The sequence below is a fragment of the Nycticebus coucang genome, chromosome 3 (genome assembly GCF_027406575.1).
Source record: "Nycticebus coucang isolate mNycCou1 chromosome 3, mNycCou1.pri, whole genome shotgun sequence".
Classification (NCBI taxonomy): Eukaryota; Metazoa; Chordata; class Mammalia; order Primates; family Lorisidae; genus Nycticebus; species Nycticebus coucang.
The window spans coordinates 54109144-54181232 of record NC_069782.1 but is presented as its reverse complement, the minus strand read 5'-3'; the positions used below and the strand labels follow the sequence as shown (position 1 = coordinate 54181232).

The 72089-nt window shown below is 40.9% G+C and overlaps 1 protein-coding gene and 1 non-coding gene across 5 annotated transcripts; one reads left to right on the top strand and one right to left on the bottom strand.

Moving 5' to 3' along the window:
• The first annotated feature begins 19066 nt into the window (after positions 1–19066).
• Positions 19067–52144, top strand: CPSF6 (cleavage and polyadenylation specific factor 6). 4 transcript variants are annotated; one of them, XM_053583659.1, is made up of 11 exons: positions 19067–19222; positions 31695–31904; positions 33824–33927; positions 37052–37197; positions 38219–38392; positions 38522–38632; positions 39070–39574; positions 40005–40120; positions 40586–40739; positions 44287–44479; positions 51713–52144. In XM_053583659.1, the coding sequence occupies exons 1-10, from the start codon at positions 19163–19165 to the stop codon at positions 44474–44476; spliced, it is 1770 nt and encodes a 589-aa protein (XP_053439634.1). In that variant the 5' UTR covers positions 19067–19162; the 3' UTR covers positions 44477–44479; positions 51713–52144. The 4 variants fall into 4 exon arrangements, with proteins under 4 accessions (XP_053439634.1, XP_053439635.1, XP_053439637.1 ...); XM_053583660.1 differs by having other exon boundaries at positions 19094–19222; positions 44290–44479; XM_053583662.1 differs by lacking the exon at positions 38522–38632 and having other exon boundaries at positions 19094–19222; positions 44290–44479.
• A 15654-nt stretch (positions 52145–67798) lies between these two features.
• LOC128582838 (small nucleolar RNA SNORA70) lies at positions 67799–67933 on the bottom strand. Its single transcript, XR_008379266.1, has one exon. It is a non-coding gene; the product is annotated as a small nucleolar RNA SNORA70 (small nucleolar RNA).
• Between the last annotated feature and the right edge of the window lie 4156 nt (positions 67934–72089).

Below are 72089 nucleotides of genomic sequence, written 5' to 3'. Positions count from 1 at the left end.
TCAGTAGAGTGCCGTGGCATCACACAGCTCACAGCAACCTCCAGCTCTTGGGCTTAGGTGATTCTCTTGCCTCAGCCTCCCGAGCAGCTGGGACTACAGGTGCCCGCCACAACGCCCGGCTATTTTTTGGTTGCAGTTTGGACGGGGCTGGGTTTGAACCCACCACCCTCGGTATATGGGGCCGGCACCCTACTCACTGAGCCACAGGCGCCGCCCTAATCTTTCAATTTTAGAACAAACTTCCTGATAAGAAATTGTTTTCAAGGGGCAAGTAAAAGATTAGTTCAGAACAGTGTTTCTCAAATTTGGCTCTTTCACAAACATACTGTGAGGGACGGGCTGCAAGTTTTCCACCATAACAGCCTACACCTTCTGTTTTCATTTTGCTGCGATCTAAATTGATCTAAATTAGCATACGGTGGCTAGGGACCACCTGCCTGGATAACTACCTTACATCGACTGCGGCCACGTGACCACAGCCTCTGTGCTGGTGCCTCTCCCCCACGTGATCATGGCCTCTGATGGCACCTCTGACCCACGTGACCACAGCCTCTATTGACTCCTCTGACCCATGTGACCAAGCCCTCTGCTGGTGCCTCTGGCCCACATGACCACAGCCTCTGTTGACGCCTCTTGCCCACGTGACCACTGCCTCTGCTGGCACCTCTGACCCACGTGACCACAGCCTCTGCTGGTGCCTCTGGCCCACGTGATCACAGCCTCTGCTGGTGCCTCTGGTCCCCTGGCACCAGTGAAGTCTGACCCTGCTTCACTCTGCAGGGCCTCACACTCGGTCCCAAACCTTTCACACAAAGGTGGGGCATTTCCTCAGGATCTCTGAGAGGGCCAGGTTGTGAACATTGGTTCAGAGCCATAATTCTTAAGGTGGGCAGAGGGACGCATGTAGTTTGAAAGAACACATTCAAAGTAACCTCCTCCCCGATTTCATAATACAGACTCCATCAAATGAAGCTCAGCAAAACAGTTCCAGCTGATGGGCAGTGGCAGCTCTGAGCCAGGGCAGGTCTGGACGAAGGTGCCTGAGAAACGCTGATTCAGAGGCAGAGGTTTGCCGGCACTCGGTACGGTAAGAAACACATGCCAAAGAAAAATAAAGTTTGGGTCAGTGAGTGAATCTTGGGCCAAAAATTGTCGCCATCTTCTGAAACTCAAAGGACCAAAGCAGAATAAAACAAGATGACCCGTCAACCTAAGTTGAGTCAAAAGAAGAGAAAAGCTGTTTGTGCCCCCAGATTCCATCCTCCAGGAAGTGCTGTCACCATCTGGAATGCTGCTCAGCTCTGGAGGCACATGTCAGCTGGGTCCTGCTCTGCACAGCTCCTCGCTCCCCTGCATGGTTATGAGGTCACTGCACCCACCTAGACATTCCTGCTCCTGGCAGCAGTTGCAAATAATCTTGAATCTGGTTTGGGCAGCTGGTGGCTGTCATATCGACAAATTCCAGAAACCCCTGTTTGAGGAGCAGTTGACTGAAGATCCTTCGGGTCCTCCTGCAGGAGGGGCAGGTGGGTTTGACGAACATCGGCCTTCCCGGGCTGGATTTTGCTGTTCACAAACTTTTGAGCCATAGCTGACAGACTGCTGTCTCCCCGAGGCGTCCCCAGTTGCAGGTATCTTTATTAATAGTTTTTAATCCCTTAACTTCACATTTATCTGATATTAATATAGCCATACCACCTTGATTTGGGCTGATTTTTACTTGCTACACCTTTTTGCATCCCTCACCCTTTTCTTTCTTTGGAGACAGAGCCTCACTCTATTGCCCAGGCTAGAGTGCTGTGCCCTACTTCACAGCAACCTCACATTCCTGGGCTCAAGGGATTCTCCTGTTTCAGCCACCCAAGTAGCTGGGACCACAGGCACCAGCCACTTTGCCTGGCAAGTTTTTCTATATTTATTTATTTATTTATTTAGAGACAGAGCCTCAAGCTGTCCCCCTGGGTAGTGCTGGGCATCACAGCTCACAGCAGCCTCCAACTCCTGGGCTCAAGCGATTATCCTGCCTCTGCCTCCCAAGTAGCTGAGACTACAGGCGCCCACCACAATGCCCTGCTAATTTTTTTCTGTTATTGTAGTTGTCATTGTTGATTTAGCAGGCCCAGGCCGGGTTCAAACCCGCCAGCCTCGGTGTATGTGGCAGGTACCCTACCCACTGAGCTATGGGCACCACCTGGATGCTACCTTTAATTTTTTTTTCTGTTTGAATAACTTTATTTTAATTTTTGACATTTATCACTAATTTGCATTTGGCTTATAACTGATAATTTTGAATTGTTAAGAAGAAAAAATTTTTGAAAACACATCCAAAATAATTATTTTTTTGTTTTTTACATTGATTTGCATATTGATGAAAGCATATTCAAATTTTGTATATTTTAATATAATTAGGTTATTGCTATCAATGAAACAAATTGTGTGAGAATTTTGATTATGAGGATATAATCACCGATTTTATGGACGTGAAGGCCAGAAAATGAATTTTTATTAATGAATACAAAGTATATAATTGATCAATTTATGTATTTATTCTTATTACTTACCCAAACATTGCTAGCAGAACAACATCCTAAGAGGTGCACAAATGATCAGATTCTCCTTCCTGAGATTTTGCTACTTTTCAGTATGTTTCACAACCATCATAGCATAGCTTTACACACATTTCCTATTTTGTTGTTATGAAGGAATATTTGTCAAGATGGAATGACGGGACATATCTAATAGTTAATTCATTTTATTTATAATTTTTTAATATCTATACATATAAGATCTGTGCCCAGGCCCCACAAATGACAAGAGGAGGCAGTGCCCTGGGCTACTCTGATCACTGGCACTGTGGTGTTTTCTAACTTTGAGAGCTCACACTGGGACAGGCACTTTTTGGTGAGGCTTTTGTGTATTCCATTGTCTCCCACCACAGCCCTTTGAGGTAGGTGCTGTTAACCTGGTTTCCATGGGAAGGCTGGATGCAAGGAGACAAATCACTAGCCGGTGGTTCCTGCAGGGGGGTCAGTAGGGGATTCAGCCCCTGCCCTGGCCTCTCAGACTCCAAATCTTTCTGCATAATTATTAGGTTTTTTTGTTTTTTTTTGAGACAGAGTCCTACTATGTTGCCCACTGTAGAGTGCTTTGGCATCACAGCTCACAGCCCGAGAGCTTAAGCAATTCTCTTGCCTCAACTTCCCAAGTAGCTGGAACTACAGGTGTCTGCCACAACGCCTGGCATTTTTTTGGGGGGGGTAGTTGTCATTGTTGTCTAGCAGGCCTGGCCAGGTTCAAACCCATCAGCCCCAGTGTATGTGGCTGGCTCCCTATCCGCTGAGCTATGGGTGCCAAGCCCATAATTATTATTTCTGAATAATATATTTAACTATATTTTTTATTGATGTCAGAGATTATTCAACAGTTCTCCAAAGCAGAACCTAGCACAGGCCATTTCCATTTCATCATCTTTAGCATATTAGCTTATCACCTCATGGTCACAACATGGTTGCCATAACTCCATTAGCTATCAAGTTTGTATTCAAGACAGAAAGCAGAAGAAGAGGGAATAGAGGTAAAAATCTATCCTATTTCTTAAGAAAGTAAAAATGGGCTTGGTGCCTGTGGCTCAAGCGGCTAAGGCACCAACCACATACACCTGAGCTGGTGGGTTCGACTCCAGCCTGGGCCCGCCAAACAACAATGACAGCTGCAACAAAAAAAATAGCCAGGCGTTGTGGTGGGCGCCTATAGTCCCAGCTACTTTGGAGGCAGAGGCAGGAGAATCGCTTGAGCCCAGGAGTTTGAGGTTGCTGTGAGCTGTGATGCCACAGCACTCTACCCAGGGCGACAGCTAGAGGCTCTGTCTCAAAAAAAAAAAAAAAAAAAGAAAGAAAGCAAAAATGGGGCTCGGTGCCTGTAGGTTATAACTGGGTTATAGCTTTCATATGAAAGCCATAAATTAGTTTCATAGTAGGGCTGAGTACATTGGATACTTTTTCTTCCATTCTCGAGATACTTTACTAAGAAGAATATGTTCCAGCTCCATCCATGTAAACATGAAAAAGGTAAAGTCTCCATCTTTCTTTAAGGCTGCATAATATTCCATGGTGTACATATACCACAATTTATTAATCCATGGGCACTTGGGCTTTTTCCATGACTTAGCAATTATGAATTGGGCTGCAATAAACATTCTGTTACAAATATCTTTGTTATAATGTGATTTTTGTTCTTCTGGGTATATACCTAGTAGAGGAATTATAGGATTGAATGGCAGGTCTATTTTTAGATCTCTAAGTGTTCTCCAAACATCTTTCCAAAAGGAATGTATTAATTTGCATTCTCACCAGCAGTGTAGAAGTGTTCCCTTTTCTCCACATCTTTGGCATGATCTTGACTGTATTTTGCCTCCTCTGGTTTCTTGCCCATTTCCCCAGCTTGGTTCTCCAGCTGCTTAGTCAGTTTTGTGAGTTCACTGATATCCTCACAGTAAGTTTCCTTATTATTTATGTCAGTTTGAGTTTTTTTTTTTTACTTGCAGCTGAATGCATCCTAAATGACATATTAGGGTAAACCTGTAGATTTGCAGGTGTTTGTCCACTTTCGACTCATTAAAAACTGCAATCTTGTATGGTTCCACCTAACAGAATTTGGTAACTAGAAGTACAGGGCTTGAAATGTGGGATCAACTGATTTAAGGAGGAGAAGTAAAAGGTATGATACACCTCTTTGGGGGACCCAAAGTAAGTATTTCTTACTTAGCCATTGTAAAATAATTGGCTTAGACAATTTTCTCTTAAGTAGGCCATACAAATCATTGGGACATGAAAAGATATGACTGCTGGGTGGCACCTGTGGCTCAGTGGGTAGGGCACCAGCCCCATATACTCTGTCTCAAATAAATAAATAGAAAAGATATGACTGCATACTTTCATATTTTGTTTAAAAAATAAAAAAAAATAAGCTTAACGACTATTTATCAATACTACTAGAGCCAAAAAATGTATATATGTATTACTTTTTGCTGGGAGAATGGAAACCAAAGACCTCATTTTTCTTTTTTCTTTTTTTTTTTTTTTGAGACAGAGTCTCACTTTATCACCCACGGTAGAGTGCCATGGCATCACAACTCACAACAACTTCCAACTCCTAGGCTTAGGTGATTGTCTTGCTTCAGCCTCCTGAGTAGCTGGGACTACAGGTGCCCGCCACCACACCTGGCTATTTTTTTGTTGCAATTTGGCCGGGGCCGGGTTTGAACCCGCCACCCTCAGTATATGGGGCCGGCGCCCTACACTCTGAGCCACAGTTGCCACCCAAATACCCCATTCTTGGCAAAGGAAAGAAACCCCAGAATAAAAGGAAAACTAAAAAGTAAGTTGAGTATGTCCAAACAGGGAAAAGTCAGCTAGTTTACCTTTAAGCTAGCCATTGCTAGCAAGCTTCTTGCTTTTTCTGAAATTCTAGCCTGTTGGGGATACAGCTTACAAATACCCTGCTGGATCTGTGAGCACTCTGAGGAGAATAATGGTCATAGAAGAGGCTGCAACAAGTCCTAAGAAAAGATACACCATCTGGGGCTTTTCCTGCCCATTAAACAGGCAAAAGCAGACTGTGGAGATTTGCATTTGCCTGGGGCAGACACCAAGGGCTTGAAGTCTGAGATATGGGCAGAAGAGGTTATATTCCTTATAGCAGAGGAAGATCATGTGTGGTGATGATGGGAGGAAAATGCCTCCCTCCCATCGATCCCTCAGAGGAGATTAATGAGAACTAGTGGTACTTAACACCTCCCTAATCTAAGGCTCAGATTTCAGATTACTTTAAGATTAATTATAATAAGAACAGAAGCTGATATCATCAGTAGGAGAAACTGCTGACATCTTTGTTCCCTCCCTCATCTTACCCTCTGGGCACATAGACTTCAATAAAATCAGAGTGGAGCAAACACTCTAGGCCATTGCTGGAATCCCACAATGGGTAATGGACCCCTGAGCTCCCACTTTTAATTCTGCTCTCTGTCTCGAGTCTTTCTTTACCGTTGCTTCTAACTCCATATTTCTTCAGTTGATCGCAGCCAGTTTCCACAGGTCTCAGGGGTCGCTGGTCTCGGGGGCAGGACCCCAACACTTTTCAAAGTGGTACTGAAGGTACTGTTACCGGTCAGGTGTACCTCGACATGCTACTCACATGCATTTTACCTGTAATTATAACACTTCAGGGGAATGACTGCTTTCACTCACTTCCAACAAGATCACTTAAAATGTGTATACATTTTTTGTACCCCCTGTATATGGACTGATGATGGCATCCTTGCTCATTTCACATGTCAAATGATTTTGTGTCACTAAGGTATGAGATAGACATTTAGTGCCTGATGCTTTAATATTTCGGAGGTGGTTTATTTATTTATTTTTATTAAATCGAAACTTTGTACATTGATGCATTTATGGGGTTCAGTGTACTGCTTTGATATACAATATGAAATGCTTACATTGACCTAAGTAACACATTCATCACAATTATATTCATTTCTTAATAGTTTTGAAATGTACCATTCCATCATGCATATTAGGTGAGGTCCCCCCAAATACCCTTCCTATTCCCATGTCCTCCCTCTCCTCTCTTTCCTCTTCCCTTCTACTTTCTGGACTATAGTTTTGTTTTGCCATTCATATGAATGTGTAGGTGATTTATATATTGATTTCATAGTAGTATTGAATACATTGGATACTTTTTACCATTCTTGAGATACTTAACTAAGAAGAGTATGTTCCAGCTCCATCCAGGTAAACATAAAAGATGGGAAGTCTCCATATTTTTATGGCTGCATAGTATTCCATGGTGTAAATATACCACAATTTATTAATCCATTCATGGGTCAATGGGCACTTGGGCTTCTTCCATGACTTAGCAATTATGAATTGGGCTGCTATAAACATTCTGGTGCAAATGTCTTTGTTGTAAAATAATTTTAGATCATCCAGGCATATACCTAGTAGAGGAATTGCAGGATTGAATGGTAGGTCTAATTTTAGTTCCTCAAGTGTTCGCCAAACTTCTTTCCAAAAAGGTCATATTAGCCTGCATTCCCACCAACAGTGTAGAAGTGTTCCCTTCTCTCCACATCCACACCAACATCTGTGGTTTTGGGATTTTGTGATGTGGGCTACTCTTACTGGAGTTAGATGATATCTCAAAGTGGTTTTGATTTGCATTTCTCTGATGATTAAGAATGATGAGCATTTTTTCATGTGTTTGTAGGCCAAGTGCCTGTCTTCTTCAGAGAAGTTTCTGTTCAAGTCTCTTGCCCACATAGAAGTGGGGTTATTTGTTCTTTTCTCATTGATTAGTTTGAATTCTCTGTAGATTCTAGTTATCAGACCTTTGTTGGAAGCATAACCTGCAAAAATCTTCTCCCATTCTGAAGATTGTGTGTTTGCTTTACTTACTGTGCTCTTGGCTGTGCAAAAGCTTTTTAATTTGATCAGATCCCAGTAATGTGTTTTTGGTGTTCCTTCAATTGCCAGGGGGGTCCTTCTCATAAAATATTCTCCCAAGTCAATTTCTTCAAGTGTTTTCCCTGCACTCTCTTCTAGTATTTTTATAGTTTCATGTCTTAAGTTTAAATTTTTTTTTTTGCAGTTTCAGCCGGGGCCGGGTTCAAACCTGCCGCTCCTGATATATGGGACCAGCGCCCTACTCCTTGAGCCACAGGTGCTGCCCCAAGTTTAAATCTTTTATCCAGTGAGAACCAATTTTTGTTAATGGTGAAAGGTGGGGGTCCAGTTTCAGTCTTCTACAGGTCACCAGCCAGTTCACCTAGCACCATTTAAGTAGGGAGTCTTTCCCCTTCTGAATATTTTTGATAGGCTTGTCAAAGATCAAATGACAATAAGTAGCTGGGTTCATCTCTTGGTTCTCTATTCTGTTCCATAAATCTACCTCTCTGTTTTTGTGCCAGTACCATGCTGTTTTGATTACTGTAGATTTATAGTATAGCCTGAAGTCTGGTAACGTGATACCTCCTGATTTGTTTATTCCTGAGTAATGTATTTGCTATTTGAGGTTTTTTCTGATTCCATATAAAATGAAGCACTATTTTTTTAAGCTCTTTAAAGTATGACAATGGTGCTTTAATAGGGATTGCATTAAATCTGTAGATTGCTTTGGGTGGTATGGACATTTTAACAATGTTTATTCTTCCCCACCATGAGCATGGTATGTTTTTTCATTTGTTTGTTTGTTTGTCTGTTTGTTTTAGAGACAGAGTCTCACTTTGTCGCCCTCAGTAGAGTGCTGTGACGTCACGGCTCACAGCAACCTCCAGCTCTTGGGCTTAGGCGACTCTCTGGCCTCAGCCTCCTAAGTAGCTGGGAGTACAGGTGCCCGCTGTACAACACCTGGCTATTTTTTGTTGCAGTTTGGCTGGGGCCAGGTTCAAACCCACCACCCTAGGTATATGGGGCCAGTGCCCTACTCACTGAGCCATAGGCGCCACCCCTGCTTTTCCATTTGTTAACGTCTTTAGCTATTTCTTTTCTCAGAGTTTCATGGTTCTCTTTATAGAAATCTTGCACATCCTTTGTTAGGTAAATTCCAAGATATTTCATCTTCTTTGGGACTACTGTAAAAGGAATAGAGTCCTTGACTGTATTTTCAGCTTGACTATTGTTGGCATATATAAAAGCTACAGGTTTGTGGCTCTGCGCCTATAGCTCAGAGGCTAAGGGCACCAGCCACATACACTGGAGCTGGAGGGTTCAAATCCAGCCCTGGCATGCCAAACAACAATGACAACTGCAACCAAAAAATAACCGGGCATTGTGGTGCACACCTGTAGTCCCTGCTACTTGGGAGGCTGAGGCAAAAGAATTGCTTAAGCCCAAGAGTTGGAGGTTGCTGTGAGCTGTGATGCCATGGAACTCTACCCAGGGCGACAAAGTGAGACTCTGCCTCAAAAAAAAAAAAAAAAGGCTACTGATTTGTAAGTATTGATTTTGTATCCTGAGACAGGTTTTTTGTTTGTTTGTTTGTTTTTTAGACAAAGTTTCACTCAGCCCTGGGGTTGAGTGCTGTGATGTCACAGCTCACAGCAACCTCAAACTCTTGGCATTAAGAGATTCTCTTGTTTCAGCCTTTCTAGTAGCTGGGACTACAGGCACCCGCCACAACACCCAGCCGTCTCTCGCTCTCTCTCTCTCTTTTTTTTTTTTTTTAACAAAGAAAATGTTTATTTCTAAGAACAAAGAGAAAGTTTAGAGCACTTCCAAAGAGAGATGGAAGTGGGTCTCTCTCATGACTGGAGAAGAGGTGAAAGAGACAGAGATTCATAGGCAATACAGAGGCATAAATACTCTCTCTCTGAAATTGGTTGCATTGGCCAATTTTTTCTCATTGGCCTCTCTGTGCCTCTAGGCATTATTGCCCTTTTCTATTGGTCACATTATTGTCTCTTTCTATTGGCCATTGGTTACCTAGGTTATCCCACAAGCCCCTCTAGACTTCCTTGTTCAGCAGGCCAGGCTTTCCTCCCATCCCCCTTGAACTCCTGATTGTTCCTGCTCATCCCCCCCTTGAGGAGATAGGGTCCTCATATCTTGAGGGAAAAATGAATGGCTACTGCTCTTAGCTACTTCCTGCTGTCAAAAAGAGGCTTTGGCCTATCAGGGACCTCCTCAGGTTCCCTACTCTAAAAGAGGTTCAGAGGCTCAGCGCCCTTAGCACAGTAGCACATACACCAGGGCTGGCAGGTTCAAGCCCAGCCTGGGCCAGCTAACCAGCAATGACAACTACAACACACATAGCCAGGCATTGTGGCAGGCACCTGTAGTCCCTACTTGGGAGGCTGAGGCAAGAGAATCTCTTAAGACCAAGAGTTCATGGTTGCTGTGACGCCACAGTGCCCTACGGAGGGCAACATGATGAGACTCTGTCTCAAAAAAATTAATAAAATAAAGGGTTTCAGGGGGTTGGATGTTTTTGGTCACTTAGTCAACAGGTTCCATTTGTATTTACTGGAATCTCTGTATAGCCGTCATTTTAACGTGGAACTGCTGGAGCCTGGAAAACAAACTTAATGAGTTTGAACAGGCAGGGTCCAAACTGAAAGGGCGGCACTCAACCAGCAGAGATCTCACAGACCACCAAGGCTTGTACGAAAGGCCTTTATTGGCGAGGGAGGGATGCTGCAGAGTAGCACCAAGGAGAGAAAAGAAGAGAGAGAACCAAAACAAAAGCGCACCCCTATATAAGTTGGGTTAGGGGAAGTCCTAGAATGGTGACAGGGTGGTAGAATAGCCAATAAGGAGTTACTGCTCTGGCGGGAAGAGCTGTTAGGGGCAGGCCATAGTTTGAAATTTTTAGCGGGTAATTGGGATAGGGAGATGTTTAGCAGGCAACTCCCTGTTATTTAGAGGGCAACTCCCTGTGCTTAGAAAGGAGCTTTAAGAGTGAGACAGCTAATCTTGGTCTGTTGAAAGCAGGAAGGGGCTTTCTGGGAGAGGAGCTTTATCTGGGGCAATTGCCTAACACAAACATTAAGACAAGGATGATTATAATTATAGGCTCGATAAAAAGATACAGAAAGAAAGGTTTCTCTAAGGCAGGTCTATTTAAAAGAACCTGTTTCAAAATTTGGAATGCTTTTCTTATTTATTTTATTTATTTTTATTATTTTGGAAGGCTTTTCTTATTTTTGTTTGTTTGTTTGTTTCTTGAGACAGAGTCAAGAAACAAACTCTACAGAGTGCGGTGGCATCACAGCTCACAGCAACCTCCAACTCCTGAGTTTAAGGGATTTTTTTGACTCAGCCTCCCAAGTAGCTGGGACTACAGGCACCCGTCACAACACCATGCCCGGCTATTTTGTTGTTGTTGTTGTTGTTGCAGTTGTCATTGTTGTTTAACTGGCCCTGGCAGGGTTCGAACCCGCCAGCCTCAGTGTATGTGGCCCGTGCCCTACTCACTAAGCTACGGGCGCTGCTCTGGAAGGCTTTTTCTTTTTTTTGAGACAGAGCCTCAAGCTGTCATCTTGGGTAGAGTGCTGTAGCATCACAGCTCACAGCAACCTCCAACTCCTGGGCTCAAGCAAGTCTCCTGCCTCCGCCTCCCAAGTAGCTGGGACTACAGGCACCTGCCACAGCGCCCGGCTATTTTTCGGTTGCAGCCGTCATTGTTGTCTGGTGGCCTGGGCTGGATTTGAACCCACCAGCTCAGGTGTATGTGGCTGGTGCCTTAGCCGCTTGAGCCACAGGCGCTGAGCCTAGAAGGCTTTTTCTTGTTCTTTATCCCATGTTAGTCCTTCCATAACTTCTCCTGTTAAACCACCATATAAAGGCTTAGCAAACTCTCCATACTAAGATGTCATTCCCAGGAACTCCCTGGGTTGTTTTTTGTAAAGGGGCTAGTGACAGAACAAACTTCTCTCCTATGGGAGGTTCCTCTCACCAGAAGAAAGAACAACGCCCAAGTAAGTAACTTCAGGTTTGCACAACTGACCCTTTTCCTTTGACACCTGAAATCCTTCCTCCTTAAGGATATTTTAACACTTGTTTAACGTTCTCAGCAGAAGATTTATATGAGAGGCTATAAGATTAGCAAGTCATCTGCATACTGAATAAGGGCACTCAGAGGAGCCAAGCTCAGCTGTCTGAGAAGTTTATTCAGACCATTCTCCCAAATTCTAGGACTGTCTTGGATCCCTAGGGGAGTACATTCCACATTAATTGGGTGGAATGCCGGTGTCCTAACTACAAAGGAAAAGAAAAGTTAAATGTTTGTGAACACGTTGCTTGAAAAGAAAAAGAATTTTAAAATACAAATACAAAATAAGATATGAAAGTAGTTAAATAGTTAAATACATATTTATTTATTTATTCTTATTTGTTTTGAGACAGTTTTATTTTGTCACCCTCAGTACACTGCTGTGGCATCATAGCTCACAGCAACCTCAAACTATTGGGCTCAAGCGATCCTCTTGCCTCAGCCTCCCAAGTAGCTGGGACTACAGGTGTCCACCACAATGCCTGGCTATTTTTAGAGTTGGGGTCTTGCTCTTGGTCAGGCTGGTCTGAGAACTCTTGAACTCAGGCAATCCATCTACCTTGGTCTCCCATAGTGCTGGGATCACAGGTATGAGCCACTCTGCCTCACTAAATGGGTATTTAAAGAAGAAAGGAAATAGAAATTTCAATTTCTTTCTTTCTTTCTTTCTTTTTTTTTTTGAGGCAGAGTCTCAAGTGTCACAGGTAGAGTGCAGTTGTATCACAGCTCACAGGAGCCTCAGACTATTAGGCTCAAGCAATTCTCTTGCCTCAGCCTCCCAAGTAGCTGGGACTACAGGTGCCTGCCACATGCCTGGCTATTTTTTGGTTGTAGTTGTCATTGTTGTTTGGCAGGCCTGGGCTGGATTTGAACCCGCCAGCTCCGGTGTATATGGCTGGCACCCTAGCTGCTGAGTTACAGGCGTCGAGCCTAGAAATTTCATGTAATTTTCTCACAAAGAGAAGAAATGTATGATGAGTTCACTAGTTTTATATGCCTCATTATTTAGTGTATTCACTCCAGTAGAGAATTCCATTTTGACAAAGTATTAAACAGAACCAGGCTCCGAACCTGTAGCGCAGTGGTTATGGCGCCAGCCACATACACTGAGGCTGGTGGGTTTGAACTCGGCCCAGGCCATCTAAACAATGATAACTGCAACCAACAAATAGTTGGGCGTTGTGGTGGGCACCTGTAGTCTCAGCTACTCAGGAGGCTGAGGCAAGAGAATCACTTAAGCCCAAGAGTTTGAGGTTGTTGTTAGCTGTGATGCCATGGCACTCTACCAAGGGCGACATAGTGAGACTTTGTCTCAAAAAAATAAATAAATAAAAAGATAATCTAATCCAATATGTTACAATGGAAGAAAGCAAAAAAAAAAAAAGAAAGAAAGAAACTTGGACTTATATTTACTAAGGATAATATGAGGCCAGTGTGATTATTAAGACATTTAAAAATCTTAATTACTGCGTGGCGCCTGTGGCTCAGTGGGTAGGGCGCCAGCCCCATATGCTGAGCGTGGCGGGTTCAAACCTGGCCCTGGCCAAACTGCAACAAAAAATAGCTGGGCGTTGTTGCGGGCACCTGTGGCCCAGCTACTCGGGAGGCAGAGGCAAGAGAATCGCCTAAGCACAGGAGTTGGAGATTGCTGTGAGCTATGACGTCACAGCACTCTACCAAGGGCGATAAAGTGAGACTCTGTCTCTACCAAAAAAAAATCTTAATTACTTCATGCTTTAGATTTTTATATTTTATATTCATATTGTGTTCATGATGTAAAAATGTTAACACAAATTGCCTTACTAAAATATTTGAAATTTACATACATTATGGCTGCCTGTTTTAAAATGTCATACTGATAGTGGTAATTTTTTTTTTTTTTTTTTTGAGACAGCGTCTCAAGCTGTTGCCCTAGGTAGAGTGCCATGGTGTCATACCTCACAGCAACCCCAAACTCGGGCTCAAGTCATTCTCTTGCCTCAGCCTCTCAAGTAGCTGGGATTACAGGCACCTGCTACAACACCCAGCTATTTTTTTGTTGCAGTTGTCACTGTTGTTTTAGCTGGTCTGGGCCATGTTCAAACCTGCCAGCGTCAGTGTATGTGGCCGGCATCCTACCCACTAAGCTACGGGTGCTGCCCTTGTGAGTAATTTTTAAAGTTTTGGGACCATAGGACTAAACTCTGTCCTGTAGTAAATTGGAACTCAAATCATGTTCCTACAGAGATATGGCATGGACATATTTGGAGTAAGTAGGAAATAAAAGCAAGTGTTAAATATTTATGGATTAGTATTTACCTTCCCTAACTGTCACGCCTTGGTGTGTTGTCCTCTAATTGGTGGAATGTGTTAGACATCCTTTGGTTTGCCTTCCCTAACTGTCATGCTTTGGTGTGTTGTCCTCTAATTGGTGGAATATGTTAGACATCCTTTGGGGCGTCCTTTTGGGTGCCTGCTTGGTTCAAAGCAACCAACTTTCACTGAGAATTTTCTAGGCTTCCTAATTCACAGAGTAGGAATTGTCAAGTCACGTTTCTACTCTGTGACTCCACCCCTATAAAACAACATGTTTGGTTTAGGAATTGTATCTTACAGCAATGGAGCTAATAGTTGCTTTTCCCCTAGACCAATGGTTCTTTTTTTTTTTTTTTTTGTAGAGACAGAGTCTCACTGTACCGCCCTCGGGTAGAGTGCTGTGGCATCACACGGCTCACAGCAACCTCTAACTCTTGGGCTTATGCGATTCTCTTGCCTCAGCCTCCCGAGTAGCTGGGACTACAGGCGCCTGCCACAACGCCCGGCTATTTTTTTTTGTTGTTGTTGCAGTTTGGCTGGGGCTGGGTTTGAACCCGCCACCCTCGGCATATGGGGCCGGCGCCCTACTCACTGAACCACAGGCGCCGCCCATAGACCAATGGTTCTTAACCTTCCTAATGCCACAGCCCTGTAATACAGTTCCTGTGGGTCGCGACAGGAACAGGATACAGGTCCTGGAGGTTGAGAACCACTGCCCTAGACATTATAATTGAAATTAAGACCACTGAGCATTTTTTGGAATGGTGGTTATCTGAACTCTGGAACTGAGGTTGCATTTTTGCAGAGGAAGGAAAAGGAGAAAAAGCTCTTTTGTATAGAGAAACAGCTGTACAGAGAACATCACAACATTATTTACCTCCTTCCAACCTCTTTCCTATCCTTCTTAAATACTTTGATTTTATGTCATTTATATTGTTGGAGGGGGCCAGGCCATAGCCAGAACCTACAGTATATAGCAGTTCCAGTGGGACTCCCAGATATTGGAATTATCATAGACAACAGATTGTAAACCAAAAATGCCTACTATATTCAAAGAGATAAAAGCCAAGACCAACAATTTTGGCAAAGAATTAGATGCTATAAAAATAAACCTAATAAATTTTGTAAAGAACCAGGTAACAATTATAGAGCCTAAAATTATGAAAAACATGAAATTAATATCTCAGCAGATGAGTTTAACACCACAGGAGAGAGAATTAGTAATACAGAAAATATATTAGGAGCCAGGCACAGTGACTCACGCCCGTAATCCTAGCACTCTGGGAGGCCAAGGTAGGTGGATTGCTGGAGCTCAGGAGTTTAAGATCAGCCTGAGGGAGGGAGAAAAGTTGAAGGAAGGAATGTACGGAGGGAGGTAAAGGGAAAAGGAAAGGAAAGAAAGAAAAGGCCAGGCGCAGTGCCTCATGCCTGTAATCCTAGCACTTTGGAAGGCTGAGAAGGGTGGGTTGCCCTGAGCTCACAGGTTCAAGAGTGAGACTTCATCTCTAAAAGTAGCCAGGTGTTGTGGCTATAGTCCCAAGTACTTGGGAGGTTGAGGCAAGAGAATCGCTTGAGTCCAAGAGTTGGAGGTTGCTGTGAGCTCTGTCACAATGGCGCTCTACCAAGTTAGACTCTGTCTCCAAAAACAAAAAAAAAAGGAAAGAAAGAAAGAAAATATATCAGGAAAAAAAGCTACCCGAAATAAAGCATAGGGAGATAAAATAATGAAAAATTAGGGGCATGGGGGCGGTGCCTGTGGCTCAGTGAGTAAGGCGCCAGCCCCATATACCAAGGGTGGAGAGTTCAGACCTAGCCTCGGCCAAACCACAACAAAAAAATAGCCAGGCATAGTGGCGGGCGCCTGTAGTCCCAGCTACTCGGGAGACTGAGGCAAAAAAACTGCTTAAGCCCAAGAGTTGGAGGTTGCTGTGAGCTGTGACGCCACAGCATTCTCCCAGCGGGACATAGTGAGACTCTGTCTCAAAAAAAAAAAGAAAAAATAGAGAGAGGGAAGAGAAGCAATATTTTGAAGAGGTGATGGCTCAGAATTTTCCAAAACTCATGAAACATGTCAATCTGTATATTCAAGAGGTTCAGTAAATCCCAAGTGTCATAAATAAAGAGCAAAAAGTAAAAGAAAGGAAAAATAAAATCCAAGAAAAAAATTTTAAAACAACCAGAGTAAAAGGACCAATTACTTTCAAGCAGTAGCCACACTGACAGCTGACTTTTCACAGACGACAATAGAAGCCAGAGCCTTGAAATGAATTTTGCACGTACAGAAAGAATATAAACTGCTTCTGTCCTTGCACCTTATCAGATTCTATCATCTTTCACTTATAAGGACCCTTGTGATTACTCTGAGCCCACCAGGCAACCAAAGATAATCTTCCTAGCTGAAGGTCTTTAACTTAAATCATATCTGCAAAGTCCCTTTTGCTGTGTGGTGACATAATTCACAGGTTCAGGGGATAAGAACACAAACATCTGTGGTGGGTCATTATTCTTCCCACCAATATAAAAAATGCTCTCACCCTTTAACTGGAGTGTTTCTTTTCTCCAATACTGCTCCAATAAAGGAAGCAAATCAGTATTTCCAAGAAGCTAAAGAGAATAGATCCCTTGGTATATTATCTCATTTAACTTCCCATCAACCTTCACCCTTGGTGAGGTAGGTATTATTTTAAAGATCCTGAGACCAAAAATGAGAGTCAATACCTGACCAAATCTTCTAGTTGGTAAAATATCTCAGTAGAAATTGGTGCCTAGATCACAAGGTTGGTCTCCATGAGTGCAGTGGAGCTTTTTCCAAAATACCAAGGACAGTCTGAGTATCCTTTATCTGAAATGCTTAGGACAAGAAGAGTTTAAGATTGTAAATTTTTTGAGATTTAGGAATATTTGTTACGTACAAAATGAGATACCTTGGGGATGGGACCCAAGTCAAAACATGACATTAATTTATGTTTCATAATGCACTGTGTACACATAATCTTAAGACAACAGTTTTTTTTGAGACAGAGTCTTACTTTATCACCCTCAGTAGAGTGCCGCGGTGTCACAGCTCACAGCAACCTACAGCTCCTGGGCTCAGGCGATTCTCTTGCCTCAGCCTCCCAAGTAGCTGGGACCACAGGTGCCCACCACCACACCGGCATGGCCAGGGCCGGGTTTGAACTCACCACCCTCAGTATATGGGGCCAGTGCCCTACTCACTGAGCCACAGGCGCCGCCTAAAGGAGCACAGTCCACTGCACCCTTGTAGGTGAATCAGTCTCATTTGTGCTCCTGGAAGTTATGAGACCCTGAGAAGGGACATTTCCAAAACTTGGGCTAGGTGTGAGTTTTGGGGGATAATCTCCCCCAGCTCACATAAGTGGCTTTGCTGAAAAATGCAGGCCTTAAAGGAAAGAATATCCTGGAGGGCTCTCACCAAGTCATAGCTGGAGACGAGCTTCTGCCTCGGCAATGGACCGTTGCATTTAATCCCCTACCTCTATTTACACAAAAACTTTCAACTAATCATATACAGAAGTAGGCAAACAAAACAGACAACCCAGCCCTTTTTGGTTCATCTCCATTGTTGTTTATCTCTAAACAAGATATTCTTGGTTTAGAAAGGTGTGTACATACTTTGCTGGGTTAACTCTGATAAGGCATCTTTACCTGTTGTCTTCCTTGTTCTTGGATTATTTCTATCTGATGATTTCGGATATATAAGAATGTGAGTAAGAACGGCCATTTGCTGCTGTGCCTTAGCAAGCACCAGCCTTCCCTTAATAAATCATTCATTTTGTCTGCAGTGTCTCTGACTAGGCCAGTGGACAGCAACAGCCGCCCATGACACAGTATTTTATTTTAATTTAATTTAATTTTATTTATTTTGTTTTTTTTTAATATTTTATTTTAGTTTATGTATTTATTTGTTTATTTATTTTTGCAGTTTTTGGCCGCGGCTGGGTTTGAACCCACCACCTCTGGCATATGGGATGGGGCCAGCACCCTACTCCTTTGAGCCACAGACGCCGCCCTTAAATAATTTTTTTGTGTGAAACAAAGTTTTGACTGCATTTTGACTGCGACTCAGCACACGAGATCAGGTGTGAATTTCTCCACTTGTAGTTTCAGTCGGTGCATTTTGAATTTTCAGATTGGGGTGCTCAAGCTGTACAGATGTTGCTTGGCTTATCATTGTATGATTGATTTCTGGGCAGTCTGTATCTCAGAAAACACTCGGTAACCGAGTGGGCTTTTAAATGGGTGGAAAATAAAGAACGGAGAAGGGTTTCAACTATACAGGCAGTGGTTTTGTTTGTTTGTTTTTGCCCCGGGCTGGCGCCCTCCTCCTTTGAGCCACAGGCGCCGCCCTATAGAGGGAGTTTTGAATAAAGTATTGGTGGCAAAAGGTTCTTACCTTTATTAACCACGTGATCCTGCAAATACGTTACCTAACACAGCTAAAGGGAGTTTGCAGATAGGATTCAGTTGAACCATTAAGTTCCTTTTAGGCCTCAGTTGTCTAGTCTGTAAAGTGGGATGTTTGGACCTAATGACACCTTTTCCAGTGTTCTTCCCGCTCAGACCCGAGATTGTTTTGGAGACAGAAGCCCCTGGACGCTAGATACCTGCACATTTAAGTTGGAAGCATCTGAAACGTGCCAGAGAAGACCTACTGCAGATCTAAAGAGGAGACAACGAAGGGCAACGAGCAGGAGAGGAGAGAAGCCTCGGACGACGACTAGAGACAGATGGCCGCTTAAACGGCGCACAGACAGATCCACCGATGGTGTCCGGTGTGGACGATGTAAACACGGGTTTGCGGGGCTCGGAGGATGCAGGTCTAAGATAACCCTTCTGGGTCCAAGGCGCTCACGGAACGCATGTATCTAACCGGGACTTACGTAACTCCCACCTCTATAAAACCTGGAATTGAAAAATGTGAGAAAACCGCAGAGACGAAAAACATTTGGAAGCGTCTGAATGAATCAGAGGCAGCGTGAAAAGACTGCGGACACAGGCGGGACCCGCTAGCGCGCCGGCCGCGCGAGGAGAAAACCTGCCCCCAGCGCCCCCCACCCAAGCCCCTCCACGCCCCCGACACGCCAAAGCACCGGCTCGTACCAGCCCGGGCGCAGCAGCTCCCTCAGCCAGCCCGGCGGCCGCGCCGCAGCTGCCCGACCGCCCCCGGCCGCACCCCCCCACGTCCTCCGGCCTCGGAAGTGACGCAGCGCGCCCCGCCCCCGCCGCCAGATCCGCTGCTGCTGCCGCGGCGGGCGGACCTGCAGGAGGCGGCGGCGGCGGCGGCCGAGGCCGAGGGAAGATGGCGGATGGCGTGGACCACATAGACATCTACGCGGATGTGGGCGAAGAGTTCAACCAGGTACGTGAGCGCCGGGGCCAACGCCGCCGACGCGGGCGGCGCTGCGGCCGGGACGCTGAGCCGGGGACCGCCGCGGACCGCGAGCGGGTGCGGCTGCAACCCGTGCGCCCTTGCCGCCTGCGGGCCGCGCCGCCCGACCCCGGCGCGGCGCCCCCTCGCCCCCCGTTCTACCGCGTCGTTTCGCGGGCCGCGGGCGCTGCGACCCGCCGCGGGGCCCGGAGCGCGGACGCGGGCCGCCCTGCAGGCGCCGCCCGCCCCGCCTCGCTCCCATTGTTGGCGGGGGCCGGCGGGCGCTTCCCGCCGCGCTAGGCCCGGGCGGCCGGGCCGCGTGTGCGCGGCGGGGAGAACGGGTCGCCCCCCCCAATCCCCGCTGCCTCCCGCGCGACGAGGAAGCCCGGCGGGCGCGCGCCCCCCGCCGCCGTCGCCGCCCCGGCGATGCCGCTCGGGCTCGGATTCCTCCCGGCGCTCCATTTTGTCTCCCGTCGGCTTACGGCCGCCTCATGGAAGGCCGCGCTCACCGCCCTTTGTATCCCGCGCGCCGGGTCTCCTGGGCTCCCCGCTCGCGTCGGCGGCGGGTCTCGGCATGGCGCCCGCCTTCTCTTTCTCTCCCTCTCTCTCTCTGGCTCTGGCTCGAGCGGGCACGTTTGCAACCAGTCCTTTGACGTTGGGGCCAGCGGGTCGTATCTGCGGGGCGCGGGTCCCGCCCGGCGATTGCGGCTGGCGCGGCGTTGGAGGCCCGGCCGCGCTCGGCTTTTGTGGTGGGAACCCGTGAAGACCGCGGCCTGCGCCACAGGCAGGGAGAACAAAAAGATGGGCGCTCCCCCGCAGAGGAGCGATGGCAGTGCGGGCACGTCCTCCTGAAACCCTCAGGGTAGAGGTTAGGAGTCAAGAGACGTGGGGCCGACCCTGCTTTCGGAAACGGCGTTACCTGTCCTCGGAGAGGCGAGGCTGGCCGAGGGGCGGCGGCGGGCCTGCGCGGCTGGTAACGGGCATCCCTGATGCAGGAGATGCCGTTTGTCACCAGGGCAGTGACGTGCACGCTCTGAACCTGCTCTGCACGACTGCACCGCGCTTTGTGTAGCAACACGTTTCATAGAATCAAACTGCCTAACTGCAGTGCATCTGAATGCTTTATTTTTTGTTTCCCCAGTCTGTGTGAAAAGCTTAACAAAATCCTGCTGATTGGCGTGAGTTGTTTCTTCCTCCAGTAAGGATCTTATTTGTCACTTAGGTGCTCAAGATTTTAAAAAATATGGAAACTCAAAAATCTTTACTGTTCTGTTTCTCAGGAGTGATTTTGTGTCTCTGGTTTAAATATTAGAAAAGAAAAATATTTCCTGCCTTTTTTTTTTTAAGAGACTCTCACTTTGTCACCCTCCGTAGAGTGCTGTGGCGTCACAGCTCGTAGCAACCTCCAATTCCTGGGCTTAGGCGATTCTCCTACCTCAGCCTCCCGGGTAGCTGGGACTACAGGCACCTGTCACAATGCCCAGTTATTTTTGTTGTTGTTGTTGTTGTTGCGGTTTGGCTGGGGTAGGGTTCAAACCTGCCACCCTTCGTATATGGGGCCCGCACCCTACCCACTGAGCCACTGCGCCGCCCTTTCCCATCATTCTTAAATGTTTCCTACTGTGTTAATAACTGGATTTGTTTAGATGTATCCCATTGTAATCAAACGTTAGGTTTTAATTTTTTTTTATTGTGCATATATATGTATATATATATATATATATATATATATATTTTTTTTTTTTTTTTAGATAGAGTCTCACTATACCGCCCTCGGTAGAGTGCTGTGGTGTCACAGCTCACAGCAACCTCAAACTCTTGGGCTTAAGCCATTCTCTTGCCTCAGCCTCCCAAGTAGCTGGGACTACAAGCGCCGGCCACAACGACTGGCTTTTTTTTGTTGTAGTTGTCATTGTTGTTTAGCAGGCTTGGACCGGGTTGGAACCCACCAGCCCTGATATATGTGGTTGGGGCACCCAGCGAATTGTGCTTTTTTGAATGTATGATGCATGAGTTTTGTCATTTACAAATTAGCAAAATTCCTTGAGTGCATCACAGACTCTAATGCATTTAATAAAGTCAACAGATAAAAGATCTCTAGGAAATTTCTTTTTATTATCTGGAAAAAAAAGGATCCAGAGGAGGGTCATAACTACAAGTAAAGGAGCAATTAATTGTTAAACTGTTACTTTTTTTTTTTTTTTTGGCAGTTTTTGGCTGGGGCTGGGTTTGAACCTGCCACCTCCGGCATATGGGGCCAGCACCCTACTCCTTTGAGCCACAGGCGCTGCCAGACTGTTACCTTTTTTTTTTTTTAAGTTTTTAATTATTACGGAGCTGTAATAGTTGTATATGTTTGTACATGTGATGTTTTGACACCTGCATTCAATGTGAATTAATCAAATCAGGGTAATTGGGTTATGGGTCACTTCAGGCATTTATCATTTCTTTGTGTTAGGAGCATTCCAGTTCCACTCTTAGTTATTTTAAAGTATAATAATGATTATAGTTGTGTTATTCATTAGCTTTTTTTTTTTTTTTTTCCCAGTTTTTGGCTGGGGCTGGGTTTGAACTCACTACTTCGGGCATATGGGGCTGGTGCCCTACTTCGTTGAGCCACAGGCACCGCCCTATTCATTAGCTTTTCTCAACGGAGAATACATTGCTTCACCTTTCTATGCCCTGTAAAGGAAGAACTGGTGCACAATTTTACAATGTAGTGTTCTTTAGTATTTCCTAATGAAATATTTTTAGGTTTTCACATACTGCATTTAGGACGGACATCTCCCCTGTTCAGGTGGCTGGGTGGAGTGAACCTTCTTACCTTTATGCAGTTGCTAGTGTTGACTGAGCAGGGGGTAAGAGGTTACCATTCTGTGAACTACACTATTGGTTCAGCATTATATCTAACACATAGTTATATCATTTTACTGGTAAAATTTTTATGTGTTTGTATATATTAATGGGGAGATTAAATGGAGGCACTGTTTTTGTTATTTTACCCATCATTGGCTTCTAATTTACAGCTTGCCATGGTACAGAAAAAGGCCTCAAAAGGATAGTTAGTTATTGTAAAAGCTTATTCTTTTTTTATTTTTTGAGACAAATTCTCATTTGTCATCCTTGGTTGAGTGCCATAGTATCACAGCTAACAGTAACCTCAAACTCTTGGGCTCAAGCAATTCTCTTGCCTCAGCCTCCCACGTAGCTGGGACTATGGGCACCCACCACATCACCCAGCTATTTTTAGAGACTGGGGTCTTGCTCTAGCTCAGGCTGGTCTCAAACCTACGAGCTCAGGCAGTCAACCCACCTCGGCCTCCCAGAGTGCTAGGCTTACAGGGTTGACCCACCATGCCTGGTCCTATTCTCTTTTTTAAAAAAGTTAGCGTTTGGTTTGGCGCCAGTAGCTCAGTGAGTAGGGCGCAGGCCACGTACACCAAAGGTGCTGGGTTCAAGCCTGAACCCAGCCTACTAAACGACAGTGATAACTGCAACCCAAAAATAGCCAGACTTGTAGCAGGCGCCTGTAGTCCCAGCTACTCAGGAGGCTGAGGCAAGAGAATTGCTTAAGCCTAAGAGTTGGAGGTTGCTGTGAGCTGTGATGCAACAGCACTCTACTGAGGGCAACATAGTGAGACTGTCTCAAAAAAAAAAAAAGTTACTGTCACTGAAATATTTTTATGAAATTTTATCAGAATAAGAGGCAATTACAAAATTATTTCCAACTGATTTAATATGCATCGTTATTAATTGGTAATCTTATTTCTACCGGGTTTTATAACAAACTGACTTTATTGTACTTCAGTAAAATGTTTTGCTAAGTATTAACCAGTTTTACTTTGGCTCCTAAACTAGTGTAAACATTTTTAAAAATCCTTTATTCTCTGGTGTGAGCTGCAGTTTGAATTGCATTTGTGTATTTCAAAGTTCTTTGTAGTCTGGTAGCTCACGCCTATAACTCTAGCACCCTGAGAGGCTGAGGCGGGTGGATTCCCTGAGCTCACAGGTTCAAGACCAGCCTGAGCCTGGCAGCACCTGTGGCTTAGTGAGTAGGGCACCGGTCCCATATACCGAGGGTGGCAGGTTTGAACCCGGCCCTGGCCAAACTGCAACAAAAAATAGCCAGGTGTTGTGGCACGTGCCTGTAGTCCCAGCTACTCGGGAGGCTGAGGCAAGAGAATCGCCTAAGCCCAAGAGCTGGAGGTTGCTGTGAGCTATGATGCCACAGTACTCTACAAGGGTGACAAAGTAAGACTCTGTCTCCAAAAAAAAAAAAAGACCAGCCTGAGCCAGAGCAAGACCCTACCTATAAAGATGTGGCAGATGCCTGTAGTCCCAAGAGATTTTTTTTTTTTTTTTTTTTTTTTTGAGTCAGAGTCTCACTGTGTTGCCCTCTGTAGGGTACTATGGAGTCACAGCTCACAGCAACCTCAAACTCTTGGGCTTAAGTGATTTTTTTTTTTGAGACAGAGTCTCACTTTATTATCACCCTCAGTAGAGTGCTGTTGCATCACAGCTCACAGCAACCTCCAACTCCTGGGCTTAGGCGATTCTCTTACTTCAGCCTCCCGAGTAGCTGGGACTAGAGGTGCCTGCCACAACCCCTGGCTTTTTTTTTCTTTCTTTGCAGTTTTGCCGGTGTCAGGTTTGAACCCACCACCCTCAGTATATAGGACCAGCACCCCACCCACTGTGCCACAGGCGCCACTGGCTTCAATAATTCTTTTTGCCTCAGCCGCCCAAGTAGCTGGGACTACAGGTGCCCGCCATGACGCCTGGCTATTTTTTTGTTGTAGTTGTCTTTGTTTAGCAGGCCTGGGCCAGATTTAAACCTGCCAATCCTGGTGTGGCCAGCACCCTAACCACTAAGCTACAGGCGCTGAGCATGAACCCAGAGTTTGAGGTTGCTGTGAGCTATGACGCCACAGCATTCTACTGAGTGCACAAAAGTGAGACTGTCTCAAAAAAAAAAAAATTCTTTGTAGTCTCTGTGTTTTCCATTTTCTACCATTTTAAATGTTATGTTTCTATGAAGGGTTTTTTGTTGTTGTTTTGGTAAAGCGCAGTATTTCAAAAAGCGTGAGACATTCAACAGTTTTAGAAGAAACTGTTTTGGGATAGGATGAGAATAAATTGGTGAAACTATAATAGAGATCCTTTCTAAGCCAAATGAATTTAAGAATGGAGAATGAAGGAGAGAAGGCACTAGGGACTGGCTTTTCCCCCACACCCTCCACACCCCCAGTGGTAAGATAGGACTTTTATTAGAAGTTAGAAAGGAATACAGAAAAGCACCAGAGCTTCTGGAAGGGGGAAAGAACTAAAGAACTCCCTCGGGAGTCTCCACGTGGACTCTTTAATCTAGGGGTTTTAAGTCTAGAGGATAGGACAGGCTCTGTATGGCAGGCACCATAAATTGAAGGTCTTTGGATGTCATCAAATTGAGAACAGTTGCTTTACTGGAAAGGGAATTTGAAACTATTTCTAAACCTCTATGTTACTTGAATTTGGAGTTGAGAAAAAAGGATTCTGTCTCATACTTTAAGTAGAGTATCAGTTCAGTTTGAACTGGGATTTGTACTCAATTATAGTAGTACTAGCCCAATATTGTGTAATTGTAGATTTTCTTTTTTATTTTGACCAAAACTAAATGATAATTTTAAAAACTTTAGGTGTTCAAAATACATTTTGTGGGCATCTGTTATAGGCCAACGAGGGTGGGGTATAAAGATAGTTTCTACCCTTAGACTACACTGTAGTGAGGATGAGACACCTACTTACAATCTCCCCTCTTATCCACACTTTTACTTTCCATGGTTTCAGTTACCTTTAGTTGACCCAAGATTTAAAAATATATATAGTAAGGTACTTAGGCCACATTTGCATAAATTTTCTTGCCTTATAGTGTTTTATTCTTATTTTTCTCTCTCTCTCTCTCTCTTTTTTTTTTTTTTGCAGTTTTGGTTGGGGCTGGGTTTGAACCCGCCACCTCCGGTATATGGGGCCGGTGCCTTACTCCTTTGAGCCACAGCCGCCGCCCTATTCTTATTTTTATTTGTTTGAGACAGAGTTTTTGTCACCCTTGGCAGAGTACTGTGGCATCATAGCTCACAGCAACCTCAAACTCTTGGGCTCAAGACATTCTCATGCCTCAGCCTCCCGAGCAGCTGGGACTACAGGTGCTTGCCACAACGCTCCGCTGTTTTTAGAGATGGGGTCTTGCTCTAGCTCAGGCTGGTCTGGAACTCCCGAGCTGCAGCAAAGTGGAGTCTCCCAAAGTGCTAGGATTACAGGCATGAGCCACCTTGCCCAGACTAAATTTTATTACAGTATATTGTCAAGAAGGTATGTGTCCCTTAATGACAGAGGGATACTTATGAAAAACACATTATTAGGGGATTTCCTCCTGTGAATATGATAGAGGATACTTAACATAAATCTGTGCTATACACCTAGGTGTGGTATTTATTGCCTATTGCTCCTAGGCTACAAACCTATACAGTATGTTACGTACTGATATTGTAGGCAGTTGTAACAGTTGAGGAGTATTTGTGTTTCTAAACATAGAAAAGGTACAGGAAAAATATGTTATAACAGGTAAAATATGAGGCTGAGCATGGTGGGTCACACCTGTAATGCTAGCACTCTGGAAGGCCAAGGCTGGATTGCTTGGGCTCACAGGTTCAAGACCCTATTTCTACTAAAAGTAGAAAAACTAAGGCAAGAGGATCGCTTGAGCCCAAGAGTTGGAGGTTGCTGTGAGCTATGACACCATGGCACTTTACCAAGGGGCGACAGCTTCAGACTCTGTCTCAAAAAAAAAAAAAGGTAAAATAAGGGGCACATAAATCAGGCTTGAAGGTCTAGGATACTACTATACACCACTGTAGACTTTATTTAATGTTTTCCAGTATACCTGGCTTACACTATATTTTTTTCTTTTTCATTCTTCAATAATAAATTAACTTTAGCTTACTGTAACTTTTAACTTTTTACCTCTTTAGTAGTAACACTCTATTGAAAAGTTGAAAAAACACTGTATAGTTGTGCAAAATATTTTCCTTCCTTGTATCCTTACTCTGTAAGCTTTTTTTCTTCTTTTCTATCTTTTTTTTGAATAGGAACAGGGTCTCACTCTTTTGTCCAGGCTAGAGGGTAGTATAGTGTAGTGTAGTGGTATGATCACAGCTAAGTGCAGCCTTGACCTCCTGGCCTCAAGTAATAACACCTCTGCCTTCCCAGTAGCTGGGAGCACAGGTGCACACCACCATGCTTGACTAGTATTTTATTTATTTATTTATTTTATTATTATTTTTTTTTATTTTAAGACACTGTGTTGGCCAGGCCTTCAAGAGATCTCCCTCATTGGCCTCTACCAGTGCTGGGAATACAAGTGTGAGCTACCAAACCAGTAGCTTTTTTCTATTTTTAAATTTCTTTATTTCAGTTTTTCAACTTTGTTGTTAAAAACTAAGACACAATTAGCCTAGATCTATAGGGTAAGGATTGTCTTTCACTTCCACATCTTGTCCCACTGGAAGATGTTCAGGGACAAATAATATGGAATTGTCATCTGTGGTATCAATGCCTTCTTCTAGAATATCTCCTGAGGGACTTGCCTGAGACCATTTTATAGTTAACTTTTTACTATATAAATGGGAGTACGCTAAAATAATGATGAATGGTATATAAACACATTCACTTAACATCAAATATTGTGCACTCTATACATTTGCATATGCTGTACTTGTATGTGACTAGCAGTGCAGTAGGTTTGTTCCACTACAAACACTTGAATAATGTGTTGTGCTGTGATGTTAACACAGCTACAACATCACTAGGCTAAAGTAATTTTTCAGTTCTGTTATAATCTATGGGATCACTATCTATGCACATATATGATCCATCATTGCCTAAAACATCAGGCATGTTCTATTTTATTGTTACTGTTAATCTCTTGCTGTGCCAATTTTATAAATTAAACATCATAGTATGTATAAGTTTTGGAGTTAAACTTTTGCATTAAAAAAAAGCATGTATAAAACCAAAGCATATTTAGGGTTCATAATCTCCATGGTTTCAGGCATCCACTAGAGGTCTTGGGACATATCCCCAACAGATGAGGGGGACACTGACAGATTCTGTATCGTAGATACCACTCTTTATGTTCATAGTAGTGTATAGAATTCTTGCTGATGTGAAAAAAGTCAAGAAAAATTCTGTGGGCTGGGCACCTGTAGCTCAGTGGTTAGGGCGCTGGCCACATGCCCCAGGGCTGGTAGGTTTGAACCCAGCCCGGGCCTGCTAAACAAACAAAAAAAGTAGCCAAGCATTCTGGCGGGTGCCCGTAGTCCCACCTACTAGGGAGGCTGAAGCAAGATGATTTCTTGAGCCCAAGAGTTTGAGGTTGCTGTGAGCTATGACACTAGTGCACTTTACCGAGGATGACAAAATGAGACTCTGTCTCGATTTAAAAAAAAAAAAAAAATTCTGTGAACTTCAGGAAAACTTACGCTGTGTGCACTGAAGTGTGTGTTTTGCTTGTTTGTGGGGGGGGTCAGAATTTCTTTCTTTTTTTTTTTTTTTTCTTTAGACAGTCTCACTATGTCACCCCTCAGTAGAATGCTGTGATATCACAGTTCACAGCAACCTCATACTCTCGCTGGCTATTTTTTTGTTGCAGTTGTCGTTGTTTAGCAGGCCCTGGCCAGGTTCAAACTCGCCAGCCTCAGTGTGTTTGGTCTGTGACCGGCGCCCTAACTGCTAAGCTACAGACGCTGAGCCAGGGTCAAAATTTCTTTTTTTCTTTTTCTTTTTTTTTTTTTGTGAGACAGAGTCTCACTGTTGCCCCCTCTGTAGACTGCTGTAGTGTCACAGCTCACAGTAACCTCAAACTCAAACTCTTGGGCTTAAGTGATTCTCTTTCCTCAGCCTCCAAAGTAGCTGGGGCTACAGGCACCTGCCACAATGCCCGGCTGTTGTTGTTTGGCAGACCTGAGTGGGGTTTGAACCCTCCAGCCCTGGTTTATGTGGCTGGAACCCTTTAGCTGCTAAGCTATAGGCACCCAGCCAAAATCTTTTTTTTTTTTTTTTTTTTTTTTTTTTGTAATAGAGGGGCTTTGAAAGAAGTGGCCTTTTCTGTGCATTACTGGTAGATCATAATGCATAGATGTTACTGCTGTAATTTTAGGACCACCTAAAGCAATGTTGAGCCTGTCAGGGAGAATGAAGATTCTTTGACAGCGATACGCGATACCAAGGTTATCACAGTAAAATTTTTATGGGTAGTAAAATACCATCTAAAATAACTCCTTAGAAGGGAGAGAGAGTGATAACTAGTCCACACGGAGATCAAACCCCAGGACCCTGATCTCAATTAGCATCATGCTACAACCATTTGGAAGCAGTCCCAACTATCTGACAAAATGGCTGATCCTAAGTATTGGTAGGATTGTATCAATATAGGAAACTGGTGTCAACATAGGTATTTATGGATGGACTAAAATAGTGATTGTGTTGTACCAGGTTAGTGTAGCTGCAGTTATGCTTGTAAAGTTGTTTCTATTTGTGTAAACATTTTTACAGATTTACAGCAAATAAAAAAATCAAATAATGTGTTAACCAATGTTCTTTTATTCTTGCCTTTAATAATACTTGCGTTCTTTTTTACTCTTCCTCAGACCATGTGTTGTGGTTATAGTCTCTGCTGAGGAAGATGGATGCCCAGCTCCCTTTGAATAATATTGATAATTCTTATTTACAGAAGAGTTTAAAGTGCTCACTGGCCCTTGTGGGAAGCTCTTTAGTGTATTAAGTGTGTAGAACTACTGCTGCAACCAGTCCGCCTGAAGCTACAGCTGCATTGAAACTTCTTAACAAAACTTAAGTTACTTTTTTCTAATTTTTACTGTCACTACAATTTGAGCACGTTACTTTATTCAATAAAAATTGATTTCTTAAAATATTTTTGTATTGCTGTATGAAGAAAACTATGGCATTATTCAGTGACCAATGTCTTAGTTTCTGCCTCTTGCTAAAAATGGCTTTGTTTTCTGATACAACCTTGAGATCTTGGGCACCTTGTTAAATAAATAAGTCTTACAGGCATTCCACCTCATAACAAGTAAAATTGGTATGTAAACCTTCTGTAATTAGTTAATTGGATAACTCTTTCATTATGCCTTGCAAAATTTGAGGTCCCTTTGGCTATGTGTAAAATAAATGCTATTTCTCCTTCTAGGCCTTTTTCTTTCCTTTTTAAAAAATTGTATTCTTGCTTTCTCTTCTAAATAACAAAGCGTATCCATACCCCCCTTGGGATCCATAATAATATCTTGTTGATCTGTTTAGAGTCATAAAACAAGTGGATTTTTATTGGTCCTTCTCTATCCCTGTAAAAGTCCCTGACACTAGCTCCCTGTGATGTGCCATGCTAACAGTTCCTTAGTAAATTGCATTAATTAGGAGAGTCTTTGGGTTATGTCTAAACTTTTAAGTTCTCTTAAAATTGTTCTTTGTCCTTTGTTTTCTCATAAGATGTTTTACCTCATAAGAATCAAATAGTTACGGACACTGATTTAAGTACTTAGTTCCCAAAAAGGAGAGAGGAAGATAAAAATGGACCTTTCCTCTGGTGGGGGTTTAGTCAAGCTTGTGGCCCAGTAATGATTAGTTAGCAAAGGCAATTGGAAAGGGGTTAAGCGTTTTGCTAATACCTACATTTTATTTTTCTTATGCTTCTTTACAAATTGAACCACTTTCCATTTTTCTTCTCACAGATCTGTTTTGTTTTCCCCTTCCTTGCTTATCATTTAAGCTTATAAGTGACATCTACTAGTATTTCTTTAATTTCACTGGTGATACTCGGTAGCAAAAGTTTGTTTACTAGACCCTGAACTCTCTCTTTCTCTTGGTAATTTACTTGACTAGGTATCTAAGAAGCCAGGTAAGCATTAGCTCTTTGTTCACTGAGAATACTAAAACTATTATAAGGTACTAATTTGGGTAGTTTTATCTATAGTGCATTATTTCTCTTTCCCTTGTTAATGATTTTTTTTTTTTTTTTTCGAGACAGAGTCTTACTATGTCGCCCTCAGTAGAGTACTGTGGTGTCACAGCTCACAGCAACCTCAAACTCCTGGGCTTAAGTGATTCTCTTACTTCAGCCTTCCAAGTAGCTGGGAATATAGGCGCCTGCCACAATGCCTAGCTATGTTTTTGTTGTAGTTGTCATTGTTGTTTGGCTGGCCCAGGCTGAGTTCAGGTGCCCTACCCACTGAGCTACAGGAGCCAAGCCTTGTTAATGACATTTTGAATTATTTACATACCCGTTTTTGTTGTTCACTTTCCCATAGCTCAGTTAGTTCGCTCTGCTTTTTTCTGAAAGTAATAGCTTTGGCTTGGCATGGTGTCTCATAGCTATAATCCTAGCACTCTGGGATGCCACAGTGGATGGATTGCTTTAGCTCACAAGTTCGAGACCAGCCTGAGCAAGAGTGAGACCCCTGTTTCTACTAAATTAGATAAACTGAAGCAAGAGGATCACTTGAGCCCAAGAGTTGGAGGTTGCTGTGAGCTATAATGCTGTGACACTCTACCCAGGGTGACAGCTTGAGGCTCTGTGTCAAAAATAAATAAATAAAAATAAAAGTAGTAGCTTTCTCAGGGTTGGGAAACAAGATCTAAATACCAAAGAAAATAATTTTTTTTTTTTTTTTTTTTGCTGTTTTTGGCCGGGCCTGGGTTTGAACCTGCCACCTCTGACATATGGGGCCGGCGACCTACTCCTTTGAGCCACAGGTGCCGCCCCAATAATTGTATTTTTTACAATCAAATAGTGAAGACTTAAAATGAGTTTGGGGTATGTTGGTGATATTTTTATGACTTTTTAAAAAAAGACCTATTTGTATTTATGCATTGTTACTTAAGAGTATTTATTTCCAAGCAAAGTTATGTTATTACTCCATGTCACTCTTTTCCCAAGGGAATATTATTTTTATATTAAAATAAATACCAGTTGGAAAGTAGGATGCACCATATTATAGAAATTTACTTTACAGGCACTGTTGAAGAATAAATCTCTTGCATAAAAGGAATGAGATATCAGATTTTCTTTTTGTTGTTGTTTTTTTGTTTGTTTTTTGAGACAGAGTCTCAAACTGTTGCCCTGGGTAGAGTGCCGTGGCATCGTAGATCACAGCAACCTCCAATTCTTGGGCCCGAGTGATTCTCTTGCCCCAGTTTTTCTATTTCAGTAGAGACAGGGTCTCACTTTTGCTCAGGCTGTTCTCGAACCTGTGAGCTCAAGCAATTCACCTACCTCAACTAGGATTACAGGTGTGCTAGGATTACAGGTGTGACTTTATCAGATTTTTAAAACAAAAAATTTGAATTTGTATTCAAATCTATTTAATAGTATTCTGACTGTTATGTGATCTGGAGCATTATTCTTGTCTTACAGGAAGCTGAATATGGTGGGCATGATCAGATAGATTTGTATGATGATGTCATATCTCCATCTGCAAATAATGGAGATGCCCCAGAAGACCGGGATTATATGGATGCTCTCCCACCAACTGTTGGTGATGACGTGGGTAAAGGAGCAGCACCAAATGTTGTCTATACATACACTGGAAAGAGAATTGCATTATATATTGGAAACCTGACATGGGTAAGTAAAGTTAACATGTTAATTAGATTATTGGTAATTGATTTGGAGCTCCTCTAGTAGCTGTTTTTTCTCCCGTTTTTATTTTATTTTATTTTATTTTTGAGACAGAGTCTCACTTCATCATTCCTGGTAGAGTGCTGTGACATCACAGCTCACAGCAACCTCAGACTCTTAGGCTCAAGCGATTCTCTTTCCTCAGCCTCCCAAGTAGCTGGGACTACAGGCCCACCACATGTCCAGCTATTTTTAGAGATGTGATCTTGCTCTAGCTCAGGCTGCTCTTGAAACCATGAGGTCAGGCAATCCACCCACCTCAGCCTCCCAGAGTGCTGGGATTACAAGGGCGAGCCATCGCACCTGGCCATTTCTCCCGTTTTTTTTGTTTGTTTGTTTTGTTTTATTGTTGGGGATTCATTGAGGGTACAATAAGCCAGGTTACACTGATTGCAATTGTTAGGTAAAGTCCCTCTTGCAATCATGTCTTGCCCCCATAAAGTGTGACACACACCAAGGCCCCACTCCCCTCCCTCCATTTCTCCCGGTTTTTAAAAACAAAGTTTTGAAGTTACTATATTTGTGTTCTTTCTTTCTTTCTTTTTTTTTTTTTTTGTGCAATGAGGAGGGAAATACAAGTACTTTAAAACATCATTAATTCCATTTCTAATAGTTTTGAGTTTTGTGGTCATTCACCTTGTAGTTAAATGTAAACTTATTTTTGTCTTCAGTTATCCTTTATATATTACTACTTTTATCTCACTTCGGATATCCCAGTTTTACCAAGAAGAAAGAAAACATTGGATTTCAAACCAGGATTCAGAAGCATAGAAGGAAAGGAAGAGATGATTATCACTCCTAGTTTAAAAATAGTGTTCAGGGCGGCACCTGTGGCTCAAAGGAGTAGGGCACCAGCCCCATATACTGGAGGTGGCGGGTTCATACCCAGCCCCGACCAAAAAACTGCAAATAAAATAAAAATACTGTTCATTTCAAATTCATATTATAGATTTGAGTTTCATTTCTGTTCTTCAATTTGAAATCTAATTTATAGAAACTGCTACTATATGTTGTATTTTAATTTGAGCTGTTCATAAGACTATCAGTTACTGACTGAGAGTATCATTAACCGCATGTATATATTGATTTTTAATTTTACTACCATTAAGTCTTCACTCAAATAGCCCTATAGCATTTTTATATCTCTACTTTGTGTTATTACATATGAGTTAAGAAAATTACAAATCTAAAAATCAAACTAAAACTTACATTTCTTGAATAACATTTTCTTTTAAAATGTCTTCTTTACATTTCTTTTAAAACCAGTTGTGACTGATCTACCTCCGAGTCTGAGCAATAACTATTGGAGACCATAGTTAGGGGAGAGAGTGGAGGCTGACTAAGAATTTGAGTCTTAGCTCCACTGTCTTATTAGTTTTGTGACCTAAAGCAAGCTCTTTAACTTCTCCATTGCATTGTGTTGGGTGTTATTAATAGTTGATGTAAAATGCATGGTAAGTATTCAGTACATGTTAGTTTTTCTTCTTTCCATTTTGTATTTAAACAAGACTGGATTTATTTCACATCATTTTTCTTTTAAGAGGAAGTGACAAGTAAGATTAGTTTCATTGAAAATTTATAATCAGTAGTTTAAACCTGAAAGATAGCAGAAACTCTTGAAAGTAAAAGCCTATCTTATTTCTGAGGATATATATGCCTTCCACTTTCTGAAACGCGTATCAGGGAACAAAGTTAAGTTCTCATTTTTGTGCCATTTAAAAATTGGAGACTGGCAGTAACTATACTTCAATTTGTACAGAGCATTCATTTTCTTTTTTATCTAGAATTTACCCTTAAAAACCAAATTGAAATAATAGAAACCTTGAATAAGTTTTAATGATTAATGAGGGGGAAATGTCTTGCAGTGGACAACAGATGAAGACTTAACTGAAGCAGTTCATTCTTTGGGAGTAAATGATATATTGGAGATAAAATTTTTTGAAAATCGGGCAAATGGCCAATCAAAAGGGTAAGAATTTTTTCTTTTTTTTTTTTTCTTTTTTTTTTTTTGAGTACCTAGTATTTTTTTTCATAAGTTTGTAGCTATTAATTATTAAGGTACTGCTAATTATACACATGTGTAGGGCACATTGTTTATGAAGGAAAGAGATTCTTAGGCAACAATTCATACTCATTTCATGTGCCCTATTAATTGAATGCACTAAAACTAGTGGAGTTGGAGATGTGGACAGATTAGGTCTAGTGTTGGCTAATTTTCCCAAGTTTTCTCCATCTGTGGTTGAAGTGGTTTATTGAATTGTCAGTTTTAAGAAGCTTTGCTTTCCCTGTGTGATAGGGGAAGATGGACAACTGGAAAAAAAGGTAACATGGGTGTTTTGCTTTATTTAACTCCTAAACCGTGCAAGTGAGAGAGAATCTTTTCAAGAATATTATAAGAACTGATATTCAGAAGTAAAAATGTAAAATGCCACTATCTTACCATCCACAGATGGTTACTCTTATCATTTTAGTGAATATACTTTCAGGGTTTTTTCCTTAAAAATAATAGAATTATGGTTCACATGTTTGTGTTTTTGAGACAAAAATCTCATTTTGGCACCCTCGGTGAAATGCTATGCTGTCACAGCTCACAGCAACTTCAGACTCCTGGGCAAGTGGCTGGGTTTTTTTTTAAGAAGGAGAAATTGCTAGATACAGAGTGATAAAGAATAGATGTATATTTTTTAGTTCTATTAAAAAGATCGTGCTAATTTATACTAAATTAAGAATATTTTCACAGTATACATAATCTGAATACTTTTCAATTAACGTTCACTTCCACCTTGTCCAAGCCACCAGCATCTCTCATTTGAACTTTGGCAGTAGCTTCTTAACTGACACCTCTGCTTTCACCCTAATCCCCTGCATTCTGTACTCGACATAGTAAAAGTTTAATTTTAAAAAGTGACAGCAATACCTTCTGCTCAGAATCTTCTCAGTGCTTCCGGTCTCACCCAGCACCACTCCCAGTGTTGACAAGCTGCCCTGTGATCTCCTTTCCTACCACCTCTCCTGACTCCTATTTCAGCTACATTAGTCTTTTTGCTGTTTCTCAGAACTTTTTACTGTTTCCTCTTCTTTGTTTACTTCCCCCCTCCCAAATATCCACATGTTGCTTCATTCAGGTCTCCAACATATTTTGAATTTCCTTTTACAACCGCCCTGTGCAAAATAGCACTTTTCTATCCTTTCTGTTTCCTTTATTCTTTTCTGCTATAACAGATTTTACTTGTTTATTGTATTGTCTCCTCTCCCTGAACTTAAGTTTCATGAGAGCAGGAATTGTGTTCACTCTTGTATCTGCAGCCCTAGAATGGTGCTCAATGTATAGGCGGAGTGGTGCTTAGTAAATATTTATGAAATGAGTTAAGCTGTTTCTAAATGTTGGATCAAAGATAATCTTGATCAACCAACAGAGTTTGTTGACTAGAATAAGAGATCTATCTAAAGAATAATATTTACCAGTTACAGATTCCTTCATTCCTTCTCTATTCCTACTGCTTCACTTGACTATCTTTAAAAAAAAGAAAGAACCCTATAGAACAGTAAGCAGTTGGGCAGTGCCTGTGTCTCAGTGAGTAAGGTGCCAGCCCCATATATCGAGAGTGGCAGGTTCGAACCCGGCTCTGACCAAACTGCAACAACAACAAAAAAATACCCAGGTGTTGTGGTGGGCACCTATAGTCCGAGCTACTCAGGAAGCTGAGGCAAGGGAATCTCCTAAGCCCAAGAGTTGGAGGTTGCTGTGAGCTGTGACGCCATGGCACTCTACCGAGGGTGACAAAGTGAAACTCTGTCTCCCCAAAAAAGAAAAAGAGTCATCACAGGCTGGGTGCAGTGGCTCCCTGGGAGGCTGAGGCAGGCAGATGGCTGAGCTCAGGAGTTCGAGACCAGCCTGAACCAGAGTGAGACCCCGTCTCTAAAAATAGCCGGGTATTGTGGCCGGGGCCTGTAGTCCCAGCTACTCAGGAATCAGAGGCAAGAGAATCGCCTAAACCCAAGAGCTTCAGGTTGCTATGAGGTGTGACACAATAGCACTCTACCAAGGGCGACTATCTCTTTAAAAAAAGAACATTAGGCAGAAAAGATCTTAAAGCTAAGATTGTCCTCTTAGGATAATTTAGAAATCCTTAAAACTGTACAAGTGGGCAATCATTTAGTTTTTTTGTTGTTGTTTTTCTGAGACAGAGTCTCATTATGCTGCCCTCAGTAGAGTGCTGTGGCGTCATAGCTCACAACAACCTCAAACTCTTCGGCTCAAGTGCTTCTCTTCCCTCAGCCTCCCAAATAGCTGGGACTACAGGCGCCTGCCACAATGCCCAACTATTTTTGTTGTAGTTGTTATCGTTTAGCACGCCCGGGCAGGTTTTGAACCTGCCAGCCTCGGCGTATGTGGCTGGCACCGAAACCACTGAGCCTGACAGATTTTTTTAATGTGGAACATCCATAACAGAGTATTATTAAGCCATTGTAAGAAATGAAGTAGTGATACGTGGTATAACATAGTTGAGCCTTGAAAACATGCCAAGTGAAAGAAGCTGGTCATAAAGGAGACCTTCTACTATATAATTCCATTTAGATGAAATGTCCAGGAGGCACCAGTGGCTCAGTGGGTAGGGTGCCAGCCACATACAACAAGGCTGGCCGGTTCGAATCCAGCCTGGGCCAACTAAAACAATGACAACTAAAAAAAAAAAAAGAAGAAGAAGAAATGTCCAGAACAGGCAAGTCCATAGAGACAGGAAATGGACTTCGTGATTCCCTAAGGGTAAAGGAAGGGGAGAAATGGGAGTGACAGCCGATGGGCATGGAATTTCTTTCTTTCCAGGATGATGAAAATGATTGTGGTAAAACTGAACATACTAAAAGGTCATTGGATTTTCTATCTTAAACGAGTAACAATATGCTTGATCAAATAACATTCTAAGGTATGTTAGTATGGAAAGATAAATATGAAAGTGCATTCTTACATAAGTTTAAGAAATATTTTCAATATCTTAGATAAAAGTAAATTCATACAATTTTTAAAAGCAATAACAGTAACATTATTACTCTTTCCTCACTTTCTACCCTTTCCTTTAAACACGTTTTAGGTTTGCCCTTGTTGGTGTTGGATCTGAAACATCTTCAAAAAAGTTAATGGATTTGTTGCCTAAAAGAGAACTTCATGGTCAAAATCCTGTTGTAACGCCATGCAATAAACAGTTCCTGAGTCAGTTTGAAATGCAGTCCAGGAAAAGTAAGCAATCCCTCAGAGGCTTTTATTAAAAGATGTGCATTTTAACCCTAGTGCATTTGTTTAAGGTTACGCGTAGTGCATTTGATTAAGGTTGTTTTGTTACTAGTTCATTGAAACTCTATTTGAGAAAGTCTGTGCTTTGAATTTGATTTAATTGCTGAGTACCATATACTCAGTTCCAGTATATGGTACTTCCATTTCATTTTTCTCTAGATGTAACAGTCCCAGAACTTTACAAAATTTACAAGTTCTATAGCCCTGCCATTCTTGTCCTTTCATTCTGAACTTAGGAGTAAACAATACTCTGATCCTTAGATCAAGGGAAGGCTATGTGGATGTATGTTACGGTGGAGGAGAGACCATTGAGAACCAGAAGCTAATTGTTTGATTTTTTTGCTTGGTGCCAAGACCTTTCACTGCTTAGTAAATGAATATGGAAGAGATATGTCATTATACACTTAAAAATGTTATCATGTAAAGAGATAAGATCAATGGTCATGTAATTAACGGAAATTCAATTATTTTTCTTTTAATGTTTCATCACTTGAGATTTAATTGAAGAATATGTTAGAAAATTCAAATGACAGGAGGCTGAGGCAAGAGAATCGCTTAAGCCCAGGAGTTGGAGGTGCTGTGAGCTGTATGACACCATGGCACTCTACCGAGGGCCATAAAGTAAGACTCTTGTCTCTACAAAAATAAAAAAAAAAAAGAAAAGAAAATTCAAATGATATATGCTACTGAAATTAAGATTTCTGTTGAAACATTTTGGTCTTGGCTGCTGCAGAGAACTGCAGAGTTTGAAAGTAACTCATGTATACACATTGGACATATATAAATGTAAATAGATGTGAAGGTTTTTCTAACCAGTATTTCTCACGTAGTTCGCATAGGCCCAAGGCATCTGCAACTTAATCTCTAGTACAAATGAATTTTGAAGTAGGGTTGTTTCTAATAACAGTGGTTACATTTCAGAGAACTCTTCTATAAGTGCTATTTATGAGTATTTGGATATTTGCAGCTACACAATCAGGACAAATGTCTGGGGAAGGTAAAGCTGGTCCTCCAGGAGGCAGTTCACGTGCAGCATTTCCGCAAGGTGGTAGAGGACGGGGCCGTTTTCCAGGGGCTGTTCCCGGTGGGGACAGATTTCCTGGGCCAGCAGGACCAGGAGGGCCACCTCCACCTTTTCCAGGTAAAACTTTTCTTAAATTACCATGGATAAAACTTGTCAACCTAATACCTCTTTTCCTTTTCTCTCTTTTTCAAGTAATGCATTATTAATGTGACTTACTCTCCTTGTTATGCTATTTTTGGAATCCAGGAAATTTGATCAAGCATCTTGTTAAAGGAACTCGGCCTTTGTTCCTGGAAACTAGGATTCCATGGCATATGGGGCACAGCATAGAGGAAATACCCATTTTTGGCCTAAAAGGTCTTTATTTTTCTCCAAACTTGCTTGACTTATATATAGAATATTTACATCCATCTTATTTTCTTACCTCTTAAAAAATCCTTTCAAGACCATTTTTCCTTGTTTCACTTTCTAGCTTGTCATCAGAGTAGACTATAAGGTGGGTGATGTCACTGTAAGAAGTATGTTCACGGAAAGGTGGAAAATCTCTCTTAAGTGTTGTAATCTTCTCATTAAAGCTTTTGTTTCAATAATTTTTCTTAAGCATAAGTTGAGCTAGTTAAATTTGTAAGGATATGCTTCACCATTATAGCTGGTAGACTAGTATTTACCACATGGGTTTCGTTTAAAGAGAAAGAATCTTGATCTATGAGTTGTGCTTTAAAAGTATTATCTTGGCATATAAAGGTTGAAATCATCTTATTGAAGTGTTTTTTTCTCTCTCCTTTATTCTATAGCTGGACAGACTCCACCACGTCCACCCTTAGGTCCTCCAGGCCCACCTGGTCCACCAGGTCCTCCACCTCCTGGTCAGGTTCTGCCTCCTCCTCTAGCCGGTCCTCCCAATCGAGGAGATCGCCCTCCACCACCAGTTCTTTTTCCTGGACAACCCTTTGGGCAGCCTCCGTTGGGTCCACTTCCTCCTGGCCCTCCACCTCCAGTTCCAGGCTACGGCCCCCCTCCTGGTCCACCACCTCCACAACAGGGACCACCTCCACCTCCAGGCCCTTTTCCACCTCGCCCACCTGGTCCTCTTGGGCCACCCCTTACACTTGCTCCTCCTCCGCATCTTCCTGGACCACCTCCAGGTGCCCCACCGCCAGCTCCACATGTGAACCCGGCTTTCTTTCCTCCACCAACTAACAGCGGCATGCCAACATCAGATAGCCGAGGTCCACCACCAACAGACCCCTATGGCCGACCTCCACCATATGATAGGGGTGACTATGGGCCCCCTGGAAGGTAAGTTACTACCCTGTTTCCCCACAAATAAGACCTACTTACAGGAAAGATAAGACGTCCCCTGAAAATAAGACCTAGCGCGTCTTTGGGAGCACACCTTAAAATAAGACACTGTCTTATTTTCAGGGAAACAGTATATATCTCTGACAATATTTGGTAAAACATAAAAACAAGGACTCTGAAAAACATTGTATTGTAGGTATGTAAATAATATCATTTCAGCCTTCAGAAAGATGAGGTTTCTGAGTTGCTGTAAGTTTCTGAGTTGGTGTAAGAATTCTTAGCTTGTTTCAGTCTAGAAAATTAACTTTTATCTAAGGCATATGTCCAAAAGCAGCTAGTATGAATTGCTTTATACTTTTATGATTAACTTAGAAAGTCTGTTGAGTTCTAAGAGGAAATACTGTTGTGGTTTATTTTTATTTTATAGGGAAATGGATACTGCACGAACGCCATTGAGTGAAGCTGAGTTTGAGGAAATCATGAATAGAAATAGGGCAATCTCAAGCAGTGCTATTTCAAGAGCTGTGTCTGATGCCAGTGCTGGTTTGTATATTTTTTCCTGTAGTAATATTTACGTTATTAGGAATGACCCCAAAACTTACATGCAGTCTGATAGATAGATCACTTACATGTAATAGTTATTTTTATATTTCTAAGTCATTACTTAATTTATTTTAGAAATAGTGAAGAAAGATGTGTGCTACAGTAGTGGAAAGGCCCCTAATTTTTAAGTTATTAGATGTAGATTTAAGTCTTAGCCTTGACATTTAATAGTCCAGGGACCTTAAGGCAGCTCCCTGACTCTCATATTTGTAAAATGTTAACCTGTTTCATGTGTTAATTTCATGATTTTTGATAGTAAAGCACTAAAGACAGACATCTTTTATAGACATTTTAAAGCACGACTACTTTTGTAAAATGTTTTATCACTCTTAGCCCTAAGAGTTTTGATGGTAATTTGAAAATAATATTCATTTGACTTCAACCCCTTAACCTTTCCCCCCACAGGTGATTACGGGAGTGCTATAGAGACATTGGTAACTGCAATTTCTTTAATTAAACAGTCCAAAGTATCTGCTGATGATCGTTGCAAAGTTCTTATTAGCTCTTTGCAAGATTGCCTTCATGGAATTGAGTCCAAGTCATATGGTTCTGGATCAAGGTAAAACTTTCCTGTCTCATGTTTATTTAAAACTGCTGGCTTACAAATGGAAAAAATACAGTGTATAGGGCTTTTAAATAGGACTTTGCTTTTATTTAGTGTTTACTTAAGAGCAAGACTGATTTTGTAAACTAAGTTAAATATCAGGTCTTTGAGTTTACTCTTAGAATAACACTGTGAAGATCGAGGCACTATGTGATGTCCTTGCCTGTCTTTTTTAGCCTCATCTAATCTATTTTTTCTTTTTTTTTTTTGGAGACAGAGTCTCACTTTGTTGCGCTCGGTAGAGTGCCGAGGCATCATAGCTGACAGCAATCTCAAACTCTTGGGCTCATACGATTCTCTTGCCTCAGCCTCCCAAGTAGCTGAGACTACAGGCTCCTGCCACAACGTCTGGCTATTTTCAGAGGTGGGGTCTTGCTCCTGCTCAGCCTGGTGTTGAACTCCTGAGCTCAGACAATCCACCCACCTCGGCCTCCCAGGTTGCTGGGATTACAGGTCTGAGCCACTGCACCCAGTCCTTGTATCTCTTCACTTAGTATTCTCCAGCCATATTGGTCTCCCTTCTTTTTTCTCTGGATACATTAAACATTTGACCACCTCACTTTGTATTAGAGATTTCTTCTGCTGGAAGCCTTACCCCCTGCCTCTTATATCTAGTTCCTTATCCTTCATGTCTCAACTTAATCTAACTAATCTTTAGCCAGATTAGTTTGCCATATAGTTCTGATTCATTCTTTCTTTTCTTTTCCTTTTTTTTTTTTGGAGACTGAGTGTTACTATATCTCCCTTGGTAGAGTGCCATGGCGTCACAGCTCACAGCAACCTCAAACTCTTGGATGTAAGCGATTCTTTTGCCTCAGCCTCTCAAGTAGCTGAGACTACAGGCACCCGCCACAATGCCCTGCTATTTCTTTCTTTTTTTTGGCGGGGGGTGGGGGGTGGACAGAGCCTCAAACTGTCACCCTGGATAGAGTGCTGTGGCATCACAGCTCACAGCAACCTCCAACTCCTGGGCTCAAGCAATTCTCCTGCTTCCATCTCCCAAGAAGCTGGGACTATAGGTGCCTGCCACAACGCCTGGCTATTTTTTGGTTGCAGCCATTATCGTTTGGCGGGCCCAGGCTGGATTCTAACCCACCAGCTCAGGTGTATGTGGCTGGTGTCTTAGCTGCTTGAGCCACAGGCGCCGAGCCTCACCCAGCTATTTTTTTGTTGTAGTTGTCATTGTTAATTTAGCTGGCCAAGGCTGGGTTCAAACCCACCAGGCTTGGTGTATGTGGCCACCCTAGCCACTGAGCCACAGGTGCCACCATAATTATTTCTTACATAGTACTTACCATCACCTGTTGTTATCAATGCACATTCCTTCTCTGTAGAATACATCTTAAATGATGACAGGAGTCTTATTCATCCTATTCATTATATTCTTTTATTTCAGTGAGGCAAAGTCTTTCTCTGTTGCCCAGGGTGTAGTGGTATGATCACAGTTCACTGCAATCTCTTAACTCTCAGGCTGAAGGATCTCCTGATTAGCTAGGACTACAGGATCATGCTGCCACGTTCAGCTGATTTTTTAAATTTTTTTGTAGAGGCAGTGCCTCACTGTGTTGTCTAGCTTGATCTTGAACTCCTGGGCTAAAGCATTCCTCCCCATCTTAGTTTCCCAGCATACTGGAATTATGGGTGTGACCCACTGCACCTGGCCTATAGCACACATTTCTAATTCCTACAAAGTGCCTAGTATAGAGTGGGTGCTAAATGAGTATTTCTAGAATGAGGGAGTAAAAGTGTGAATGACTGATTAACTAACCTAGTTTTTAGTAGTTCTTTTTACCATTACTGATAGCCATGAGATTATGTATATTTTTGAGAGATAGGTCTTTAATCTTTATAGGATATTCATAGACCTTTAGTGTACTTTATCTGGTAATAGAATCTTCCTTAAGGAAATGGAGGTTGTCATTGGCATAGTCCCCAACTTTATAACTTATTTTTTGACCCAGTGTAAAGATCTTTGTATCTGAACAAATTTATCATAGCTATAGACCATATCTTGTCTCTGGTTTTCCCCTCCCTCCCTTTCTTCTTTCCTTCTCTCCTTTCTTTCCTTTTCTTTCATTCATTTATTTTTTGAGACAGGGTTTCACTCTTGTCTCCCAGGCTAGAGGGCAGTGGCATTGTCACAACTCATGGCAACTCCTGCTTTCTTAGCCTTCTGATTAGCTGAGACTATAGGCATGCACCACCACATCTGGCTAATTTTTCTATTTTTTGTAAAGATGGAGTCTTGCTCTTGTTCAGACTGGTCTCTCCCTGCCTCAAGCAATCCTCCCACCTGGGTCTCCCAGGGTGCTAGGATTATAGGTGCGAGCCACCCTAACTAGCCCTTTTTTCGTAGAGTTTGTTTCTTTTAAGTCCAAGGAACTTCCTTGATCAAGGAGCTTTACACTTAATAATATTTGCTAAGCCTAGCTGTCTGTTGCATAAATACAGGGTAAAAATTCTTTTATTTAAACTAACAGACAGTAGTTATTGCCTCATTGTGAACTTAGCAGAGTTTCTAAAAATCTTAAGTAACAAACTGTGGTTAGATTATCTGGGTTTTTTTTGTTTTTGTTTTTTAAGGCAATTCATACAACGTTTCTACTTATTAAATACAATGTGAATACAGTAGCAGTCCTTCCTACTGGTCACAGTTAATTATTATCAGGCTTCTACCTCTTCTCTGGACATAACATCTTTACATATGTGTTAGAAAGTTTCTTAGTGGAGCATAGTGCTCCTGATGAACCATGTTTTGGTTCATCAGGAATGACCTGATGTCATTCAGAAGTGTAGAAATAATATTTTATATGTAGAATGAGGTAACTTGTAGGTAGAGGTGGTATTTTATCTATATAGACCCCATCATATGTTGTGATTTTATGAATTTTCTTATCTTCAAATACAAGTGCTTTGAAAGTATCTCTCCTTTACCTTTCTGTCTAGTCGGTATATGCCACTTGTCAGTGTAAGGCCACTAGTTTAAATAGATCGTCTGATGTATTTTCTTTTCTTTTTTTTTTTTTTTTTTTTTTTTGTAGAGACAGAGTCTCACTTTATGGCCCTCTTTAGAGTGCCATGGCCTCACACAGCTCACAGCAACCTCCAACTCCTGGGCTTACGTGATTCTCTTGCCTCACCCTCCCGAGTAGCTGGGACTACAGGCGCCTGCCACAACGCCCAGCTATTTTTTGGTTGCAGTTTGGCCGGGGCCGGGTTTGAACCCGCCACCCTCCGTATATGGGGCCGGGGCGTCACCGACTGAGCCACAGGCGCCGCCCCGTCTGATGTATTTTCATGGTATGGGGTTCTCTGATTCAGTAAATACTTTAAAAAAGGAAATTTCTGATTCATGCTTGTTGGTGAGTTGGTAAGTCATTATTGACAGGTTAGGGCAGTAAGTCTAAACTGGATTTACAAAGACTTTTTTCAAACACCATAATACTGCTCGCTTTCTAAGCTATCCAATTATGGAGAGGATTAATCCAGTAATTTCTTTTAGAAGACGTGAACGATCAAGAGAGAGGGACCATAGTAGATCACGAGAGAAGAGTCGGCGTCATAAATCCCGTAGTAGAGATCGTCATGACGATTATTACAGAGAGAGAAGCAGAGAACGGGAAAGGCACCGGGATCGGGATCGAGACCGCGACCGAGAACGTGACCGGGAGCGAGAGTATCGCCATCGCTAGAAGGTGAGTACCCCTTGTTCCTGGTGTATTTAGCATGTGTGTTATTAGCAGCGATTATAACTCCAAGGCTATTGTTTATACAGTATATACCTACATTTTAAATGGTCCAACTACTTGTTCTGAATTTAATCTTCTGGAAACACCTGAGACTGATAACAGGTAAGTAATTACAGGTAAAAATTTTGACTCTTTATTCTTGAATATTGAGAGTTATCACTTTCAGGTTCCAAATTAGTAATGGTCTTAACATAGCAAGGAAATAATCAAGAGGACTCATTGTGTACTTCTAAAATCCAAAAATTGGAATTCTTATAATCATATAACACAGTTTTCATGTGATTTGAAATGTACTGGGAGTTATTTCTCATATATATTACATGCTGGGATTTTTAAAAATCAATTTAAAGTTTCTATTCTTGAACTAATTTAATTTGTCCCTATAACTTTAAGAACGTCTAACACATTAAGCTATTATAATAACAGGAAGTTTTGTGTTTTTTTTTTCGGCACGGAAAGTCTTTTTCCTTAAAGTAATATATTTTATAAAAGACATGTTATCTTGGCATCTGGTATTTGTTTTTTTTAAAGAAAAGAAACAGTATTCCTTAATTTGCAAAGAACATATGAAGTACTTAATTAAAATGAGTTATGGGTTCAGGATACTCCATATCTAAAAATTTTAGATTGTGTCAAGCCGTACATCCCAGGTTAGAATAACATTGAAATAATTTTCTTTGATGTTTCATTCATAAACCATAATCATTGTCTTTTTTTTCTGTATTTTAGAACTATTTCTTGTGTACATTTTTCATAAAGTGGGGAGAGTTGTCTGTTGATGCTTCATTTTCACATGTAATTTTATTTTTATATTTGTGGACAGCATTTATTCATGTGAAGAGTTGGGAGGAGGGCACTATAAGGCTTGTTCATGTTACACAAAAGTTACTCTGTAAACAAGTATTTTCTATATATATGTTGGTGGCATATCCAAATTAAATTAGGCTAAAACAAACCCCTTATAAGTAAATACTCTGTGCAATTACTCACTACTCATGGGAAACTTACTGAAAATTCATTCATGGTAATTGTTAGTATTTAAATTGTTACCTACAAAATTAAAGGCTTTATCAAGTGTTTGTAATTCTGTGACAGAACAGCAGTTTCTTTAAGCATAACTTCGGCAAATGAGATCCTTTTGAATAATAAATACTATTTAGAAAGTAAGCATGTAAAGTCTTATTTTTATGGGACATTTATGAGCTCTTACACTGTTTACAGTTTTAAGGGCTTTTAACTGAAAAGGCTGGTTTTAATACTTTTCTTTGCATTTTAAACATATAGGTTGAATATCAAATTTTTCATTTTTATATAGTTTTCCATGTATTGTATTACCAAATTTAATATAAGTATTCTCAAAATATTTCTTGAATATGAGGCAAAACGTCTTTCACTCTAAAACTAAACTTACTGAAATTGATACTATTTGCAGATGTAAAAATTGAATGTTATATCATGTAAATTGAAACACTAAGTTTTAAAGATGTAGTACTTTTTCCCCCTGAATACATCTGATCTCACAAAGGAAAATGTACAGTGTCCATCATTTACTTAAGATGAATGTGGTCAGGTTATTAGTTGAAATGCCTAACTTTATTAGCCATTTCAATTACAGAAAGGTACATATATTTTTAGACTTTATAAGTTATCAATAAGCTTCTAGTTAGTGAAGTCATGATTAAGAAAAATCGAATATACCGGGCGGCGCCTGTGGCTCAGTCGGTAGGGCACCAGCCCCATATACCAAGGGTAGCAGGTTCAAGCCCAGCCCCGGCCAAACTGCAACCAAAAAATAGCCGGGCGTTGTGGCGGGCGCCTGTAGTCCCAGCTGCTCAGGAGGCTGAGGCAGGAGAATCGCTTAAGCCCAGGAGTTGGAGGTTGCTGTGAGCTGTGTGAGGCCACGGCACTCTACCAAGGGCCAGAAAGTGAGACTCTGTCTCTACAAAAAAAAAAAAAAAAAAATCGAATATACCTTCATTCATCTCAAATTGGATAGTACCCTTCAAGGGGCCTCTAAACCAATTTAAACCCCAAGTTAGTTAATGAGAATTTTCTTACTGCTTTTGGAAAAACTAGCATATTCAATCAAATAAAGTCCTTCTGAAAAGTCCGTTGTTAATCTTAAATACTTTGAATTAACTAACATTACATTCTAGTAATGGGTACACCTAAATATATCATGACTTGAGTTTCATTACATTCAGACATTAACTATGAATTCCTAACGTGCAAATATTGTTGTTGACATTTTTTCTTAATCACTGATGTACCATACCAGAATTTCCATGTTTTGTTTGTACATTAATCAGAATTGAGTTGTAATATTGTATGTGCCTTCATCCAAGCCAAATTTTACATGAGCATTTCCAGTGCAAAAAATTCTGTTGTCCTGGATTATTGTACCTCTGCTATATAAAACAGTATTTATTGTGGATGTAGAAAATGAATAAAAGGGTGGGGACTGGGATTAATTATATTCAAGTGATAAACTTTTTTAAGGAAATAAAAAAACTTAAGTGCAAATTATATCACCATCATAATCAGGTCTGTTGTTGACCTCTTTAGAAGTTTTAATATATGAGTCCTTTTGAGCTTTCATGTATTAAATGGACTAAATGGAATAAGAGTGACTTGAAAGCTAAAGTGAATGTCAGTAAAGTCTGTATACAAGTAAAATACTAATGTAATTTATTATTAAAGTAATGATGGATGACTAAAAGGGCAAGTTCTTAATTTAACTGGAAACTTAATGATGATGGCAAGCTGTTAATGTCTGTCCCATCTTAATTTTTTTTGTGTTTGAACTGTTGGTAGTGTTAATTGCTTTCTCTCATTTTAAAATGTATGAGTTTTTCTATAAAAGCATTCAATATCTAAGTTCCATAGACAATATTTTAATTTTGAAGATACTACTATTGTAAATTTCAATATGTAAATGCATGTGCTTCATATTCTGTAATTTCTGCCTCTATTCTGAGACCACTCTGAGCAAAATAAAAATAGTTCAGTGTTTTAAGAGTGTACTTCTTAGGAAATAATTTCTCTTTCGTAGTTGAGTTATTTTCTTTTAGGTAGTGTTCCTCTCATTACTTGTTTGGAACAGCCCTACTCAGTAAATCTGTGTTGTTTTTCTTTGTGTACTGAAACAAGAGTTTTTTTAAAAAAAAAAATAATACTCTTTATTCAGGCTTTCCCTTTCCCTAGTCTGTGAGATTTTACATATTCCCAAATCATTATCCAATTCTTTTTTTTTTTTTTTTTTGTAGTTTCTGGCTGGGGCTGGTTTTGAACCCACCACCTCCGGCATATGGGGCTGGTGCCCTACCTTACCCCTTTGAGCCCACAGGGGCCGCCCCTATCCAATTCTTTGATAAAAATTTTAAGCATTGTATATAGACTCTGGAATAGATACATTTTGCTATGTGATTAATTTTTTTCCTGCCTTTTTTCTACCTTAAATATCATGATCTTAGATTTTGTTACTTTTGTATAAGATTTATAATGCTTTGTATTTGCTTATTTAGCTTATAGATGTGTTTTAATTTGGAAAAAAAACAAACCAAAAGAATTAAAAGGCTTTTTTGGTACATGTTAAGATGTTTCCTTTTCTTAAGAGTTAGTGTTGTTTTAAGGCTTATGTGGAAATTACAATTCTCTTAGTTACCTGGTTACTGATACTGGTTGTAATAAGATTTAAAAGTTATTCTGCAACTCTTCAGTCATCTGAGGGTTATCTATCAAGTCCAGCCCTATGTCTCCTGTGTTTGCCACACTCCCTAACTGCTCTGCTTCATCTGTACAAGGTAGATCTTGTTTCTCAAACTCTATTCTTGTTTTTAGTATTATTTACAAAACCTGACTATACAGCTGTTTTAGTTGGTTACAAAAGAGGATAGGAAGTGATCCCTTGAATGGATGTATAGTGTGTTTTGCTCACTGTGGTTTAAGAATGTAATTTTATTTACAAATGATTGATGTTCCTGGTTTAAAACAAATTTCAGTGCTAGCGTGAGTCACCTTACTCTCTCACCTCATCTCAATGTGAAACTTAACTACCATTGTTTTATTATGTAAATTAGATTGTTTTAAATAAATAATTCGATGAATAGTTAGCATTGTTTAAAGAAAACCTAACAATGAAAAAAAGGATATGGGTGCCAATTATGCTATCCATATTTATGATTTTGCCTTCTGTGGTAGCTTGTTTTAACTCACAAAGAATTCTAAATAACAAATAGCTTATTTTAAAATGTCCATTTTGTGTTGGGCGGCGCCTATGGCTCAAGGAGTAGGGCGCCGGTCCCATATGCCAGAGGTGGTGGGTTCAAACCTAGCCCCCGCCAAAAACCAAAAAAAAAAAAGAGAGAGAGAGAGAGAGAAAAACATGTCCATTTTGTGAATCTTTTGGGAGCAAAGCTAATTTTTCTTTTGTGACGAGTTTATTTCTACTATTTAGTGGACTGCCTAGAGTAACAATTATGTATATGCTTTATAGAGTATTGAAATATTTATTTAAAATGAGGTAAGTACTGTGTCCCGAGGTAGGAGGATGACAGTATGAGAAGTTTGGCAGCAAGGAACATTGTGTAAGCATCTGTAATAAACATTTGGTTTTGTGTAATACATTAACACAAGAAGGAATTTTCATTTTAAAAAGTTATCTTGTATACAGATACTTATTTCTCTTGCCCACCTCTTCTCCATTCTTCTCATTAAGGAGAGATTATGTGATAGAGAAAAGTGATTTTTTTTCATTAGTAGTACATCTCAAATTATATGAGAATTCTTTTAATCAATATGAAAATCTTAAAAGTGCCCTATCAGATATGTACTTGACTCTTAAAAGATGAATTTACAATGAGTTTAAAATACCAATACTAACAAATTTGCTTAGATAAGTTTCTAACAGAAACATTAATAATTTGAGTTGTTAATAATGGTGTGATTTATATTATCTAAAACATAGGTATTTCTCTTTGTATTGAGATTTTACAGAAGTTCTCACTTTAGTTTATAGACTTTACTAAAGAGCTGTTGTAGATTCCGTTTGTCTTAATTGTTTTAATGATTGTTCCTATGTAGGTTTTCATTTTATAATTGATAGCTAAAGCAAGTAATTGTGCGACTTTAACATTACAGATTTGACCAAATGAAATTATGAAAATTTGGGCATTGAATGTATTTTGTTAATTCTCAGCTTCTTTTTATATCTTTGTTTATGTAGATGTCTACTTAGACATTGAGACTATAATATGGAATTGGATTATTGGAAATGGGTTGTGTTGCCTTCAAATTTGCTTCCATTTGAGATTGTAACATTTGTATTTCCAAGTGGATAAATGTAAAGTGTTTAGAAATAGAAGTTAAAAGCATTAGACTATCCCCCAGATTTTATATGTCTGTATGGTGAAAAATTAGAGTTTTATTAATAGTAAAGGTCTATCTATATAAAAGCATAATCAAGCATGAAATGAATTCATTAGTCCTGAATAAAAGTATGTGTTGTAATTTCACAAAAAGTACTCTCCAAATAAAAAGTAGTATAATTCTTCACTGGAGTGATGATGATATAAAGTCTGTAGTGTATGTGATGTGTTTTTTGGAAGGATCGAATATTTTTGTTCTGCTCACTGTGACTAATTTTTCCCTCTCAAATGGCCCGATCTCGTCTTCATTCCTTCTAGCACAGCGGTTCTCAGTCTGTGGGTCGTGACCCACAGGAACTGTGTTAAAGGGCGGCGTGGCATTAGGAAGGTTGAGAACCACTGTTCTAGCACAACAAACTTTAGGGAAATAGCATTTCTTTGCAGTAAGATTTATGCACTTCCCAGTAATTCCTTTTTCACATTAGAACATATCCTTTGTCTTTCAGTTTTTAATAAGTGCATTGCCAATAGTAAAAATAAAGCATTTGAAAACTGCCGTTTTAGATTTTTTCCATTAAATAATTTACTAAATAGCTTCATCAACATATAAGATGAAGGTGCAATTAAAGGTAACATTAGAAATGGCTGAAGTATCTCTGGAAAATGTGGGCATATAGAAACTAAAAGAGAGAGTTAGGGATTGTAATATCTTTTTTTCCTTTTGTAGTTATCAAATTTTTAAGTTTTTGCTGCTAGGCATTGTGAATTTATAAGCTGATGCTCTTAAGATAAAACCTAGTTGGGGAAAAATTTATGATTGCAACAGAAAATTACTTTTATTCTAGAGCAAAATATTTTTCAACTATTTTTATGAGAGAATTATCATTTAACATTGTGCCCTTTTGACTCTAAGATCACTTTATTCTTGAAGTGTTCTCAGAATTTATATTTTCAATATAAATTTCAGGGATCACTTACCTTCAAGTTAATTGATGTGAACCTCTACCTAAAGTTCACACATACATACGTACTTTTGAAATTTTAGTTTATCAACTTTATTCTGTTTATTTTTCCTTTATGTGAGTTTTTGATAAAATTTATCATTGTGGATCCCATTTTGCTTCTTTTTGGTTAATTTATATACTAAGTTAGATATTTTGATGTAGGTGAAATAGAGTAAAAGTAAAGTAAATGTTTTAAATCTGTATTATGTCTAAAGATTTGTATGTGGATGTCATATTTTAAATGTCCATATTGAACTATTTATAAATTTCATTAATAAATTTTGTAATGTGGAGCACCATTTGATTTATAACAATTGCAGAAGTTCCTGTATGCTGTCAAATAAATATAATTAATCTGTAAAATAATTCATTGCATTTTATATTCAGTTCAGCCTTTAATTGTTAAATGAGTCGATATAGAATTGATATGTGGGCAAATGAAAAATATTTACATTAAAATCATCCCAGCATTTTCCGTTTATTTTTGTAGTTTTCATATTTTAGAAAATGACTTTGAATGTTTCCATCTAACAGAAACAGTAGCTGCTATATTTTCATTTCTGTTTCAGTTAAATTTATAAGGCAATAATATCTTAAGAAAAAAATCAGAATGTCTTTTAATCATCAGATAAATTTGAGAACATTTCTCCAGCACGAGGGCAGCTACTGTTTCAGTTAACTCTTACTGTGTGCTAGAATGATATAACAGCAGGGAAGTAGATGCACGACTTGTGTATAGTTAAGCCAGCGTTTTTCTGTGTATTATGGGGAATAGCAAAATCTACATCACAAATTTTGACACATTACAGCTGAAGGAAGAGGATCACCTTCTACGACAAAGGAGTCTTCATGGGGGAAAAATGACGCTTGTCCAGCAGTTTACTTCTTGTGATTGAACTGAACCTGTAAGGATTCATGGATAAAATGAACAGGAATAGATCTGAATAAAGCAAATCTGCATAAATGGTAACCAGTAGCTCTACTTTTATTTTTTATGTTGCTTAACTGTTTTATTTGAAGGAAACCTATGTGATTTAAAAAGTTATAGCTTTTGCAACTTTATTACTGGTTATATACATTTGGCCATTATAATGTGCAAGCAATTGGAAAAAAAAAAAGTCAAGTAAATGCTTGTTTTTATAGTAGTTTGTTCTTGTTAAAAATGTTCATATGATAATGTCTGTAAACAGCACCACTTTGATTACAATAGATGTAGTGTTGTAATAAACTGTTTAATGGGGCTGATGTGTAAAGCTGTTCAAGTTATTTGATGTTTACACCTCAGGGAAAGTCTTGTGTTCAGCAATATCTAAAGATAATGTTACTATGACAACATTTTTACTGTCCTTTACAAAAGCATTGCAATAGCGTTTTGGATATGCTACAGTCTAATCTTGCGTTCAGTGAATTAAACATACTAATTGTCACTTGCCCTTGATTTTGATATTAGAATAGGTGATTACATGGATATTTAATATTTCTATATTCTGCTTTTCTAGCTATTTTTACCTAGTTTAGCTTGTGACTTTGCTGAATGGTATGTAAACTTGTAAAAACTGAAATTTGACAGACACAGCAATCCAGTCAATGTATTAGGGGTCAAAAAAATGTGAAGTTTAAACTTTTTAGTAAAAACCCATACATATTTGCTATGTAATGCAGCTTAATTACAACACAGATATACTGAAACACTTAATTGTGTACTGCTAGCATTGAAGAAATACTTCGATTATTCTGATTTGATGCTGCAGTTATTTCTTATTTCATATTGATTATTTATTTTTGAAGCCAGTCAGTGTAAATACAGTGTGCAGAAGATACATGAGAGTTAAGAGAGCCTTAGTTTTATTTTTGGATTGGTACAGATTCCTGAAGGAAGTCATGTTTATTAACCTTGGGTCATACTCTCCAGAGTGTGTAGCAGGAGATACAGGTGTGCCCTGTCTGCACAGTTGAAGGAATTCTGTGTAGATTCATTGAACCTATTGATTGATGCTAGAGTTACTTAGCTAATCAAAGATTTTTTTTTTTTTTAAGACCTGCCTTACATACAGGCCCACATTAAAACACTTGGGTGGCATGCGTTCTTGGAAACTTATAGGCAGTGTCTTGATTTGATTATTTTCTAGGAAGGTAATTATAACTCACTAATTCAGAAATTTGAGTTAGAATTTTAAACAAGTTAATTTGTTAAAATGTTTTTAAGATCTGATTATCTTTGAGAGGTCTGATAATACACATTGATTTTAAAGTATAGCCAAATTTTAAGATAATGCTTAAAGTACTTAAGTACCCTAGATATTATATAATGAACAACTGTAGAAGCCCTCCAGAAATTTCCACTGCCGTCCTCCAGTTACATCTTGGCTGCTATCAAACTGCTTCTCACAACATTAGCTGTTTTGAATTATCCTTATAACTGCCAGTTTTATTTAAAAGTATTTTGTGTTTAGAGTATGTGCATGGGATCATTGGTGTTTATCAGAACTATTCACTCATAGAAGTGAGTTTTTAGTGTTTTTGTGTTGTTGAAAATGCAGTTGCCTTTTTAACATTATTCAAAAGTTGTATCAAATTCAATTTTCTCGTTTTCTGTATAGGTTGTTAGTTTTTGTCATTTCTTAGCTTTTAAAAATTTTAAGTACAATGCCCTAATGCGAAGAAGGATGGACATAAATATTACAAGGAAAGTTAGTTAATAGTAAGATTAAAAGGTAAGTAAAGTGTCCATGAGAATAAAAATTTCTCTGAACAATTTTAATGGAATCACGAAAATCTAATTGCACTTGAATTTGAAACTGGAAATTTTGTACTAACTAAATCCTTTGTTTACCTATTCACTTTCTATCAGTGGAACCCTTAATTGCTCCTTCTATGTCACTCTTCTCCCCGCTCGGCTCATTTTGTTGCATGACTTGTTACAGACAGTATGAGTGTACTAGATTTGTTTGCTGCTAGTCCATTGTTTTAAGTGTTGCCAGAACTTTTTGGTCTGACCAAGTAATTTTACAAAGTCCTCTACCTGATAACACATGAATGTATAGCAGTTACGGTGAAATTGCAAACCTTGTATAATGTTTCATACCCCTTCTGTTTATAGGTTGGTATTTGAAAGCTCTTCTTTTTTTTTTTTTAATGTGTAAAAACAATCCAAAGAGATAAACCCTTGTGTAGACACCAAAAAAATACAGTGTCTCAGAGACCTTTTTATTTTTTCCTTAATAACTGTAGTGGATATGAAAGCAAACTTGAATTTTAAACCATAGCATTTATCATTGCTATGAAGTCACATTCCTTTTAGCCAGTAGTAAAGTTATGGATGTGGTACAGCACCTGAATGGTATCACTTACGAAGCAACCCTTTGATTTGAAAGGAACTATGTTATGAAAAGCATACGCCAGTGTAACATTGAGGGTGTTTATTTTGTTCTCTCAGTTTTCATAAGCAAGATTTGGAGTGATTTACAGTTAATTACTCTTTTACCTAGAATGTTCTTAAGCAGTTAACTACAATTTAGACTTCACAAATAATTTGTAGCTTAAGATATTATTTTCATTTAATTCTCCTGTGGAGAATGTTGCTTTATTTTTTACTAGTTTCAGGTTAGTTCTTAAACATGGAGGTTTTAATGAATGTTGTATAATATTTTATAGTGAAAGGGGAAAATTGTTGAAAGAGTTAAAGACTTTCTCTTCCCTTATGTATTGAAATGTGCCAATAACCTAAATATATCCTGTTTTATACAATGAGATGCTACGAGAATTTTTTTGTTCAAGTGCTTGAGACATTTTGGTTTTCATACCTGAGTGATCATTGCATTTTCTGTATCTTATAAAATGGCTCAAATTTTGTGTTTTGTGCTTCAGCTTAAATTATTTTAAGAGGAAGTTTTGTGTTCTGATTCTTCAACGATGGAGAATATAGTATTGAGATTCTTTTTTACAGATAACTGCTTTTTAAATTTTATTCATTAAGTTCATTCATATCCCATAGCCATCTGTAAATGCTTCCCCCAGTTGTATGTACTTAAATGCACGCTTATCCATCGTATATAATAGACATTTTTTTGTGCTAAAATATATTAAGTGGGATTTTTATAGCAAAGCATTCTATTTTTCTGTTCTTACAGTGTGGGTTTTTTTGTTTGTTTGTTTTAGCATTTACCTTCAGTTTAAACACTGGTATGTTTATTTTAATTTTTAGCAACTTGATACTTAGAAGCCTTAGACTAGTTTTTTCAGTAAGTATTCAACCAAAAAATTACAAATTTATTAAGATGTGGCCTTGGGTGGCGCCTACTCAAGGAGTAGGGCGCCGGTCCCATATGCCGGAGGTGGTGGGTTCAAACCTAGCCCTGGCCAAAAACCACAAAAAAAAAAAAAAAGAAGATGTGGCCTTACATATGGCATTCCTTGTTTTCGCAATATGAGATTTTTGATTTAGAGAAATCAAGATCCAAGATTGAAGTTTCATTGTAAGTTGAAATAGAAAATATGTTAAAATGTTTAGGCTTCTGGGAGAAAGTTTTTTTTGTTCTTTTTTTTTTTTTTTTTTTTTTTTTTTTTCGGTTTTTTTTAGAGACAGAGTCTCACTATGTTGTCTTTGGTAGAGTGCTATGGTGTCACAACTCACAGCAACCTCAAACTCTTGGGCTTAAGTGATTCTCTTGCCTCAGCCTCCCAAGTAGCTGAGACTACAAGCGCCCGCCACAACGCCCAGCTATTGTTTTCTTTTTTTTTTTTTTTTGGTTGCAACTGTCCTTGATGTTTAGCAGGCCTGGGCCGGGTTCAAACCTGCCAGCCGCAGTGTATGTGGCAGGTGCTCTAACCACTGAGTAAAGGTGCCAAGCCTGGGAGAAAGTTTTATACTCTTCTTTCTTGGCATAAGAAAAAAGCAAAAAATAGGAATTTTTATGAATATTCTAAATATTCAGGCAGTTTTCCTATTCAGATTGATTTAGGTTTGTCTTAACTAGTGTTGTTTTGTTTGTTTGTTTTATTTGAGACAGAGTCTCACTATGTCGTCCTGAGTAGAGTGCTGTGGTGTCCACAGCTCACAGCAACCTTAAATTCTTGGGCTTAAGCCTTAAGCCTTGTCTCGCTTCAGCCTCCCAAGTAGCTGGGACTACAGGCGCCCACCATGCCTGGCTTGTTTTTTTGTTGCAGTTGTCTTTGTTTAGCTGGCTTGGGCTGGGTTCAAACCCGCCAGCCTAGATGTTGTGGCCGGTGCCCTACCCACTGAACTATGGGCACCACCCTTAACCAGTGTTTTTTTTTTTTGTTTGTTTGTTTGTTTTTAATTTCAGGTTGTTGGCATTCACTGAGCATGCAAGTGCTATGATTTTTGTGTGGGACATATGAACACTTGGTTATGTGGGAACAGGTTTTAATGTTAAAGACTTCCTATTCTATTAATTAACGTGGTAATGGAAGTCTTTTAAATACTAGGTTAGATTTAATCAAAGTCACACAAATCTTGAAGTGGATATCTGTGGATAGTAAATACTACCAAGAATTTTTCATGTAGGAGTACCCTAAAACTCCATCATGGGTGTAAATGTTTCACATTGATTTCATAATTAGGCAGACCCTACATTTAGTAAAGACATTTCATTTTGAAGGTGTGTTCTTTTTGTCACACTGTTACTGCTTAACATTTCTCAGCGTTCTGTAAGTTAAATTATTTTAAAATACAATAGCAAATTCATGTTTATTTTTTTACTTTGAAAATTGTAGTACTCAGGTGGTATTTAACGGGAAAGGATCCTTTGGGGTAAATCACAATGTATTCTAAGGAATGCATCTATAACATTGATGACTTTAGCCTTAAAAAAGGTCTGTTAATTCTTCTTCCTCTGCATCCCATGGTATCTTAGCAAAGTAGTTTACAGCCCTGTACAGCCTTACAAAGTTGTTTTACAATTTTTAATGGAAAGCCCTTTAAAAAAATTGTATCATATTACCAGTACCCATGAATTGCTGAATCACAGTTTGTAAATAATTTGTTTAATATCTGAAGGCCAAAGAAAGTCTTAAGATTTTAGCTATTGACTCTATGGTGACTTCACAATAAGATTTCTGTGCAAAAGGTAAGGTGATATTTGATCAAAGAGACATCTTTTTGACGTCCATGAGAACTAGACATCCATATTAGCTTCTATTAAAAAACTCTTTCCATTTTATTACAATATTTGTAATTGCAATTTTGTGTTTAATGTTTACTTTGTCTTTTCTTTCTTTAGCATTTAGGTGACTGTTCAGCAGTTTGCTATTTGGCCACTGTTGGCCTTAAACTGCGCTAGTAACAAGCATGGTATTTATCTTGTATTGAAAATAAAACAAAGTTTTGATAAAACTTCGCAGTTTGTCCCTTTTTTTATTTCTAATTTGTTGACCATTGTATATGATTTCAAATAACTAATATCCATTGGCAATATGCAAGGGAACAGAAACTTGTCTATTGTCTGTATTGTGTCTTTAAGCCAGCCTCCTAAGTAGATTATTTCCTTCTGTATTGGCATTTTACTGTTCTTAAACTTCAGTTAGTTTTAAATTATTATTAACCTCACTAGACTACTCAAAAAGGTTCAGGGAAAGCCTTAGCTCCCGTACGTAGCTCAGTGAGTAGGGTGCCAGCCACATACTTCAAGGCTGATGGGTTTGAGCCTGACCCAGGCCTGCTAAACAACAATGACAAGTGCAACCAAAAAATAGCTGGGCGTTGTGGTGGGCGCCTGTAGTCCAGCTGCTCGGGAGGCTGGGGTGAGAGAATCGCTTAAGCCCAGGAGTTTGAGGTTGCTGTGAGCTGTGATGCCATGGCAGTGTATTGAGGGTGACATAGTGAGACTGTCTCAAAAAAAGGAAGAAGGTTCAAGGCAAAAAAAAATACTTAAGTGGTTAGCTTAAAAACAAAATGGGGGAGGAGTTTGTTTGTTTTTGAGACAGGGTCTCAGTATGTCCCCCTCAGAGTGCTATGGCATCACAGCACCCTCAAACTCTTGGGCTTAAGCGATTCTCTTGTCTCAGCCTCCCAGGTAGCTGGGACTACAAGGCGCCCACCATAACGCTCAGCTATTTTTTGTTACAGTTGTCATTGTTTAGTTGCCCGGGCTGGGTTCAAACCCTCCAGCCTTGGGTGTATGGCACTGTAACCACTGTGCTATGGGCGTTGAGCCAGGGTACTTTTTAAACCGTAAAGGATTTATGATTTCGGTAAATATTCACGTGCCGAGTATCAGGCCCCGAATTTCTGACCTGCAAGCTCCAGAGTCCGTTGAAGGCAACAATTGAAAAAAACATACGGAAAATAAATTACTGGAATTCCTTTCCATTCTTAAGATTGTGGTTCACGTTTTCATTAGGTTCCCCTTTGCTCGTTGTTATATGTTTACATTCATTGATTTTCCACTTCAGTTGAATTAATTGAGACGCTGTCTCTGGCCTATAGAATTTAGCTCCAAGAAAATATCATTGGGAATATCTTTTGACCAAATGCACACTAAACTTAAGGTGAATTATTCCAGGCTAATTTCATGGAAGAGAGACCAGCCTTTTTTTTTTTTTTCTGTTATTATTAAATCATAGCTGTGTACATTAATGTGATCATGGGGCACCATGCACTGGTTTTGTAGACCGTTTGACATATTTTCATCACACTGGTTAACATAGCCTTCCTGGCATTGTCTTAGATAACTGCGTTAAGACATTTATAGTCTACATTTACTAAGTTTCGCATGTACCCTTGTAAGATGCACCACAGGAGACTAGCCTTTTTACAAAGGATTTGTAGATAGAATTTTCCTAATTTTGTTTCGTAATCATTGCTGTGAAAACAAGAATTGTTACTGGAAATGGTTTCCAATGCATTCTGGGTGTTTATCTCCTTTTTATAATTTATAAATAGTTATAGTACACATGTAACTATAGCATGACACATCAATTCTAGTGTCAGTTGTCAGTTCTAGAAAAATGACATACTTTTTTTTTAGCATGATTGCTTTGCGTATGTAGACATACATACTCATTACCTTTTAAAAATATCCTTTTTAGGCTCGGCGCCAGTAGAGCTGGTGGGTTCAAACCCCACCCAGCGCCTGCCAAACAACAACTACCAAAAAAAAAAAAAAATAGCCACGCATTTGTGGCGAGCAATTCTTTTGCCTCAACCTCCCGAGTTTGGGGTAGCTGGGACTACAGGGGCCCACCAGAACGCCTGGCTATTTTTTTGTTGCATTTGTCATTGTTGCTTAGCAGGCCAGTGCCCGGTTGGAACCCACCTGCCTCACCATATGTGACTGGCATTCTAACCAATGAGCACAGGCGTTGAGCCTAGTTTTTCTATTTTTAATAGAGACAGGGTGTTGCTTTTGCTCAGGCTGGTCTCTAACTCAGGAGCTCAAGCTATCCACCCACCTTGGCCTCCCAGAGTGCTAGGATTAGAGGTGTAAACCACCACACCCAGCCAGCTTCAGTAGTTTCTTAATGATCCTGTATGATAGCATTCTGTTTTTTCCAAGAAGGCAGTGGGCCGCAGGAGGTTACAAATGGCAGACTATTGAGCAGAGGTTAGAGTGATTTTATGATACCAAGTTTCTACTTATTTGGTGTTATCAAGCTAAGCCCTCACCACCAAAAACTTTTAAACTTTTATTGATGCCTGAAGTGTAAGCATTTAGGAATATATTACTTTCAAATGTTCCATTTTCACAAACATTGGAGTGACCTACTCTAAAGATAACTGGGTTAAAATACTTTCAGTATAAGACAGACCATAGCAATTTAGTGTGGTATCTTATTTTTAAAAATGTCTCGTATAACTGTTTGCATAGGTTCTGCCTGTGCTATTACTTTAGTTACCCTGTAGATCACAAGGTAGATGGGTTCATTTGTGAGAAATCTTGGCCTTGAGTCTGGAAATTTGGGCAGAAACTTAAAGACTGGGCTAGGTGTCTCAAGGTGGGTGGATCACTTGGGCCCAAGAGTTTGAGGTTGCTGTGAGCTCTGACCTGTTAACATGCCAAAGAAAATCTGCATTTGAACAAATCCCCTGGTGATTTGTGTGTAATGATTGGTATTTCAACATGTGCCATAATCTCTTTAATACAGTGGTTTTCAACCTTACTAATGCCCACAGGTTGAGAAACGCTGGTATAAAGGGTCCTGCAGTGGATATCCTTATAAGTAAATCTTAGTGCAAGTTTTCCAAGAATTAGTTAATTGGAATGCTTGATTCAAAGATTATGAAAATTTGAGGGGTTTTACATTAAGTTGGTAAATCCCCTGATTTACCGTTACCCCAGTTATGTGTAAAAATGCATATTTCTCTACAGCCTTTTCAATGGGTGCTTTAAAAACTTGGCTCTGGAGATAAAAATTGGTATCTTATTTTTAAAATATTTTGTGATGTTTAGGGTGGGTTAAATATTTAATATTCGTGACATGCTGCCATCTAGAGATAGTCGTATGCTACAAATGAAGCAGTAAGTCATGATGTGGTGATCGTTTAGTACACGTGTTCAGGCCCCACATAATACAGCCAAGAATGGGCAGACCCAAGAACCAAGAAAGATCTGAAAGATACTTTTCTAACCTATAGCCTCTGTTACGTCACAGAAGTACAGCAAAACCAAAGTGACCCTCATAATAACAATATCTTGACTATTGTGGTAAAGTCAGCTAGTCAAAACCCTTATTTTCTTTTGTTGTTGTTGAGATGGTCTCACTATGTTGCCCTTAAGGTGGTGTAGCATCACGGCTCACAGCAACCTCAAACTCTTGGGCTTAAGTGAGTCTCTTGCCTCAGCCTCCCAATTATCTGGGACTACAGGCGCCTGCCACAATGCCTGGCTATTTTTTTGTTGTAGTTGTCGTTGTTTGGCAGGCCGGGGCCAGCTTTGAACCCACCAGCCCTAGTGTATGTGGCTGGTGCCCTAGCCGCTGAGCTACAGGCACCAAGCCACCTTATTTCCATTTTTATGCTGAAAATGTTTGTAACTTTGCTCAATGCATACAACAGAGTCATTTTAAAAGGAAGATACTTTGTATTTATAGTGGATTGTTAAGAGGATTCATTAAACATTTCCTTGAGGAAATTTATAGCAACCTAATTTTCTGAATAGAATTTGCATGGTAGGTGTTGTAGGCTTACTTCTGCTCAGCCAGATAATGCTAGGCTTTGTCTTTGGTGAAAGCCTGCCTTTTTCAGCATTTATAGTTCTGATCTATGCATGTGAGATGTGGGATGTGCGAAGGGGTTGTAAAGCCGAGGAATATTTTTTCTGGGTTTTGGGAACTGAGAAATAATTTCTGCTCAGAGAATACTCAAAATTATTGCCATGTGCAAAATACTGTAAGCACACAAAGAAAAAAACAATTATTTGGAAGGATAATATAGGCACAATTTAATAGCAGAGCAATGGTTCACTTTATGTGTAAGAAGAGCCAACCTAGAGAATGTGACAGTAGAGCTGATTCTTAGCAGTCATTGCTTTCAGATGATAATGTAGAAAAAATCAACAGATGTTATTAGAATTAAAAAGTTTACCAAGCTAGCCACGTGTGGTGGTTCATACCTGTAAATTCCAGCACTTTGGAAAGCCAAGGCAGGAGGAATGCTTAAGGCCCAGTGTTTGAGACCAGGCTGGGCAACAGTGAGGCCTTAAAACAAAATAGGCCCTGGCTCACTCTCACTCAGGCACACACACACACCGCCCCCCAACCCCCTGCCTCAGCCTCCCAGAGTACTAGGATTACAGGCGTGAGCCACCCACACTCAGCCCTAACTAAATTGATTAAAGGAAAAATAACAGGAAATTGTTCAAAGATGCAGGACTGCAGAAGGAATTTTTTGAGTGTTCGTTTTTTTGAGACAGTCTTACTATGTCACCCTCAGTAGAGTGCTGTAGTGTTACAGCTCACAGCAACCTCAAACTCCTGGGCTTAAGCAATGCTCCTGCCTCAGCTTCCCAAGTAGTGGGACTACAGGCACCCACCACAACGCCCAGCTGTTTTTTATTGTACTTGCTGTTTAGCAGGTCCAGGTTGGGTTCCAACCAACCAGCCCCGGTGCTTTTGGCCGGCGCCCTAACCACTGAGCTAAGGCTCCGAGCCCAGAAGGAATTCTTAAGATGTAAAAGTACAAATGATAAGAAATTTGTAAATTTGAACATAATAAATTAAGAATTTCTGGCCATTAAAAGGTTGAAAAGAGAAGTCTCAAACTGGAGGAAAGTACTTGAAATACATATAAAGGACTAATATCAAGAATAAACTATAGACTTGGTGCCTGTAGCTCAGCAGCTAGGGCACCAGCCACATACTCCACAGCTGGCGGGTTCAAATTCAGCCTGGGCCTGTCAAACGACAACTACAACCAAACAACAGCCAGGCATTGTGATGGGTGCTGTAGTCCCAGCTACTTGGGAGGCTGAGGCAAGAGAATGGTTTGAGCCCAGGAGTTTGAGGTTGCTGTGAGTGTGATGCCACAACATTCTGCTGAGGGCAACATAGACTCTGGCTTGGTGAGTAGGGCGCCGGCCCCATATACCAAGAGTGGTGGGTTCGAACCCGGCTCCGGCCAAACTGCAACAAAAAATAGCCGGGCCTTGTGGCTGGCGCCTGTAGTCCCAGCTCCTCAGGAGGCTGAGGCAAGAGAATCTCCAAAGCCCAGGAGTTGGAGGTTGCTGTGAGCTGTAACGCTACAGCACTCTACCGAGGGCGATAAAGTGAAACTCTGTCTCTAAAAAAAAAGCAGTAGACATCAACTGAGATTTTACAGAACCAGCAGATAGTCCATAAATACATGAAATAGGGCGGCGCCTGTGGCTCAGCAGGTAGGGCGCCGGCCCCATATGCCGAGGGTGGCGGGTTCAAACCCAGCCCCGGCCAAACGCAACAACAACAAAAAAAATAGCCGGGTGTTGTGGCGGGCGCCTGTAGTCCCAGCTACTTGGGAGGCTGAGTCAAGAGAATCGCCTAAGCCCAAGGATTTGGAGGTTGCTGTGAGCTGTGTGACACCACGGCACTCTACCGAGGGTGATAAAGTGAGACTCTGTCTCTACAAAAAAAAAAAAAAATACATGAAATAAAATTCAGCTTTACTTGTCATCTGGGAAGTGCCCATTAAAATCACAGGTATCATTTTATGCCTACAGGATTGGCAGCCGGGCACAGTGGCTCATGCCTATAATCCCAGTACTCTGGGAGGCCCAGGTGGGTGGATTGCCTGAGCTCAGGAGTTAAAGACCAGCCTGAGCCAGAGAGATCCCATCTCTAAAAATAGCCTGCTATTGTGACAGGCGCCTAAAGTCCCAACTACTTGGGAGGCTGAGGCAAGAGAATTGCTTGAACCCAAGAGTTTGGGACGTTTCTGTGAGCTGAGACACCACGCCACTCTTCCAAGGGCAACAAAGTGAGACTATTTAAAAAAAATTTTTTGGCAAAAAAAAATGTTTAACCAATGTTTAAGTATTGGTTAGGATATGGTGTGATGGAAAGTGGTGTTAGTTAATGCAACTATTTTAGAAAGTAGTTTAGCTATTGTAAAGTAAGTGTTGGTATGGCTCCTAGAGAAACACTTGCATCTTTTCCACTAAGAAACATTTACACAGGGGCGGCGCCTGTGGCTCAGCGAGTAGGGCGCCGGCCCCACATGCCGAGGGTGGCGGGTTCAAACCCAGCCCCGGTCAAACTGCAACAACAAAAAAAAAATAGCCGGGCGTTGTGGCGGGCGCCTGTAGTCCCAGCTACTAGGGAGGCTGAGGCAAGAGAATCGCGGAAGCCCAGGAGTTAGAGGTTGCTGTGAGCCGTGTGACGCCACGGCACTCTACCCGAGGGCGGTACAGTGAGACTCTGTCTCTACAAAAAAAAAAAAAAAGAAAAAGAAACATTTACACAAATACAGCAATGTTATTTTTAATAGTAAAAAAACTGAAAATAGCTCAGTTATCAACCAATAAATTGTAGAATGTTCATACGGTGAAATACTGTATAGACTGAAAATGTAAGAACGTTTTCACACCCATGAACATAAATGAATCTTAACGTGTTGACTGGAGAAGCAAGTCACAGAAGATCCACACAGTATTAACTCCATTTCTTTGAAGTTCCAAAACGGAAAATTATGATATTGTACTATAAATATTCCAACAATAGAGATAGAAACACAATGCAAGGAAATCATTAATAAAGTGCAGCATAATTGTTTTGGGGGCAGGGAGGTAGAGGAATGTTGGTCGGCATTCGTGTGTTTTTAATACATCTTAATGCACATGTGTAGTGATATGTATGTACAATAATATAAATATACTTGTATACATCTAACTGGATTCTAGATCAGTTAAGCTACCATCATACCTTAAAAATGATAGTATCAGGTATTTAAAATAATAAAATATTTGTCTCAACATAGCAAATACCATTTTAAAACCATTTTCTACTTATATATCTGAAATTTGTTTTAGTACAGTTGAAGTGGTAGATAGCAGTGAGGGCCTGGAGGTAGCAGATAGGTAAAGTTGCAAACATTCTCCAGCTCTTTTAGAGACTTGGCGTGGAAGGGAGGGACGGGATGTGTAGTTTGAAAAAGCATATTCTAAAACTGTCATTGTTTGGTTATATTTTCTTTCACTTACTGTCAAAATGGATCATAAGGCTTATATTTTGTCAGAAGTGAGTTCATAACACTACTGTCTGGATAGCCATCAAGTCAGTCTTCACATAGCACTGGGTGGAGAAAGTCCGGTGCCTAGTCAGCAGCATCCCAGTACTGAACTCGGGGATGGAAAGAGCGTACTTAACCAGTGATGGTATCTTCTGGTCACTAACAGGGTCAACAGTTCCAAACCTTGAGTTGCCTGTGATGCTGCACAAAGGCTCCCGTCTTCTCTTGGCTGGGATGCATCAGTCAGTGCTAATGTGCACCTGACTGCAGACAATCACAGCCATGCTCCCTGTGAGGCAGATGGTTATGGAACTGGATTCCTCTTAGGGCCCCTCTGGTGAGCACATATCTCTTCCTGACATCTTTGCACCTGATGGAAATCTACCTGTGCCAAACTATTCTGGCCTTAGGGTGGTGTGATGTCTCCATTTTTTCAAATACTATTTTGAGTGCTAACAGCTGTCAAATCTTGGAATGATTGGAGGCTACTTCCTGAAGAAATTGGGTAAGATAAGAGTTCACTAAGACCAGAGTCTTTGAGACAGAATGGGCCCTAGCAATGTTGGAAGCAACTGTGACAGGCCACCAGGCTGGGTTGGGGAAGCTAGGATTTGGCTGGTGGTAAATAGTGTCTTCACATTTTTGAAAGGTTTTAAGTACCAGTGGGTTCTGTGCCCTCACTCTTTCAGAATTACTGAGTTGCCTGTAGCATGCCAGGCATTGTACTGGGGCCAAACACTAACAATAACAGCAAAACTCTATGTCAGAAAAACGAGAAGAGGCTGGGTATGGTGGCTCATGCCTGTAATCCCAGCACTCTGGGAGGCTGAGGCAGGTGAATTTGAGACCAGCCTAAGCAACAGAAAGACCACATCTCTAAAAAATAGCCGGGTGTTATGGCGGGTGCCTGTGGTCCCTGCTACTTGGGAGGCTGAGGCAAAAGGATCACTTGAAGCCCAAGAGTTTGAGGTTGCTGTGAGCTATGATGCCATGGCACTCTATGAAGGGCAGCAAAGCGAGACTCTGTCAGAAAATAAATAGATAATTTTTGCAAGAAGCAATAGATACATATGTTTTAAATTTTTTTCTCTTAGAGGTGAGGTCTTGCTATGTTGCCTAGCTTGAACTCCTGAGCTAACTTGACACTAGACTTTAAGTGTATCACTACACCCAGCAATTTTGATCAAATTCAAAGGGCTCTCAGTCTCCTATGACTAAGATCTTACTGGCTGCTATAGATAGAACTTGGTTGGAGAAAACGTAACTCAGGGATTTTGCTTTTTGAACTTTCACATAATGTGCTTTTCAGGATTAGTCCCCAAAGAAGTGGTGGTGCAGTGTTCAGGATATCTTGGAATAAGAGTTTATGTGAGGTCAATGTGATCTGAATCAGGACAGCATATAGTAGGTAGGATTCATTCATTCATCCAACAAACATGCTGGCCACACATCCAGGTGCTAGAAATGAACATAGCAGTGAATATAATATCCTTCCTCTCTTAGACCTTATTTTATAGTTTGTATTAAAAGTTAATTAGTGGTATAAAGCAAGTTATTATGTAAATTCATCATGGATGAGCCCTACAAGGTGTGGTTTGAACAGAGTGCAGGAGATGGGGAGTCAGCGAAATAGTTCAAATGACCCAAAGTGTCACTGAGATGGCAAAAATCTGGTAGAAGAAAAGAAGAGGAAAATGGCTGGGCGTGGTATTTGGGGACATGATTTTGTAGGGCTTTATAGGGACTGATAGAAAGATTGTAGTATATTTATTGATGGTACGACAAGAAATTTGGAACAGTGTGAGCAAATAAGTGACATAATCCTACATTTTATTACTGGTTACTATTTGAAAAATAAACTGTAATGGAGCAATTGTGCAAACAGGCAGAGCAACTGGAATGGCTTTGCATTAATAAAGGTAAAAAAAATAGAGGCTGGGTGGTGCCTGTGGCTCAGTGAGTAGGGCACCAGCCCCATATACCGAGGGTGGCGGGTTCAAACCCAGCCCCGGCTGAACTGCAACCAAAAAATAGCCGGGCGTTGTGGCAGGCACCTGTAGTTCCAGCTGCTCAGGAAGCTGAGGCAGGAGAATCGCTGAAGCCCAAGAGCTAGAGGTTGCTGTGAGTCCTGTGACATGGCACTCTACTGAAGGTGGTAAAGTGAGACTGTCTCTACAAAAAAAAAATATAGAGAGGCTTAGATTAGGAGAATAGCAGTGGAGATAGTTAGATTTTAATTATATCTTCTACTGAAATGAATAGGACTTGAGAGTTGTGTATGGAATTTTTTTTGTGGGTGTAGGTATCAAACATTTCATGTTGAACATGTTGAGTTTGAGAAAACCAAGAGATCACCAAGTGGAGATAATGTGTATGAAGGAGTCACCTGAATATACATTTTGGGAGTTCAAGGTCAAGATCAGGAATATTTCAAATATGGAAAGCCTGGGTGTATAAGCAGTATCTAAAGCAGTGGGGCCAGACGAGCTTGCTGAGAGAATGATAATGGAAAAAGAGTAAAGGTCAGCCAGCTGAATGAATCGTGGGTGCTCGTGTATTTTAAATAGAGAAGGCTGAGAGGGGGCAACCTGTGAGTGAGAAAGCCAAAGAAGAAGAAAATTAAACAGATGGAGTGTGTGTGGGGAGAGTGTCCCAGAAACCAAGTTTCAGAAGAGGGTGGTGAAGTGCATAAAATGGTACTGAAGTGCTGCCTGAACTGACCATTCCATTCAGCAAGTAGTGAGGACAAAAGGGTGATTCAAAAGAATTGAGGGATTAAGGGGAGAAAGTGAAAACAATCTCTTTCTTTGGACAGGAAGTAGGGTTTAATATTGGTAGGCAAAAATGAGAGGCAACACAGTGTTAAGTCCTCACGAGTGTGGGGCCTGCCACTTGTCCAGGGGGCCACGGTTGGGGATGTATTGACCCCCCAACCATCTGGGATGAGCCACTTCTCAACCACCCTGTCTTCAAATTCATCTGCGTTAAACTTGGTAAAACCCCATTTCTTGGAGAAGTGAATTTTCTGACGGCCAGGGAAACTTGAACTTGACCCTGCACAGGACCTCAATCACCTGCTACTTGTTCTGTAGTTTTGGTGCCGCTGGACGTGATGACTTGGCCAATGTGAACCCTGGCCACAGTGCCTGGGGCTTTCCAAAGGCAGCACGCATACCTGTCTGGAGCCTAGATTGGGGACAGCACAAGGTCTAATACATGAACATGTATTGGAAAGGAATGTCTCCAAGGTCCCTTAGAGCAACCTATACAAGCAACAGGCTGCGTACACTACCAAGGAGGCTGCTGTTTGCAGCCACTGCACACCAGGCCTCCACGAGGAAAGGAGCATGGTGGGCTTAATTAGCTGCCGGAGAAAAGAATCTTTCCAGAGTATTGCAGGGTATCAGCAAGAAGGTGGGACGGGAAGCCCTGAAGCCTCATTCTCATGGAGAAACAAATTTACACAAAGTCCTCATAAGTCCATAAATCAGGTAAAGGTTCCGTTACCACAGGCAAGTCTGAAATCAACTGCTTGAAGACAGGCAGGAAAATTCGGGGTGCTTCCCAGGCCAGGCCCCCATCCCTGGGAGGTCTTCAACTGCCGTCTTTTCCCTGTAGAGGGGAAACAGTAAAACACATGTTAAACATTTTGACTTTTAGGAGCCTGTCCGAGGAATTAGTTTATGTCTTGCCTGAATTCCAGAACTGACGGGGAACAGGGCGCTGGGTTGGGGTCTCCAGACCCAAGACGGTGCGCGAAGGTCCGCAGTACCACTGATGGACACCAGGCGGAGCTCCGGCGCCGAGGTCGCTACGAGCCTTGGCGCCCGCGCAGAACCCCGGGGGGCGCGCCTGCGCAGCAAAACAACTCCAATTAGCGTGGAGACGCATTAAACGTTTGCTGTCTAGCCAGGCTGAGTAGAAATAATCTTTTTTATTTTTTAATATCTAGATTTTTGTATTGGGGTAATGTAGTAAAAATGAAAGTAGCCCCTCTCCTGGCCCCTATTGCGTGTCACATCCTTGTTGCGTGGGGTTAAGGGACAATGAGGGGGAAATGCAGGTGGTGTTGCTTCGTGTGCTGTGATGGGTAGAAGGGATGAGTGATTGGGGAGGCCCCTCACACCCTCAGTCCTGCTTCAGGCTGTCCTCGAACCCTGGGCTGAGAAAGTCACCTTTCCTTCCTTCTTGGGATTGCTGACAGCCACGTAGCGGTGGGAACAGGCAAGGACGGCAACCGCTGGCAGGTTGGCAGGTGGCGCCCTGCGCGTCTCCAAGGAGGATTCAATGCAATCTCTTACCAAAATCCCCATGCACGTTTTTGCAGAAATAAGAAAAAAACCCTAAAATTTATGGAATTTTAAAGGACCCCAAATAGCCAAAACAATCTTCAATCTTGTAAGAGGACAAAGTTGGAGGCCTCAAATTTCCTCATTTCAAAACAAACCACAAAATAACAGTAATTAAGATGGCGTGATAATGCCATAAAGATAGATATGTAGATTGATGGGACAGCATAGAGATCATAGACAAACACATCTGTGTCAGACATACGGCCAGAGGGCCTTCCCCAGGATGCTCAGATCCCATGACAAGGAAAGGACGGTTTCTTCACCTAAAGATGTAGGAAAACCGGATGTCTACATGCAAAAGAATGAAGTCAGACCCTTACCTTACACCATGTAACAAAAGTTAACTTACTAGCCTGGCATGGTGGCTCAAGCCTGTAATTCCAGTACTCTGGGAGGCCAAGGCGGGTGGATTGCTTGAGCTCACGAGTTGGAAACCAGCTTGAACAAAAAGCAAGACCCTGTCTCTATTAAAAATAGAAAAACTGAGGCAAGAGGATCACTTAAGCCCTAGAGTTTGAGGTTGCTGTGAGCTATGACGCCATAGTACCCTACCCAGGGTGACAGCTTGAGACTCCGTCTCAAATAAAAATAAAAAAAAAAACCAAAGAAATAAAAAGTTAAGTTACTAATAAAATGGATTAAAGACCTGTTAGACCTAAGACTATAAAACTTCTTTTTTTTTTTTTTTTTTAATTTGGCCGGGGCTGGGTTTGAACCCGCCACCTCCGGCATATGGGACCGGCGCCCTACCCACTGAGCCACAGGCGCCACCCAGACTATAAAACTTCTATAGAAGACTATCAGGGGAGGAGCTTCTGGACATTGAACTTGCCAATAATTTCTTGGATAGGACACCAAAACACAGGTAACAAAAGCAAAAAGAAAACAAATGGGACTACATCAAATTTAAATTCTTCCAGACATTAAAGGAAACAATGGCGTGAAAAGGTAATCTATTAAATGGGAGAAAATAATTGAAATCTTGTATCTGATAAAGGGTTAATATCCAGAATATGTATGAAAGTTCTAAACTCAACAAAAAACTTGATTTTAAAATTGATAGTAATATAACATAACATGGACAAAAATGGCCAGGCTTAGTGTTTCATGCCTGTAATCTCAGCACTTTGGAAAACTGAGGCAGGAGGATCACTGGAGTCCAGGGATTCAAGGTTACAGTGAGCTTTGATGATGCCACAGCACTCTAGCCTGGATGACAGAGCAAGAGCCTGCCTCTTAAAAATAAAAAGGTCAAGGATCTGAACAGACATTTCTTCAAAGAAAATATACAAATGGCCAATAAACACACGATGATGCTCAACATCACCAATCATTAGAGAAATGCATGTCAAAACCACAATGAGGGCTGGCAAAGTGGTTACAGTGCCAGCCACATAAACAGACTGGTGGGTTCGAACCCAGCCTGGGCCAGCTAAACAACAACAACTGCAACAAAAAATAGCCAGGCATTGTGGTGGGTGGCTGTAGTCCCAGCTACTGGGGAGGCTGAGGCTAGAGAATCACTTAAGCCCAAGAGTTTGAGGTTGCTGTGAGCTGTGACGCCACAGCACTCTACCAAGGGTGACATAGTGAGACTCTGTCTCAAAAAAATAAACCACAATGAGGTTTTACCTCATACCTATCAAAATAGCTGTCATCCAAAGAACAAAAGTGATGTGCTGGCAAGACCATGGGGAGATTGGAACACTTGTGCACTGCTGGTGGGAATGTTAAATTGTATAGCTACTGTGGAAAACAGTAAGAGGTTCCTCAAAAAATTAAAAAATAAAAATTTTAATTTATAATTAAAAATATAATTATATATGTATATATACATTTAATTCATCAATCCCACTTCTAGGTATACATCTAAAATAATTGAAAGCAGGTTCTGGAAAATGATACTCGCACACCCATGTTTATTTTAATATTATTTACAATAGCCAAAAATGGGAAGCAACTCAAATGTCCATCAACAGATGACTGGATAAAGAGTGTGTTATAGTCATACAATACAATATTATGCAGCTTGTATTAAAAAAAAATTCTGTCATGCTACAACACCAATGAACCTCGAGGACATTGTGCTAAATGAAATGAGCCCATGATGAAAAGGACGAACACTTATAAGGATTCCACTTATGCAATAGTCAGAAATCATAGACAGTAGAAAGGCAGTTTCAAGGGCCTAAGGGTCGGGGGAGTTATTGTTTAGGGAGTATAAGGTTTCAGTTTTGCAAGATGGAAGCATTCTAGTGATCTGTTGCACAATAATGTGAATATATTTAACCATACTGAAAAGATATACTTTTAAAGTAAAAAATGGCTAAGATGGTAAGTGTAATGTGTTTTTTGTTTTTTTTTGTTGTTGTTGAGACAGGGTCCCACCCTATGCCCCTGAGCAGAGTGCAGTGGGCGTGGTAGCTCACCACAACCTCAGACTCGGGCTGCGGGCACCCCGCTGCCTCAGCCTCCGGAAGCCGCTGGGATTACAGGCGCTCGCCGCGGCGCCCGGCTGGGTTTTTCCATTTTTTTCACGAGTCGGGGTCTCACTGTCGCTCAGGCGAGTCTCGAACTCCTGAGCTCAAGCGATTCTCCCTCCTCAGCCTCCCACAGTGCTGGGATTACAGGCGTGAGCCACCGCGCCCGGCGTGTAATGTGTTTTTTACCACCACAACAATAACAACGATATGGGGCGGCGCCTGTGGCTCAGTGAGTAGGGCGCCGGCCCCATATACCGAGGGCGGTGGGTTCAAACCCAGCCCCGGCCAAACTGCAACAACAACAAAAAAAAAAAAATAGCGGGGCGTTGTGGCAGGTGCCTGTAGTCCCAGCTGCTTGGGAGGCTGAGGCAAGAGAATCCCTTAAGCCCAAGAGCTGGAGGTTGCTGTGAGCTGTGTGACGCCACGACACTCTACCAAGGGCAGTAAAGTGAGACTCCGTCTCTACAAAAAAAAAAAAAAAAACAATAACAACAATATTATTGTAAAGAAGAGCAAATAAATGGGAAAGCAGCTGGAAGGAGATGTTAGTATTAAGCAATGTGTGCTTGGGACTTTGCACATACCAAAGGTCACGATGACATGGATGGCCAAGCCACATTTGCAAGTCCATCTCCCAATTCTTGCCTTTCCTGATATGAATTTGAAGCCCCAAGAAGTACACACATTGACA

Bases quoted from the DNA above. Each gene is read 5' to 3' on its own strand.
- CPSF6 (XM_053583659.1), top strand. From the start codon at position 19,163: ATGGCGGATGGCGTGGACCACATAGACATCTACGCGGATGTGGGCGAA. The intron at 31,905-33,823 runs GTAAGTAAAGTT...AATGTCTTGCAG, and splicing joins ATATTGGAAACCTGACATGG to TGGACAACAGATGAAGACTT. The intron at 38,633-39,069 runs GTCTTTATTTTT...TTTATTCTATAG, and splicing joins ACCCATTTTTGGCCTAAAAG to CTGGACAGACTCCACCACGT.